A 72,089-nucleotide genomic window follows, 5' to 3' on the forward strand; every position below is an offset into this window, starting at 1 on the left:
TTGTTCAATGCTTTCTTGGCCAAGTTCTTTCCAACTCAAAAGATGAGCAAGTTTAGAGTGGAAGTTCAAACCTTAAGACAAAGAGAGGGTGAATCACTCTATGAAGCTTGGGAAAGATACAAGCAACTGATCAGGAGGTGCCCTCCTGACATGCTCTCAGAATGGTCTATCCTAGGAATCTTCTATGATGGCCTATCTGAGATATCCAAGATGTCCTTGGATCATTTTCCTGGTGGATCACTCCACTTGAAGAAAATGCCTGAAGAGGCACAAGAACTCATTGAAATGGTTGTAAACAACCAATTCATGTATACTTCTGAGAGAAACCCTATGAACAATGGGGTAGCTCAAAAGAAAGGATTCTTGGAAGTAGACACTCTAAATGCCATATTGGCTTAGAATAAGATCTTGATGCAACAGTTCAATATGATCTCTCAACATTTGACTGGATAACAAGCTGCAACTAGTAGCACTCAAGACACCTCCTATGATGGAGATGCCTATGAACCAGATCAACCTATGATGGAAGAGGTGAATTACATGGGAGAATCCTATGGAAACACTTACAATCCTTCATGGAGGAATCATCCTAATCTTTCATGGAAGAATCAATAGAAGCCTCATCAAGGCTTCAACAATAATCAAGATGGAAGAACCCAGAATAGGTTCAACAACAGACCACCATTCCTGGTGCGCGAAATTGTGAACAATACTTTTTCACAACTCTCATAATCCCCGGTCATGAACCCCAAAAACTTGGTAGCTCAATACCATGGCATTACACAACTTCGCACAACTAACCAGCAAGTGCACTGGGTCGTCCAAGTAATAAACCTTACGCGAGTAAGGGTCGATCCCACGGAGATTGTTAGTATTGAAGCAAGCTATGGTCATCTTGTAAATCTTAGTCAGGCAAACTCAAATGGATATGGTGATGAACGAAAATAACACAAAGGTAAAGATAGAGATACTTATGTAATTCATTGGTAGGAACTTCAGATAAGCGCATGAAGATGCCTTCCCTTCCGTCTCTCTGCTTTCCTACTGTCTTCATCCAATCCTTCTTACTCCTTTCCATGGCAAGCTTAAGCAAGGGTTTCACCGTTGTCAGTGGCTACCTCCCATCCTCTCAGTGAAAGCGATTGCATATGCTCTGTCACAGCATAGCGGAATTCATCTGTCGGTTCTCAATCAGGCCGGAATAGAATCCAGTGATTCTTTTGCGTCTGTCACTAACGCCCCGCCTTCAGGAGTTTGAAGCACGTCACAGTCATTCAATCATTGAATCCTACTCAGAATACCACAGACAAGGTTAGATCTTCCGGATTCTCTTGAATGCTGCCATCAGTTCTCGCCTATACCACGAAGACTCCGATTAAAGAATCCAAGAGATATTCAGTAGAGCCTTGATCGCTTGTAGAACAAGAGTGGTTGTCAGTCACCTTGTTCATGGGTGAGAATGATGATGAGTGTCACGGATCATCACATTCATCAAGTTGAAGAACAAGTGATATCTTAGATAAAGAACAAGCGGAATTGAATGGAAGAACAATAGTAATTGCATTAATACTCGAGGTACAGCAGAGCTCCACACCTTAATCTATGGTGTGTAGAAACTCCACCGTTGAAAATACATAAGAACAAGGTCTAGGCATGGCCGAATGGCCAGCCTCCCAAAGAGGGTTCAATCATAAAAACATGATCAAAAGATCCAAAGATCGAAAGACTCTCTAATACAATAGTCAAAGGTCCTACTTATAGAAAACTAGTAGCCTAAGGTGTACAGAAATGAGTAAATGACATCAAAATCCACTTCCGGGCCCACTTGGTGTGTGCTTGGGCTGAGCAATGAAGCATTTTCGTGCAGAGACTCTTCTTGGAGTTAAACGCCAGCTTTAGTGCCAGTTTGGGCGTTTAACTCCCATTTGGGTGCCAGTTCCGGCGTTTAACGCTGGAATTTCTGAGGGTGACTTTGAACGCCGGTTTGGGCCATCAAATCTTGGGCAAAGTATGGACTATCATATATTGCTGAAAAGCCCAGGATGTCTACTTTCCAACGCCGTTGAGAGCGCGCCAATTGGGCTTCTGTAGCTCCAGAAAATCCACTTCAAGTGTAGGGAGGTCAGAATCCAACAGCATCTGCAGTCCTTTTTAGTCTCTGAATCAGATTTTTGCTCAGGTCCCTCAATTTCAGCCAGAAAATACCTGAAATCACAGAAAAATACACAAACTCATAGTAAAGTCCAGAAAAGTGAATTTTAACTAAAAACTAATAAAAATATACTAAAAACTAACTAGATCATACCAAAAACATACTAAAAACAATGCCAAAAAGCATACAAATTATCCGCTCATCAATTCCCATCTTCTCAACAGCAGATGGAGACTCCTAGGTAGAGCCTTTCTGACTTAGCGACCATAGTCTCTAAGCTCTCTAAGACCACTCACAGTTTCATAATAGAAACTAAGTCCTCCATTAGAAATCTAGAGGTACAAGTTGGTCAACTAACCAAGAGAATTCCTGAAATCCCTCCAAACACTCTTCCTAGTAACACTGAAGTGAACCCAATAGAAGAGTACAAAGCCATCATGGCTGAAGTGAAGGCCAAATCTGAGGAGGCATTAATGGTGTTAAACGCCAGTAAGAAGGTCCTTACTGGGTGTTCAACGCCCAAAGCAGTACCAAAGCTGGTATTGAACGCTAGTACAGGGATGCATGATGGGCATTCAACACTCAAAGAAACACAAGTCCTAGAATTGAATGCCACAATAGGAGTAGTTGGAAACACTAAGTCCACTAAGAACTCCTCTATTGAAGAACTGATAGAACCTAAGGTTCATGAGAAACCCATTGAAGTTCCATTGAATTCTTGGTTGAAGATTATAGGATCTGCAGAGTACTCCTCCTCTAATGAGGAAGAAAAAACTTGGGAAGAGCAAATTGGTCGGTACCTAGGAATTCTGATGAAGTTGAATGCCAAGCTATTTGGCACAGAGCCATTAGACGAAAAACCTCCAGTGCTCACCAAGGAACTCAATGCCTTGGTTCAGCAAAAGTTACCTTAGAAGAAACTGGATCCCAAATGCTTCTTAATTCCTTGCACCATAGGCAACATGACCTTTGATAAGGCTCTGTGTGACCTAGGGTCAAGCATAAACATCATGCCTCTCTCTGTAATGGAGAGGCTAAGAATCTTTGAGATATAAGCTACAAGAATCTTATTAGAGATGGAAGACAAGTCCATGAAAAAGGCTTATGGATTTGGAGAGGATGTCTTGGTGAAGGTTGAAGACCTTTACATCCCTGCTGATTTCATAATCCTGGATACTGAGGAGGAAGAGGATGAATCCATCATCTTTGGAAGCCCCTTCCTAACTACAGCTAAGGTTGTAATTAATGTAGACAGAGGAGAACTAGTCCTTTAATTAGATGAGGACTATCTTGTGTTCAAGGTTCATAAACCTCATTTTACCTCAACTGAAGGAAGCACCATTGATAAACATGAAGTGCTTCAACTATTCCTCTCAGTATAAAGCCTAACAGAGCTCCTAGACACCAATTCTAAGTTTTGTCTGGGGCAACCATCATCAAGCTCTAAGAGGAATGGTAGTAAGAAAGTGTCCAAGGGCTGGAGGAATAAGAAAATCCCACTAAAGGCCTCTCACCTAGCATGAGAGTTAACTTTACAGACAATTCTGTCATTCCACACACTATGAACAGGATCCCGTTTCTAGAAAATATAGAACTTATCCATGAGAGAACAGGAAAAAAATTCACTGTAAGGGATGAAATTCTGAGCCCTTATCCATCTCCATAAGGAGCTAACCGTCAAGCTAGTGATGTTAAGGAATTGCTTGTTGGGAGATAACCCATCAATAATTAATGTTTTCTTGTTTTTCTTTAAGTTTATTTAAGTTATATTAGTTTAATTTTCATGTTTTTTTTAGTTTATGATCATGTGCAGTAGTTAAAATAGAAACAAAAACAGTCAGAGTTGGAAACAAAACACAATGGAGAAGAGACCTTGCTGGCGTTGAACACCAGCCAGGGAGGCCAGAGTGGGCATTCAACGCCCATGAAGAGCACATTGCTGGCGTGGAACGCCAGCCAAGGAGCACATTGCTAGCTTTGAATGTCAATGATGGGGCAGAAACCTGGTGTTGAATGCCAGGCAGGAACTCCCCAATGGGCATTCAACGCCCAATTAGAGGCATATTACTAGCGTTGAACGCCAGTCAGGAGCAAGAGCTGGGCATTCAACGCCCGCAAAGGGGAAGGGAACTCGAATTCCCTAGCCTCTCAGGATCAGTGGGTCCCACAGAATCTCCACCTACCCTACCTTCTTTTTACTCTTTCCTACATACTCTTCCCTATAAACCCTAACCTAATCAGATTCATATCCTTTCCAATACCATCATAACTCCCACCAACCCCCACCCACTTCAAATTCAAAATTTCCCACCCAATTCCCACCAATTCTTTCGAATGAACCCATCCCACTCCTATAAATAACCCCTTCTTCCTACCCTTCATACACACACCACTCATACACTAAAATCCTTCTTGGCCGAATCCATTATGCCTCCTCCTTTTTCTATCAATTCTCTTCTTCTTCTACTCTTTTCTTCATATTTTGCTCGAGGACGAGCAAAGCTTTTAAGTTTGGTGTTAGAAAGACTTGATCTTTTCTTTCTATTCCCACTTATGGCACCCAAAGTTGGAAAATCCTCGAGAAAGAGGAAAGGGAAAGCAATTATTTCTACCTCCGAGTCTTGGGAGATGGAGAGATTCATCACCAAAGCTCATCAAGACCACTTCTATGAAGTAGTGACAAAGAAAATGGTGATTCCCGAAGTCCCCTTTAGGCTAAAAAAGAATGAGTACCCGGAGATCCAAAGAGAAATCTGGAGGAGAGATTGGAAAGTCCTAACCAATCCAATTATGGAATTTAGAACCTTGATGGTGTAAGAGTTCTATGCTAATGCATGAGTCACAAAAAACCATGACACTAGTGTGAACCCACATCCAAAAAATTATAGCACCATGGACCGAGGGTGACTCTTGGATTTCAGTCTGGAGAGTGTAAGGTTGGCGCTCCATTTGCCAGTGATGCAAAGAGACCCACATCCTTACACTAGGAGGATCAACTTTGACCAAAGGCTATACCAAGTCCTTTTAGACATCTCTATGGAAGGATCTCAGTGGAAGAAGGATGCTCAAGGCAAGCCTATCCAACTGAGAAGGCTTGACCTCAAGCCTGTAGCTAGATGATGGTTGGAATTTATTGAACACTCTATCATCCCTACTAGCAATCAGTGAAAAGTGACCATTGATAGAGCCATCATGATTTATTGCATCATGATTAGAAGTGAGGTGGAGGTACATGAGGTAATGCCTCAAGAGTTGTACAAGAAAGCTGAAAAGCCTTTCCCCTCAGCAAGGTTAGCTTTCCCTTACCTTATCTGTTACCTACGCAATTCAGCTAGAATTGTCATAGAAGGAAACATTCCTATTGAGGAGGACATTCCCATCACTAAGAAGAGGATGGAGAAAATTAGAGAGCTAGCACATGGACCACAGCAAGAGCATGTGGAGATGCCTCAACAAGAAATTTCTGAGATGCCTCAAGGGATGCATTTTCCTTTCCAAGGCTATTGGGACCAACTTCACACTTCTCTAGGAGAATTGAGCTCTAGCATGAATTAACTAAGGATGGGACAACAAGAGCACTCCACCATCCTCTATGAATAAGAGAAAATCAAAGGGTCATGAGGGAAGAACAAAGAGCCATGAAGGAAGAATAACAAGGTAGGGGCGTGACATAGAGGAAATTAAGCACTCCATTGAATCCTCCAGAAGGAGTAGTGGCCGCCATCACTAGGGTGGATTCGTTCCCATTACTACCCTGTTGCCTATGTTGTTCTATTTTCCATGTATTTTGTTTTATTGTTTGTTTCTAGTGCATGATCATCTGTCTTTATGTCTTAAAGCTATGAAATATTCCATGCATCTCTTACCTTGCTTAAAAAAATTTTAATTGAAAAAGAAAAGTAAGATGCATGAATTTTGAGTTTTATATTAGGAATAATTCAATTATGTGATATGGTGGCATTACTTTTGTTTTCTGAATGTATGAATAAACCGTGCATATTTGATGTTGGAATTAAAGAATGTTAGCTCTTGAAAGAATGAGGATAAAAGTAAAGTATTATTGGTGATCTGAAAAATCCTAAAATTGATTCTTGAATCAAGAAAAAGCAACAAAAAGCAATAAAAGAAAAAAATATGCGAAAAATAAAATTGCAAAAAAAATATAGCAACCAGAAAAAGAAATAAAAAGCAGAAAAAGTCAATAGCTCTTTAAACCAAAAGGTAAGAGCAAGATCCAAGGCTTTGAGTATCAATGGTTATGAGGGCCTAAAAGAAATATCATAGCCTAGGCAGTTCAAATGAGCTGCTTCCCTAACTATATACTTGTGGTGTGAAGGTGTCAAGTGAAAACTTGAGACTGAGCAGTTGAAGTCGTGGTCCAAAGCAAAGATTGTGCTTAAGAACTCTAGACACCACTGACTGGGGACTCTAGAAAAGTTGAGTCACAATGCTAAAGGGTTCACCCAGTTAAAGTGTCTATGGCATTTATGTATCCAGTGGTAATACTAGAAAATAAAGTGCTTAGGGTCACAACCAAGACGCTAAAGAAGCTGCATTTAAGAATAAAAAAGAACTTAACTAAGAGAATCAATAGTATCATCTGGAATCTGAGTTCCTAAAGATGCCAATCATTCTGAGCTTCAATAGAAAGTGAGATGCCAAAACTATTCAGAAACAAAAAGCTACTTGTCCGACTAATTTAATTGAAACTGAGCTTCATTAAAAACTCTGAGATTTATTGTATTCTTCTCTTCTTGTTATCCTACTTTGTTTTTGGTTGCTTGGGGACAAGCAATAGTTCAAGTTTGTTGTTCTAATGAGTGGATATTTTATACACTTTTTGACATCATTTTCATATAGTTTTCATTATGTTTTGTTTGAGTTTTATTAAGTTTTCATAGGTTTTAGTGCAAAATTTACATTTTTGGATTCTACTATGAGTTTGTGTGTTTTATGGTGATTTCAGGTATTTTCTAGCTGAAATTGAGGAGCTTGAGCAAAAGTCTGATTCAGAAGCAGAGAAAGGATAGTAGATGCTGTCAGGATCTGCCCTCCAGTCACTCGAAGGAGCTTTTCTAGAGCTACAGAAGTCCACATGGTGCACTCGTAACAGATATGGAAAGCTAACATCTAGGGCTTTCAGAAATATATAATAGTTTATACTTTGTTTCAAAAATAAAGGCCCAAAACTGGTGTTCAACGCCAGCCACCAGCCCCATTCCTGATGTCCAGCACCCACAGGGGAGCAACTGGAGTCCAACGCCTTAAATGGAGTCCCTAGCAAGCTTTCAATGCCCCTAAGGGACACAGCACGTGGGAGATACTCAAGCTCAGCCCAAACACTCACCAAGTGGGCCCCAGAAGTAGATTTTTGCACTATCAACTTAGTTTATCTTATTTCTATAATCCTTAGTCATTAGATTAGTATATATATACAAGAGTTCACCCTTGTTAGAGGACTCTTGCCCATTTGAACCTTTCATTGTATTTTTCAGTCAGCACGAGTCACTAACCTCCTAATGTTAAGGTTAGGAGCTCTGCTGAGTTTCATGGATCAATAATATTACTGTTTTCATTCAATATGTCTGATTCTATTCTCTTATGCAACCTCGTTCTTCATCTTATGAATTGAGTGTGACCCGTGACAATCACCCTTGTTCTACATGGGTTTTGTGCGACTCCTGACCCAAATAGCATTGAACTAAAGCTAGAGATTACATTGCGGATTCCAATAGAGCATCTGAGCAACTTTGGATATGTGACATATAATCCCGTTGACTATGGGTGTGTGAAGTTTCTATCATGTTAAGGCTAAGGTCAGAGAAGCAGCACTTTCTGATCTGGAAGATCTGCCTTGTCTGTGGTACCATGAGTAAGATCGTGAAAGGGAGTGGATTGCTTAGAGCTTCATCTTCTGCTACAGTGAGAAACCTAGGGGTGGCTTGATGAGAAGATAAGGTGTGAGCATCTTTCCTATCTTTTCCTAGTGAATTTTCATCTAATTTGTTGAGTTTAATAAATAATTAATTATCTTTTAGCCAATATAGATGCTACTTTGAGTCTTTTGCAATTTTATTTATTTTAGGTAGCATTCGGCTGATTTGATGGAGTTTCTGCAGCACAAGAACAGAAGGAGATGGCAGCGAGGAGCAACGCGTATGCGTGACTGACGCGTACGCGTGATTTGGAGCTTTCCATGGCGACGTGTGCGCGTGACTGACACGTTCGCGTGATTTGAAGATTTGCACAGCAACCCGTGCGCGTGACGGACGCGTCCGCTTGACTCACAGAAAAGACCATCAACATGCGTCACGTGCAGAAAACGCAGAAACCACTAGGGGGTAATTTCTGGGCCCTATTGTAGCACCCAAGTTAGGCACGGATCCAGTGAAGGCAAGTGGTCCCCACGGCATAAGACGCGGAGTAGTTAGTTAATTCTGATTTAAATTCAAATTTGATTTTAAAATAGGAAAAGATATTATTTTAATTTTAAAAATTAGATTTTAAATTAATTAGGATTAGTTATAAAAAGGGGAGACTTCTCTTCTATTGAGGAGGTTCTAGAAGGGGATTCCATTAGGGAATTCTATACAAATTTAAATTCCACATTCCATGAGCAACTAATCTTTCATTGTTAAGGATAGGAGTACTGTCTATTTGTATGGATTGATTTTATTGCTTTTTCTATTTTAATTTATGCGTGGATTTATAATTTAAGAATTGTTTTCACTCTTTATCTCATGAATTTGGGTGGAACAGAAGTATGACCCTCTTTCTATTTGAGTTCTTGTAAAACTTGGAAAAGCTCTTTACTTGAACAACAGCTTGAAAACAATTTCTCCTAAATTTTAATTATCTAAATTTAACAGGATACGTGACATATAATCCTTTTATTTCTTGGGTAATTAGAGTTTTTGTGGCATATAAACTAGAAATTGATTATCACCCTCAAATTGGAAATTAATTGACCAAGGAATTGGCAGTTAATGAATTTTAGAGTAGACTAGGAAGGTCTAAGGAATTAGGGTCTAGTCACATACGGTTTGCCATAAATTAAATCCTGCATAATTAAATTAGTTAGTAAGAAAAGTTAATCCGAAAAAATAGATAACTTTGAAACCATAACTGTTTTCTCAATATTTTATTCCCAACTTATTTTGAACTTCCAGACACTATTTTCTGTTTGTCTAACTAAGCCTATCAAACACTATTGTTGCTTAATCCATCAATCCTCGTGGGATCGACCCTTACTCACGTAAGGTATTACTTGGTATGACCCAGTGCACTTGCCAGTTAGTCTGTGGTTAGAAACACCGCATCAAGTTGTTGGCACCGTTGCCGGGGATTGACTGTGATTAACAACTATCAGTTGTTTGATTGCTTAGATTAGGCATTTTATTTTTAATTTTATTAAAATCAATTTTTTAAAAAAATTTCGAAAAAAATATATATTTATTTTGATTTATTTTATTTAAAAATTTTTCCTCTTAATTTTTGAAATTAAGTTTGGTGTCCCCGTATTAATTTTTCTCTAAAAAAATAAATTTTTTTAAAAAAAATCTCTTCTTCTTTGCTTTCCTATTTACCACATGGTGTGTTTAATTCTTTTTGGTGTTTTGTGCTAAGAAAAAATAATGGAGAGAGATCACATGGGTTACTACTCACACCCAAGTAGTGATTCATATTATGGTAGATGGAGGAACTATCCAAATTTTGGTTGGCAAAGTCAAAACCAAAGAAACTTCAATACTCCACGTTCCAACTATCTAGAGCCACAACCTCCATATTCATATCAAGAACCACCATCTCCATATTCATACCAAGAACCACCATCTCTCTATCCATATCAAGAACCATCATCTTTCTACCTATACCAAGTGCCACCATCTCCTTATTCATCTGAAATACTATTAGATCTTGAGCTTCTCATGAAAGAATTCCTACATGATATAAAGATAAGTGTCAAAAATGTAGAGAAATATGTGTAGACGATGATCAAGAACCAGGAAGAGGAACAAGCAAATTCCTTCCCAAGAGATACAATGCAAGATCCTATAGAAGAAAGTGAGGAAACCAATCAAAGGAGTTTATACTCCAGTGAATTAGAGAACTTTCCATCCTCACACATGGAATAAAAGGAAGATGCACAACCTCCCATGCCTTTGGTAAGCAATGAAGAAGAGATTGAATTAGAAGAACGCTACCAAGAGGAAGAGGTTAAAATTGAGGAAGCTTGCAACAAGGTAGAAGAATTCAAAGAAGAGCACAAGGGAGTGGAGCTTGCAAGACCTATTCCAAAGCTATCACCATCCAATACAACATTCAAGTGGGTAAAATTCCTATCCTTAACCTTTACTTTCCCACTTGAATATGGGCTACTAGAGACGGATGGTCAACTTAGAGCTCTTTGTGGCATTAAGAGTAAGAGGAATATGGTTAGTGGTAAGAGTTGTCAAGCAAGGTTCAATATGGTTTCATGCTCTAAATTGAAGTGCACGGATTGGTGTAGAGCTCAACTGAATGCGTCTAGAAGGTTGTTTGGATATCTCTGTGAGAATTCAAATTGCTTGCCACCCGGTGAGAACAATGGTGATCCACAAGAAGACGGGTGTAAAAGCAAGGTTTGGGACCCTGAAATTCATTCCCACAATCAACACTCTTGGGGCCTTGTCACTTACTTTAACTTGCTTGAAGGCGTTAGGCACCTAGTTTGGGATCCCGGTGATGATTGGAATTACAAACATTGGTGGAGATTCCTGGATCAGTACAAGCACAAGCCACCATGACAAGGAGCTCACCACATGTCTAACTTAAGGACTTTAACTAAAAGTGCTTGGTGGGAGACGACCCACCATGATATGATCGTTCATTTTTATTCTTAGTTGTTTTTTGTAGAAGTAGTTTTCTTACTTATTTGATTTTTATTGAGTTCTTACTAATTTTCTGATCATGCAACTATTTTAGAATAGGAACCGGATAAAAAAAAGAAGAGGAGCACATGACGCGCAAGGGTCGCTAACACGTACGCGTCATATGTATGTGCGTCAAAAATAAAATTTGACAGAGAGTTGAGCAGGAGTAGCGCTGGAAGCATGCTGGAAGCACAAGCCGCATCACGCATACGCGTAACCCACGCGTGCGCGTCGTTTGCACTTTTTGCCTTCCACGCGTGCGCGTCAGTGACGCGTACGCATGACATGAAAAAACGGCGTAAATACATGTTTCGGTAGAGAGTTGTGCGTGCGCGCGGCTGGCTTTGCGCGAATCGCGCAAAACTCAGGGCACGCGAATGCATGCCTGACGCTTACGCGTCATTAAGAAGCAGCAAGCGTACGCGTCGCTTGCGCCGCACAACTACACTAGTTCACTGCCCAAGTTTTAATTTTCTTTCCCCCTTTCCCAATCCTAATTCTCTCTTGTTCTTTTATCCTTTTCTTTTTCTTTCATCATAATATTTGTCTCTTTCTATTTTCAGTTCTTCTTTGCTTAAGGACAAGCAAACCTTTAAGTTTCGTGTTCATGCTTCGCTTAAGGGTTTTTTGTTTATTCCTATGGCACCAAAAGGGAGGCGAATCATCTTCACAGAGGAGCACAACCTGAAGAATAAAGCGACCGCTAGGATAACTAAGGTGGTTTAGTTCCTTTCATATTTTTTATTCCTCACCTCTTTTTCTATGTTATGTTCCGGTTTTCTGCTATTTTGCTTTGTCTTTTGCATGATCCTTCATTAGTGAGAATCCTAGGTCTAGTTTAGTTTTCTTTTAATTACTTTAATTCTAAAAAGATGTCTCATGTATTACTCACTAAGCTTGAATTAAAAAAAAAATACAGAAGTGATCTATTGCATAAGAAATTGAGTTAATTTTAAAAGTAGTCTTATTTACTTAAATATGGTGGTATTTTCTGTAATTCTGAATGCATGATATGAATAGTGCATATTTTTTATAGTGAAGTTTATGAAAGTTAAAATTGTTGGCTCTTGAAAGAATGATGAAAAAAGAGAAATGTTATTGATAATCTGAAAAATCATAAAATTGATTCTTGAAGCAAGAAAAAGCAGTGAAAAACACAAAGCTTGTGGAAAAAAAATAAAAAATAAAGAGAAAGAAAGAAAAATAGAAAAAGCAAGCAGAAAAAGCCAATAACCCTTTAAACTCAAAGGCAAAGGGTAAAAAGGATCCAAGGCTTTGAGAATTAATGGATAGGAGGGCCCAAAGGAATAAAATCCTGGCCTAAGCAGCTAAATCAAGCTGTCCTTAACCATGTGCTTGTGGCGTGAAGGTGTCAAGTGAAAGGCTTGAGACTGAGTGGTTAAAGTCGGGATCCAAAGCAAAAAAGAGTGTGCTTAAGAACTCTGGGCACCTCTAACTGGGGACTCTAGCAAAGCTGAGTCACAATCTGAAAAAGTTCACCCAGTTATGTGTTTGTGGCATTTATGCATCCGGTGGTAATACTGGAAAACAAAATGCTTAGGGTCACAGCCAAGACTCATTATGTAGCTGTGTTCAAGAATCAATATATTGAACCAGGAGAATCAATAACACTATCTGAATTCTGAGTTCCTATGGATTCCAATCATTCTGAACATCAAAGGATAAAGTGAAATGCTAAAACTATTCAGGATTGTAGTTGTAAACCCCACTATAAGAAGAGACATGAGCTTAGTCAAACTCTCATTCTCATGCATTCACATCCTAAGCTTATATTAGTTTTGGTTGCTTGAGGACAAGCAACAGTTTAAGTTTGGTGTTGTGATGCGTGAGCATCTTTCCAATCTTTTCCTAGTGAATTTGCATCTAATTTGTTGAGTTTAATAAAGAAATAATTATCTTTTAGCCAATATGGATGCTACTTTGAGTCTTTTGCAATTTTATTTATTTTAGGTAGCATTCGGCTGGATTTGATGGTGTTTTTGTAGCACAAGAACAGAAGGAGATCGCAGCGAGGAGCGACGCATACGCGTAACTGACACGTACGCGTGATTTGGAGCTTTCCATGGCAACACGTGTGCGTGACTGACGCGTACGCGTGATTTGAAGATTTGCACAGCGACGTGTGCGTGTGACCGACGCGTCCGCGTGACTCGCGGAAAAGACCATCGACGCGTACGTGTGACTGACGCATACGCGTGACCTGCGCCACGTGCAGAAAACGCAGAAACCGCTGGGGTGATTTCTGGGCCCCATTTTAGCACCCAAGTTAGGCACGGATCCAGTGAAGGCAAGTGGTCCCCACGGCATAAGACGCGGAGTAGTTAGTTAATTCTGATTTAAATTCAAATTTGATTTTAAAATAGGAAAAGATATTATTTTAATTTTAAAAATTAGATTTTAAATTAATTAGGATTAGTTATAAAAAGGGGAGACTTCTCTTCTATTGAGGAGGTTCCAGAAGGGGATTCCATTAAGGAATTCTATACAAATTTACATTCAACATTCCATGAGCAACTAATCCTTCATTGTTAAGGATAGGAGCTCTGCCTATTTGTATGGATTGATTTTATTGCTTTTTCTATTTTAATTTATGCATGAATTTATAATTTAAGAATTGTTTTCGCTCTTTATCTCATGAATTTTGGTACCCTCTTTCTATTTAAGTTCTTGTAAAACTTGGAAAAGCTCTTTACTTGAACAACAGCTTGAAAACAATTTCTCCTAAATTTTAATTATCTAAATTTAACAGGATACATGACATATAATCCTTTTATTTCTTGGGTAATTAGAGTTTTTGTGGCATATAAACTAGAAATTGATTATCATCCTCTAATTGGAAATTAATTGACCAAGGAATTGCAGTTAACAAATTTTCGAGGAGACTAGGAAGGTCTAAGGAATTAGGGTCTAGTCACATATAGTTTGCCATAAATTAAATCCTGCATAATTAAATTAGTTAGTAATAAAAGTTAATCCGGAAAAATAGATAACTCTGAAACCTTAACTGTTTTCTCAATATTTTATTCCCAACTTATTTTGAACTTTCAGACACTATCTTCTGTTTGTCTAACTAAGCCTATCAAACACTATTGTTTCTTAATCTATCAATCCTTGTAGGATCGACCCTTACTCACGTAAGGTATTACTTGGTACGACCCGGTGCACTTGCCGGTTAGTCTGTGGTTAGAAACACCGTATTAGAGGCCATGAGTCATTTCAACGTGGTGGATTGCTGTAGTAGAGGAGGTTAACTTGATGAGAGGACATCAGTTAATCACTTACGGCTGCCATTGAAGGAATCAGAAGGTTATTTAAGAAGATAGTAAGAAAAGTTAATCCAGAAAGACAAAGCATCTCCGAAGCCTCAACCATTCTATCACCATTAAATTCTTATCTATTCACTAACATTCTATTTATCTGTTTTTTATGCTTTTTGTGACAAACTATAATTTCTATCTGCCTAACTAAGATCTACAAGGTGTCCACTGCCTGCTCAAACCAAAATCCTCGTGGGATCGAGCCTGACTCACCTTAGGTATTACTTGGATGACCCGGTATACTTGCCAGTCTATCTTTGCAAATTCTGTGGAGCCAGTTTCGTGCACCACTTATTCCTGCTCATAAACAACAAGAAACAAACCAAGAAAGGGAAAGATGGGAGTCTCTATGTCAGAGTATAGATCCCCTACGAGAAACTATAATTAAGATATCAAATGAGATAGAGTATTGAAAATAAATATGGGGGGTTTTATTCAAAGAGTTTTCGAAAATAATAGAAAAAGAAGGAGGTTAAAATGGTTTTTGAAAAATGAAAGAAAAAAAATTAAAGAGACACCAAACTTAAAAAAATAAGATAATGCAAACAATTAACTAACAAGATATGAAATTCAAGATGGAAGGCTTATTTTGAAAATTTTCAAAATTTAGAAAAGAAAAGTCAAATAAAGATTTTGAAATTCAAATTTTGAAAGAAAAAAAAAAACTAAAAAAACACCAAACTTAAAGTTTGGGTTTAAAATAAAGATAAGATAACAAGATTTGAAAGTCAAGTAAAAAGATAAGATAAAGATCAAAGATAAAAAAAGATAAACAAAATGTGATTAAAGAAAAATTAAATTAAACAAAAAGATCACTAACAGGACACCAAACTTAAAAATTTATATCAAGACAAGAAAAAGATTAAAAAAAATTTTCGAAAATTTAAACGAAAAGGTTTTTGTATATTTTTTTTTTGAAAATTTAAAAAGAAAAGATAAACACTAAAAAAAGACACCAAACTTAAAATTTGAATTTCAGTAAAAAGAAGGAAGCAAAAATTTCGAAATCAAAGGAAAAAAAAAGATAAACAAGAAAGAAATTGAAATTTTCAAGAAAGCAAACAAGATCAAATTCAAAAAAAAAAAAGAAAACTAATTAACCTAAACTACTAAGAACACCAAACTTAAACTTTGAAATAAAATTCGAAAAAAACAAAAAGATGACTATGATGAATTTTTGAAAAATTTTAAGATAATAAACAAAGAAGGTTCAAAAATTTAAAAGGAAAAACAATTAAATGAAAAACTAGTAAAAGTACCTAATCTAAGCAACAAGATAACCGGTAGTTGTCAATCTCGAACAATCCCTGCCAACGGCGCCAAAAACATGGTGCGCGAAATTAGAACTCGCACTACTTCAACGGCAAGTGCACCGGGTCGTCCAAGTAATACCACAGGTGAGTAAGGGTCGATCCCATGAGGATTGTTGGATTGAGCAAGCAATAGTTATCTTGCTGGACTTACTTAGGCAAACAGTAAAAGATGGTTGTGTTGATGTAAACGCATAAATCAGTGAAGTAAGAAAAGGTTGATGTAAGATCAATATAAAGAAAAATAGTTAACGTCTCAGAGATGTTTATCTTTTTGGATCAATATTTCTTACTAACTACTTTAACAATGAATGATTCATTCTATGACAAACTGTAAGTGATTAAAACTTATTTTCCTAGCGAATTAATCTCATCCAATTCTACTAAAATGCCACAGACAAGGTTAGTCCTTTCGAATTAGAGGGTGAAGTTCAGAAAACTAGTTTAGCACCACAGAAACCTTAATTACCCAAAACTAACCGGGTTATATGTCACATATCTCATTAGCCCAGATAGATTGCAGTTTAGGAGGAATGTTTTCAAGTTGTAGCTCAAGTGACCTTGGTCAGAGTATCACAAGAACTCATGTAGAAAAGGGGTCATACTTCCTTTTCACCCAATTTCATTTAGATGAAGAATGAAAACACACCTTGGAACTGAATCAAACATATATTAAAATAGAAAAGTAACAATATTAATCCATAGAAATAAACAGAGCTCCTAACCTTAACCAGGAGGCTTAGTTGCTCATGATTTACAGAGAAAATAGAGTAAAAGTATAGAAGATCTCTCTGGATCTGAATGTCCATAAACCTACGTGATCTCCTCTTTTTATAGTAAAAGCTAAACCTAAAAGATGTTAATTTAAATTTAAAAGTTACAAGGATAATTAAACATACTAAATTCTAACTAACTTTAACTAGAAAATAAGCAAAAAATGGGTATAAGATGCTCATGCATCAACCACACTAAGTCCAGATAATTAGGAATTATGAGAAATTAATTTCAAGCTATAATTATAATGATATAAATTTTCCACAACTCAAATAGAATTCAAGTAGAATTAGAGTTATTTTCCAATAATCACTAATCCCTAGAATGAAGAAAGAAACCAATTCTTAAACAATAATCAAAGCATTAATCAAGAGTAGAAGAATAAACAATTATGAATCCATCAAAGTAAATAGAGCTCCTAACCTTAACAATGGAGGATTAGTTGCCCATAGTGCAAAAAAATTCTAAATCCTTATCTAATATAAAACCTAAAACTAATGAAAGACGGAAGAGAGAATGAAGAGGAGGGAGAGCGAGTGCATGTCACTTTGGGGAGAAAGGAAGTTCCTTTTATAGTTAAACTTCTAAGACTAAACCTAGAATTCAAATTCAAATTAAATTAAAACAAAATCAAATAAAATCAAATAAAATCAAATATTTTCTTAATGACTCTTTGACTAACTAATGACCTTTCTTGTAATTTAAGCTTTGATGTCTTCAAATATTTATTATTTACTAAGATTTCTTGGGTCCAGGGCTGTTGTAAGCGTTTGGCACCACTTTGGTGTATTTGGCACCACTTTTTACGCAATTCTGCACTTCCTTGCTGCCTGTCAGGTGCTAAATGCAAAAGGAGTGGCGTTTAGCGCCTGAAATCCTGAGAATATGCTAATGAAAAGTACTTAAGATGCTCACGTATCACAACAATAAACTTAAGTTCTTGCTTGTCCTCAAGTAAGCAAAGAATTATGGCTTAGTCATCAAGATTTTCAACCTTAAAATATAAGGGTGAATAGTTGCAATCCAAATGAGTTTAGTTAGCCATTTCACTTATGCACAATTTATTACAATTGATTATAATCTTTTAAGGTCCCTGTCTAGATTAAATTATAGAATCCTTCCTTGAATCACCACCTTGAAACAAGCTTATTTACTTTCTTTCCATAGTTTATTTTCATTAGGTGCTTTTCACCTTGAGCCTAGTCGTGACTCTAAATGTTTTGTTTCAAGCTTTGCTCGACACAGAAACACCACAAGCACATAATTGGGGAGCTCTTTGAGCTTACCATGTCCTTTTAACATTCCTTATCATTGGTGCTCAGAGTCTTTAGCTTTCTCCTTTGGGGGGGAGGGCGCTTTGCACCTTGAGTCTAGACATGACTCTAAAAGCTTTATTTCAAGCTTTTTCTTGATACAAAAGCACCACAAGCACTTGACTAGGATGCTCTTTGAACTTATTTTCTTTCAATTTCCTTGGAGCCTTTGGCATCTCTTTAACCCCTTTTCTTTTTTTTTGTTTCATTATATGTTGCTCCTTCAAGGCTTTGTCAAGTTTAAAGATCCCATAATAATCCTCTAGACTAAGGCCTCAAGCAATTTGGCTCAGCTTGTGTTGAACATTCTTAGTTAGTTTGGCCTTCTAAACTCACATTGTCATGCTCATGATCAATCCCTTTTTCTTTTTTTTTTCTTTCTTGGCACATGATCCTTGCCCACATTGAGGAACAATCACAATTATAATTGTGGATTATGATAGACAAGTAATGATATGCACTTAATGAACAAGACTCACAAATGCATTATATAGGATAGAACAAGATAATATATGCATATAATCAAAAAGGAAGGAAACAAATAGAAGTCAATAACCTTAGTTTTCATTGACTTCCTCTTCATCATCTTCCTCTTCATCACCTTTTAGGCTTTGTAGAGCATAGCCTCCACTAACACCAAACTTGGAATGGTTACTTGTCCTTAAGCAACAAAGAAAAACAGTGGTGATGGAAATAGGAATAATCATGATTGTCTAATGTTGGGTTGCCTCCCAACAAGCGCTTCTTTAACGTCACTAGCTTTATTCTTGGTTCTTGAATTTTCTTCCTCTTCTTCTAGTTACTTAAGAGAAACGACTTTAGTGGACATGAGGAGAAAAAGGATACCACCAAAAAGCAACCCCCCATACAACTCTCTTATTCACTAGGACCTAAGAAAGCATATTTAAGTGTTAGAGGAGAAGACTTCAATTCAAATGTGGGTGGTGCATTCAGATTTTTCTTCCCGAAAGCTTGCATGTATAGAGTTGAAAGGACTTGTATGGTTTCCTCCTTAATTATTGGAATGTGCAAGCATGGAGTGTGCATGGCTTCTTCCTTTGTTTGTGCATCTTCCTCTTCTTCCATGTGTGAGGATGGAGAGTTATCTAATTCATTGGAGTATGAACTCCTTTGATTAACTTTCTCACATTCTTTCGTAGGATCTTGCATTTCTTCTCTTAGGAGGAAGTTTGCTTGTTCCCTTGCCAAGTGCTTGGTAATCAACTCCACATGTTTCTCTATATTTTTGACACTCATTTTTATATATGCAACTTTGAGTAGTGTTCTATAATTCTTTCATGGCAAGCTCAAGAGCTGATGGTTCTTGATATAAATAAGGAGATGATGGTTCTTGATAGATGGAATATGGAGCACTGTAGTTTCCTTGGCCTTGACTTTTCCAACTAAAATCCAGATAGTTCCTCCATCCATAGTAATATGAATCATTCCTTGAATGTGAGTAGTAACCCATGTGATCTCTCTCTATTTTTTTCCTTAGCACAAAACACAAAACCAAATCAAACATACATGTGGTAAAAAGAGGGGAAAAGAAGAAAGAATAGGAAGAAATAAACTTTTATTTATTAATTATTTTTTTTATTATGAAGAGAAAACAGAAAACAAAGAAAAAGTGTCTAATCTAGGTAATCAATCAACTGATAGTTGTTAATCATAATTAATTCTCGGCAACGGTGCCAAAAACTTGGTGCAAAATTTACAATCCACAATGTACCAACAAGTGCACCGGGTTATACCAAGTAATAAACTCAGGTGAGTGAGTATCGATCCCACAAGGATTAACAGATTAAGAAAATAATAGTCAATTGATTATTCTAGTTAAAGAATCAAAATTTAGGGTTTCAATAGCAAATAACATAAAAATAGAAAATTAAATAAAAGCAAACTAAGATTGGTTAAGAAAATAATATGATAAAGATAGTTAAGGTGTCAGAGATGTTTAAATGTCCGGATTAATATTCAATGTCAACTACCTTGATCATGCAAAGATTATGTTTATGGCAAACCCCACCTATAAAATCCTAGGCAATCCAATCTCATCTAATGTAACCAACCGTCAATCCCTTGATCACTATTGCATTAGAGGGTGAAGTTCAGATTCCGATTTATAAACCATACAACTGTAAGAATCCCAAAGCATAATGCAGTTATATGTCACATACCACACTAAGATCAGATAATTAGGAATTGTGAGAAATTGGTTTCAAGTTGTAATTCTAATTATATAACTTTTTCACGACTCAAATGGAATTCAAGTAGAATTAGAGTTATTTTCAAATAATCACTAATCTCGAGGATGAATAACAAATCCAATTCTTAAATAATCAAAGCATTAATCAAGAGTAGCAGAATAAATAATTATTAATCCATCAAAGTAAGTAGAGATCCTAAGCTTAACAATGGAGGATTAATTGCTCATTAATTACGATGATTTCTCAGGTCCGGGGCTATTGTAGGCATTCGACACCACTTTGGTGGAATTTGGTACTGCTTTTTATGTAATTCGGCACTTCCTTACTGCCTGTCGGGCATTAAACGCCGGAGGAGTGGCGCTTAGCGCCAGGAGTCCCGAGAAGAATTACCTTAGACCCGGTTTGGCGGTACACGCCAATGTTTCAGCATTTAGCACCTTGAGGCCAAAAAAAAGTATGAACTATTATATATCATTCTAGAAGTTGGCTTTCTATTGCCACTGGAACTGCATGAATTGGGCCTCTATAGATCAAGTTATGCTCGTTAGAGTGTGAAGAGGTCAGGGTTGACAGCATTCACGAATTCTCTTTCCACTTGTCTTTCGTTCTTGGTTCCTCATTATTGTTTTGCTTCTCTTTTCCTAACATTTTCCTACAAGAATCATAAAACCAAGAAAATCAAAGTATTACTAGAAAAGCCATGAAAATCATATAATTATTAAGAAAAAGTAACAACTTTTCTATTAGAAATGCTAATTAAAAGTGCTTAAGATGCTTATGCATTAGGTTTCGTGATGAGATAGACGACGGCAAACACCAAGAGAAACAGTGCAGTTTATGCAGGAAAACCAGTCATACCCGAAGGGGTTGTCCAAACCAGTAGACGGACGAGGCCTAGTTTACGGTTGTTAATTTGTATGTGTTTGTTTAGGGTTTATTTTGGTTATGTGGAAGAAGTTATGTTTAAGTTTGTGTTATTTTCATTCGCAATATTTTGTATTCCGAATTTGCATCATTACGTACAATGGATTCTAAATATTCTGTACTCCATATCTTGTATTTTGATATTGTAGTACAAACCATAATCACGTTGCCATGATATAAATACAAAGTGATAAGTACACAACAAAACTATTCAGTCAAAATACATCGAATATTACTTTGTCAAATTACATCAAAATGTAACTATTGTGATATAAATACATCAAAGTACATCAAAATACATTAATGGTAAGCACAAAAGTAATAGCATACAAAAGAAAATATTTGAAATCATTGACAGTGATCACCCTGGAAATGACGTCAATGGCCAGTGCCACACGGCGTAGGCTGCGCCTGTCTCTGAGGTCTGCTTGAATGTGGGTCTGCCTGAAGCTGTGGGGTGATACTTGGGTGCCTGATGAATCTATATTTGTTGGTAAATTTTGGCTTGAATTGAATAGATTTCATCACATAAACCCATATTTATTCACTTAAATAGCATACTTTTGTGATTTCTCTGTAATTTATGCCTAAATGTGCAAACATGCTTTTTTATACTTAAATTAATCAATTTTATTCTATTTTTATTCTATTCGATGCCGTGATATATTTTGTTGAGTGATTCCAGGCCCAATAGGCAAGAATGGCTAAGTAGAAGTAGAAGACAGTATATAAAATGGGAGATTTCATGTGTAAAACCCGGTTAAACCGTAGGTTAATTAAGAAATAAATTAAATATGGGCAAAATCGTTATAAAATATAACAATCATAATTTGGTAATTTCGATATGATATTTGGACTTCGTGGATTTTTCTGAGTAAAAAACCATAGTTTTCTGAGTAAAAACATGAACCGAAAATTTGACTGGTGGTACCGGCTGAGATCTGTCTGGTAATATAGCTGAGTAAACTAATTTTTAGTAAGAAAGATTAAAAAGTTAGAATTTATGATTTAGAAAGTAAAAATATCTAAAGCGCGACTTAAAATGCTAATCTTAAAGGTTTTGGCCCAAAATTGGGCTAACGGGTTATATACGTGAACCGGGCCCAAGTAGGACCCAAGCTCAAGGTATATAAGCATCATTTATGAGTATTGAAGCTCGTTTAACCCTAAAAATGAGAGGGAGGGGCGGATAGAGAGAAGAGAGAAAGAAAACCTAGCTTCCCAAACTTTAAATCACCATAACTTTCTCTCCGGAGCTCCGATCGACGAGCCGTTTGTAGCGACGCGTCACTTTTGATGAACTCTTCAATTTTATCTAGGTATTGTAGTAAGAAATTTCGAAACTCATGCCCAGTTTCCGTTTCTCTCTCTATTTCATTTTTTTCGGTTGAATTTTGAGGAAATCTTATGATTTCGGTTATTTAGGAGTGCTCTAGTATGAGCTATTGGTGATATTCATCACAAAATTCAATGGGTTGAGGTAAGAAATCATTAACTCTTATGATTTACTAGATTTTATAAACCCTAGGTTGATGTATATATGATATTAGTTGTGTTAGAGTTGTTGGGTGAGATTTTGCTACTCTTGGAAACTTAAAATTGGCTTGTGAAACTCTTGGTGGAGCTTGGATCTAGTGCTTGGTGAAAAATTTACAAGGAAGGATCAAATTGTTGTAACTACAAGAGGTACGGTTTTAGTTTTATTTAGATACCGTATAATGTGGTATGAAATCCTAGGCTAGATGCCCATAGGATTAAGTTTGAATTGAGTATTTTGATGGATTATGGTATGTGTAGAAGACATGTTATGATAATTGATGTTTTGGATGATGCATTGTTGTCGGGTTGATTGAAATTGGTGTTGTTTAGGAAATCATATGATTATGAGTTCATGTATATTGATTTGATGAATATTGGGACGGAGGCTGTGAATTTTGGGCCAGAGGCCAAAAAAAAGGTAAAAATTGTAAGTGATGATTGAATTGTGTGATAATGTATGAGATTGAATGAAGAATTGGTATGGAATGTATGCGAAATTGATTGATTAATGAAATAGTAAAAAAATGAGATTTTTGAAATGTGGAATTGATGTATTTGAGTTGAAATGTGTAGATGGAGTAGGTTTGGATTTGGTTGTGTGTGAATATTTGACTTGAGTTGGTTTGGATTTATTTTGTTGGTTGAAAATGATTGAGGCTTATGAATTATTAGAAAATTGGTAAATGTATTTTTTTGGTAAAAACAGATTTTTAGATAACTTTGGCGGGCCGTAACTCGGTCTTCAGAGTTGAAAAATTTTCAAAATTAAATTTTTATAAAAATTCATTTATCGATCTTTCCAACGGTTCAAGAATGGTTGAAAATAGAATCTTGTAGAAAAAGTTATGATGAAAATTAGACTAAAAAACTAATTTCTGTAACATATCAGATTTTCTATTTTCTGATATGGATGTGTACTTGGCCTTTGACATGTGTACGCGGGCATTGGCCTCTGCCAAGTGCCTCTGTGTATGCGGACATTGCATGCGTACGCAGAATGGTCATGCGTACACGACACGATGCATGCGTATGCGACTTATTAAATTTTCACCTTATGTGTATGCAGACCTTTGCATGCGTACGCGGACACCCAAGTTTTTAGCCTGTGCGTATGCACACCTGGTGGCACGAAACTGACTCCGCACGTTTCGCACAGATAGACCGGCAAGTATACCGGGTCATCCAAGTAATACCTCAGGTGAGTGAGAGTCGATCCCACGGAGATTGTTGGTTTGAGCAAGTAGTGGTTACCTTGCAGATCTTAGTCAGGCAGATAGAAAATATAGTTGTCACGAGAAAACGCATAAAACAGAATAATTAAATAAAACATTACTTGATAGGTGATGACAAGTCATCATATACCCATTTTTCAAGCTAATTTCACTTGTTTTGCTAGCATTTATGTACTTTCTTGTATCCTAAGTAAGTGATTTGGAGTGAAAATGCATAACTTCTCTAAATCAAGCAACCACCATGAAATTAATGTTAAATCATGAGGTTTAAGCTAATTTTAATTGCATTTTAATTGATTTATAAGCCTCTTGAATTTAGTGATACTTTGAGTGGTTGTTTGGTTTATTGTAGGTGAAGAAAAGAAAAGAAAATGAAAAGCGTGGCCTAAGAAGCGTAACACAAGAAAAGGAAAGCGTGGCCAAAGAGGAGAGAAGCGTGCCGCATTGCAATGGGGGAAGCAACATTGCCCTCCACAAGGGCAGAATGCCCTCTAGGAGAGCAACATTAGGTGACCAAGCAAGAATAGGCAACTCTGCCCTGCCCACTACAAGGGCAGAGCACAAAATGGTGCCTTGGGACCAAGAGAAAGCAAACTCTGCCCTGCCCTTGTGGAGGGCAGAATCGGGCTCTATAAGGAAGAAAATCAAGGAGAAAATATCAACTATGCATGCTACAAGGTTCGAACAAGGAACCATGAGGAAGCCAAGCACTAAGGTCCACTACCGTGCCAAGAAGCCAAAAAAAAAATGTAGCGTGTTTGCCTCCTCCGTGATTCGAACTTGGGACGTGAAGGAAAGGACATTGCCCTGCCCTTGGTGCGGGCAGGGCAGCATTTGGATGGCACAAGAACTTGGCGCACCAAGCAACAAATTTGGCGCACCAATTTCCTCCCCTGGCAGCACCAAGCGCGCACACTCACGTCCCTGGCGCACCAAACCGTTCCTGCCCTGCCCTTGGCGCGGGCAGGGCAGCGTTTTGCGTCCCTGGCGCACCAATTTTCTTCCTGGCGCACCAATTTCCTCCTCTGGCAGCACCAACGCGCGCACTCCTCAAATCTGGCGCATCAACCTTTCCTGCCCTGCCCTTGGCGCGGGCAGGGCAGCCTCTGGCGCACCAAACGCGCACCAAGGCTGCACCAACACGCACCAATTGCTAGCACCAAGCATTAATTTTCTGCCCTGCCCTCCACAAGGGCAGGGCAGCCTCCTGGGAGTGACATTTTGGGCCAAAATTCAAATTAAAAATTCATTTTAATTCATTTCTTCACCAAATCAAAGGCCCATCCAAATCCCAAAATCCAAGAATAGAAAGTGTATATATAGAAGTTAGTTTGATGTAATTAGGACCTTTTTAGCTACCTTTAGCTTTTACTTTATTTTTTTACCACTTAGACTTTGACCTTGGCTTTTGAATTTCATTTTCTTTGAGCTTTCTTGAGAGACTTGTCCGAGCACTAAGAGGATCAAGGGAGAATTGACTAATCTCCTTCCTCATTTCCCTTGGGCAATTCTACTCTTCTTTTTCTGAGTTTTGGGTGTGTGAAATTGGGGAAATTCTGTCCCAATTCCCATTCAAGCTCTTTGCACTTTGTTTTCTGCATAATTCAATTCCAATTCTGTTCTTCTATTACTTCTTCTTTAATTTTCTGTCAATTGCTTAGATAATTCAGATCTGGGAAGGAAATTGGGTTTTAGGCTCTGCTACCTAAGCCCTTGGGTCCTGAGATCACAACTCATTTTGGGTTCTTCTGTGAACCTTTACTGCATTTTATTTCCTTTCTGTTGAATGCTATTTGCTTCTGATTTAAATTCTGCTCAATCAACTGCTGCAATTTACTTCTTCTTTGTTTAGATCTTGCAATCCCATTCCTCAATTCCCTTTTATATTCACGCCATTTATCTTTCTTGCCATTTAAGTTACTGCAATTTAAGTTTCTTGCACTTTAAGTTTCAGTCATTTACTTTCTTGCTCTTTAAGATTCTGCAAATTTACAATTCTGTTCTTCAATTTACTGCACTTTTCCCTTCCCCCTTTACATTTACTGTCATTTACTTTCTGTTAAACACAAATCACTCAACCAAAACTTGATTCGCTTGACTAAATCACCCACTAAACTAAAATTGCTCAATCCTTCAATCCCTGTGGGATCGACCTCACTCATGTGAGTTATTATTACTTGATGCGACCCGGTACACTTGCCGGTGAGTTTTGTGTTGGATCGTTTTCCACACATCAATAGGTGTGAAATCAATGGTATGAGAACAGTTGAGGCTTCAGAGATACTTCTTCCTTCTGGATTAACTTTTATCACCATCTACTCCAACTTTTGATTGATTCATTCTATGGCAGGTTGTATATGATTAACGTCGGGTCAGCGGTCAGTAATCTCCTCTACTTTAGATCAAACGTTGGGTTAGCAGTCATCCAATCTGAACGGGGTGAAGCTCTAGCAGTCCATTTCCTTGGTGATTCTACTCAAAATGCCACAGACAAGGTCGGATATTCCGAATAAGAGAACGCTGCTTTATGAGCGGACAATTTATATGCTTTTTGGCATTGTTTTTACATAGTTTTTAATAAGTTTTAGTTACTTTTTAGTATATTTTTATTAGTTTTTATGCAAAAATCACATTTCTGGACTTTACTATGATTTTGTGTGTTTTTCTATGATTTCAGATATTTTCTGGCTGAAATTGAGGGACCTGAGCAAAAATCTGATTCAAAGGCTGAGAAAGGACTGAAGATGCTGTTGGATTCTGACCTCCTTGCACTTGAAGTGGATTTTCTAGAGCTACAGAAGCCTAATTGGCATGCTCTCAATTGCGTTGGAAAGTAGACATCTTGGGCTTTCCAGCAATGTTTAATAGTCTATACTTTGCCCGAGATTTGATGGCCCAAACTGGCGTCCAAACGCCCACCAAAGAACCTTTTCTGGCGTAAAACGCCAGAACTGGCACCGAAGCTGGAGTTAAATGCCCAAATTGGCACCAAAACTGGCGTTTAAACTCCAAGAAGAGCCTATGCACGTGAAATCTTCAATGCTCAGCCCAAACACACACCAAGTGGACCCCGTAAGTGGATTTCTACACTATCTACTTATTTCTATAAACCCTAGTAACTAGTTTAGTATAAATAGGACTTTTTACAATTGTATTTATATCTTTAGATCATTTTTAAGACTTTCTTTGGATCACTTTTGATCTCTTGATCACGTTTTGGGGGCTGGCCATTCGGCCATGCCTGGACCTTCATCACTTATGTATTTTCAACGGTGGAGTTTCTACACCTCATAGATTAAGGTATGGAGCTCTACTGTTCCTCATGAATTAATGCAAAGTACTATTGTTTTTCTATTCAATTCACACTTATTCTTGTTCTAAGATATTCACTCGTACTTCAACTTGATGGATGTGATGATCTGTGACACTCATCATCATCCTCCTTTATGAACGCGTGCCTGACAACAACTTCCGTTCTATCTGCAAGAGCTTGAGTGTGTATCTCTTGGCCTCCTGGTTCACGACGCATGGTTGCCTCTCCTGACAACAGAGCCTTCCATTCCGTGAGATCAGAGTCTTCGTGGTATAAGCTAGAATCAATTGGCAGCATTCTTGAGATCTGGAAAGTCTAAACCTTGTCTGTGGTATTCCGAGTAGGATCTGGGATGGGATGACTGTGACAAGCTTCAAACTCGTGACTATTGGGCGCAGTGATAGTGTGCAAAAGGATCAATGGATCTTATTCCGACACGATCGAGAATCGACAGCTGATTAGCCATGCGGGAAACCGTAGCGGACATGTTTTCACTGAGAGGACGGATGGTAGCCATTGACAACGGTGATCCACCAACATACAGGTTGCCATGGAAGGGAGTACGCATGATTGGATGAGGACAATAGGAAAGCAGAGGCTCAGAGGGAACAAAGCATCTCCATACGCTTATTTGAAATTCCCACCAATGAATTGCATAAGTATCTCTATCCCATTTTATGTTTTATTTCATTTTTAATAATCAAAACCTCATAACCATTTGAATCCGCTTGACTGAGATTTACAAGATGACCATAGCTTGCTTCAAGCCAACAATCTCCGTGGGATCGACCCTTACTTACTTAAGGTATTACTTGGACGACCCAATGCACTTGCTGGTCAGTTGCGCGGAGTTGTGAGAAAAGTATGAACTCACGATTTTGTGTACCAAGTTTTTGGTGCCGTCGCCGGGGATTGTTCGAGTTTGGATAACTGACGGTTCATCTTGTTGCTTAGATTAGGTAATTTTCTTCTTGTTCTATTTTCAAAAAGTTTTCAAAAATCTTTCAAAAAAAATTTTCTCTTCTTTTTCGTTTTTCCAAAAAAAATTTCGAAAAATTACAAATTTTTTTTATAAAATCATAAAATCAAAATATATTTTGTGTTTCTTGTTTGATTCTAGTGTCAAATTTTAAGTTTGGTGTCAATTGCATGTTTTTATTTTTCTAGCATTTTTCGAAAATTCATGCATTATGTTCTTCATGATCTTCAAGTTGTTCTTGATGATTGTCTTGGTTTGATCTTGTGATTTTCTTGTTTTGTGTCTTTTTCTTGTTTTTTATATGCATTTTCGAATTTTTAGAGTCAAAAGTTTAAAAATTTCTATGTTTGGTGTCTTGCATGTGTTTCTTTTCTTAAAAATTTTTCAAAAATAAGTTCTTGATGTTCATCATGATCTTCAAAGTGTTCTTGGTGTTCATCTTGACATTCAAAGTGTTCTTGCATGCATTTTTTTGTTTTGATCTTAAATTTTCATGTTTTGAGTCATTTTTGTATTTTTCTCTCTCCTCATTAAAAATTCAAAAATCAAAAAAATATCTTTCCCTTATTTCTCTCGTAAAATTTGAAATTTTGGATTGACTCAGTCAAAAATTTTTTAAAATTTAGTTGTTTCTTATGAGTCAAGTCACATTTTCAATTTAAAAATTCTATCTTTTCAAACCTTTTTCAAAAATTAAATCTTTTTCATTTTTTATTTTATGTTTTTCGAAAAATTTTAAATAAATTGATTTTCAAAATCTTTTTCTTATTTTTATTTCATAATTTTCAAAATTATTACTAACAATTAAGGATTTGATTCAAAAAATTTTAAGTTTGTTACTTTCTTGTTAAGAAAGGTTCAATCTTTAAATTCTAGAATCATATCTTTTAGTTTCTTGTTAGTCAAGTCATCAATTTTAATTTTAAAAATCAAATCTTTTTCAATCATATCTTTTCAAACATATCTTTTTCAATCAAATCTTTTTCAAATCATATCTTTTTCAAATTTTAATTTCAAAATCTTTTTCTAACTTCTTATCTTTTCAAAACTTACTATTTCTTATCTTTTTTAAAACTACCTAACTACTTTTTCACTTCTAAATTTTCAAAAACCCCTAACAACTTTTTCAAAAATCTTTTTAATTAACTAATTGTTTTAAACCCTAATTTTATTTTGTTCCTTTCCTAATTTTTGAATACTAACTAATATTTAAAATAAAAACAAAAATATTTTTTCTTTTCTTTTATTTAATATTCGAATTCCCTCTCTCTCATCTCTTTCTATTTATTTATTTATTTACTAACACTTCTCTCCTTCTTAAAATTTGAACCCTCTCTCCATCTCTGTGTTCGAATTCTCATTATTTTCTCTATACCTCATTCTTCTCTTCTTCTCTTCTTCTTCTTACATAAAGGAATCTATATACTGTGATGTAGAGGATTCCTCTTCTTTTCCGTTCTCTTCTTTTTCACATGAGCAGGAACAAGGGTAAGGATTGATGAGCGGATATTTTATATGATTTTTGGGGGTAATTTCATCTAGTTTTTAGTATGTTTTAGTTAGTTTTTAGCATCTTTTTATTAGTTTTTAGGCAAAATTCATATTTCTGGACTTTACTATGAATTTGTGTGTTTTTCTGTGATTTCAGGTATTTTCTGGCTGAAATTGAGGGAGCTGAGCAAAAATCTGATTCAGGCTGAAAATGGACTGCTGGTGTTGTTGGATTCTGACCTCCCTGCACTCGGAATGGATTTTTTGGACATACAAGAGTCCAATTGGCACGCTCTTAACTGGGTTGGAAAGTAGACATCCAGTGCTTTCCAGCAATACATAATAGTCCATACTTTTCTCGAAGATAAATGACATAAACTGGCATTTAACGCCAGTTCCATGTTTCATTCTGGTGTTAAACGCCAGAAACATGTTGCAAATCGGAGTTAAACGCCCAAAAAAGGTTACAACCTGATGTTCAACTCCTGAAACAGCCCAGGCACGTGAAAAGCTCAAGTCTCAGTCCCAGCACACACCAAGTGGGCCCCAGAAGTGAATTTCTGCACTATCTGTCTTAGTTTACTCATTTTCTGTAAACCTAGGTTACTAGTTTAGTATTTAAACAACTTTTAGATATTTATTCTATACCTTTTGACATTTTTAGATCTGAACTTTGTATCTCTGACGGCATGAATCTCTAAACCCCATTGTTGGGGGTGAAGAGCTCTACTGTGTCTCGATGGATTAATGCAATTATTTCTGTTTTCTATTCAAATACGCTTGTTTCTATCTAAGATATTCATTCGCACTTCAATATGATGAATGTGATGATCCGTGACACTCATCACCATTCTCAATCTATGAACGCGTGTCTGATAACCACCTCTGTTCTACCTTAGATTGAATGAGTATCACTACAAAAAAAGGGTTAAAATGGCGGTTTTTTAAGGTAATTACGGCGGTTACAACCACCATTATTACCGAAAATGGCGCTTCCAAGAAATGCCGGAATTCTGGGTGCCATTCTGGTTATTACGGCGGTTTTTTGAAAACAGCCATAATAACCAGTGGATAATACGGCGGTTTTTTGGCGGTTAAAATGACGGTTTTTAACCGCCATTTTAACCAGATAAAACGGCGGTTTTGTTGTTGTTTAAAATGGTGGTTTGTAACCGCCGTTTTTACCTGGGTTTAATGGCATCTTCCTCGTTTAAAATGGCGTTTATAAACGCCGTTTTTACCTGGGTTTAATGGCATCCTCCTCGTTTAAAATGGCGTTTAAAATGGCGTTTATAACCGCCATTTTTACCTGTATTTAATGGCATCCTTTTCGTTTAAAATGGCGTTTATAACTGCCGTTTTTACTAGGGTTTAATGGCATCCTTTTCGATTAAAATGGCGTTTATAACCGCCATTTTTACCAGGGTTTAATGGCATCCTTTTCGATTAAAATGGCATTTTTTAACTGCCATTTTTACCAGGATATAATGGCATCCTTTTCGATTAAAATGGCATTTTTTAACTGCCGTTTTACCAGGATATAATGGCACCATTTTTGTTTAAAATGGCGTTTTTAGCCATCGTTTTTACCTAATTACAATTTTATACTTTTTAAAATGTGATTGAAACTATATATTTAAAGTGACATTTTTAGAACTCAAACTTTAAAAACTCATAATAACCAAAAAGCATAACCTTAAATCAAACATCATAACAAGATTTTTAATTCATACACAATCTCCGAAAATAAAAAATTATAATCCAAAAACAAAGTATCAAAGATAACATTTTTCAATAATTTGTCTTAACATATATCTATAATACTTAATACATAAAATCTTTATCATACAAGATCATGCTTCTTTGTTGCTCGCTCCAGAAGACCTACTTCCTAACTCTCTTGGTGATGGAATCTCACTCTCTTGATCCAATCCCTACAACAAAAATATAATTATGAGTACAATAAAAAAAGATATAAAATTGAATCTGAAACTATTAATATAAATTTATTCAATCAAAAAAGAAAACTGCACTTTTGCACAATAAATCCTCTGTTTTCTGGGAATTAGGAAAAGGAAACTCACACTAATTTAACTATTTCAACCATCGATCTCTCTCTATTTTGTCAAATAAATATCCATGTAGCTACCCTCCAAATTATATCTTATCTTAAAACTGCTATATACCACATGCACCATCACCACCACCACTTCCACTCTCTATATATATACAATCACACAAACTGCACTTTTATACAGTACTACTTGAATTCAGAGCTACTACTTTATTCTACTATTGATAAAAAAAGATAAAGTTATATCTCTAATATATAGATAACAATGAGCTTTCACTATACAAAAATGAGCCCATAAAGATTATTATGAGTCTTATAATATGCCAACAATATATAATATGCTCATTATTGTAAGGACCAATCCTAAAATAATCAGGAAGCACTACTCTGCCAAATATATACTCATATGACTGAGACATATATAAAGTCAATAATGCTTTCTATTATTACCATTGTATCTGATAGGTCATTGACGAGGTTCGTACTAATAATTATGCTAAAAAGGGTGTCGTACCACGAAATGCCCCCATGCGTTATGCCATAACACATAAACAGCCAAATGTGAGATTATGTTGTCCATAATACATCAAGCAAAAATTATTGTTTAATTACATTTAACTATGGCTACTGTACTATGCCTGAAATAAATTAATTAATTAAATGTTGCATAGTCCATATTTAACAATAAAGGGTATCTCTATTTAGAATGTAATTAACTATTCATGCTCAATAAAGTATCCAAGGAAGGAATGTGAGATAGTGAGAGACGGAAAGAAATAGAGAGAGAGAAGGAGAAGGAGCGAGGTTTCTTTTGATAAAGGATGGTCTGCATGTTAGAATAGGGTTAGCTTTATTTGGTAGATCCAGTCCATTAAGACACTTAACAACTTTTTTGTATTACACATGGAATAAGGAATTAAGAACATAAATTGTATTTGTACTTGTGAAATTTGTTGAGTAGGAAACATTCCAACTAATTTTACTGGAATTTTACCTCCTTCCTTAAAAGCAATATAAGAGACTAATGCTTGCAACTGCGCTTTAATAGTATCCAGCGCTTTTTGCACATTGGGACCACAAGTAGATGATGTGCTAGCATCATTTGAAGAACCTAAGTTCATCTGACTAATTCTTGTGGTGTTGTTCTTGAAAGCAACAGTTGGAATAGCTCCCATGCCTAAACCTCGAACACGACCAGGGTGCTCTTTCCCAAGAACTACTCCAAGAGCATCAAGAGGAGAATTAACGGTTGATTCCACCGCTTGTTGACTGCTATATGCTTCAATCTTCTCCTACATATATAAAAAGAAAGGGAAAGAATCAAACATAATATTATCTTATAAAAAAGAAAGAAAAAGAAATACAAACAAGTTACTTATTGTACTTTAGTCTTACCGCTATTTCTTTAGCCTTTTCATTAACATAACTTCCATCTATTTTCTTGTGAGTGATGTCCCACATTTGAACCCTACTAACTTCTTTTTCCGTCTCTTCCGTCTAAAATTCAAGAAAAGTAGAAAGACTCAATCAAGAAATATATCATTGAAGAAAAGATATGCATAAAATTAAGTTACTAAGAGCAACAATATAACAACAGAGATGCATTAGGTGCTAACATAATGACTCCTATGCTATATAAAATATAATAATGGCAACAAACTAAACATAAGCTGAGAAATTAATGTTATTGATGATTACCAATTCATGATTACCAACATAGAAACGAACCTGTGAAAGTTGTGTTGATATTTTATCATGACAATTCTCATAATAGTTAGGGAGACAAGTGGAATTAAATTGAAAAATTGGATAATGCCAAAATAAAATTAAATGTATGAAATCCACACATAGAAATGATTACCAATTTAGCCCTTCTTCTTGCAATTGATTTAGCACCTGAAGTATGAGGAATTATTTGTTTTTGCCGAATTTCTTGATTCCTCTTACAAAGATTCTGAAAAATAAATTTGGACACAATTAAATAGAGTTAAACATGCATTCACAACATTCCATATGAATTCAATATCCTATTTACAGCAGCAAAATATATAAGGCTTTTTAGTGGGACAACATTTAACTAGGATTGTAAGTACTTACCTGAGTTTCAGACTTCAAACGATATTCTACGAATAAAGCCCATTGATCAAGAGCAATATCTTCTGGTGTATTATTTATGATCTCGGTTTTACTCAACCTCGGATCATAAAACTCGTTCCAAAGCTTTATCCTATGTTCCCTCCATTTTTTGCCAAGCGATTGGAGCAGAAATCGTTTGGCCAAGCTATCACATACTTTGAAGCAAAATCGAGCCTTTAATATGGAACAAAGAATATATATTAACTAACAAATATAACTAAATAATGACAAAGAAATAAGCTTTAGAGTTTAAGTAATCTTCTTACTTGGAAAAAAATATTCCATTGATTTTCAAAAGAGCTCTCTGGAATGTCTGACCACTTATCAAAACTGATTGAAAATGCTACACAATCAGTGGCCAATTGCCCACAAATTCTTGCAAGGAGTCCGGCTGCTTCTCCTATTGCTGCATGTTGTCTATCAAAATTGACAACTATGCGCAAACCTTCTGGCAAATTATGCACATCCTTCACTAATAAATGAAGGCGTGTACTATTTTCATATTCATCTAAAATAGATAAATAAATATAAATAAATGAGTAATTGAGCAACTAAAGAATAAAACATATGATGATAGATATATATTATAAAAGATTGATTCTTGTACAGGGTATAATGTAACAACAACATATATAATACTATATATTATACATCAGAATTCCGAATCAAGGTGAAAATAGGCTAATATTAGTAATATCCACTGCAAGATAAATATCATTATTAAAACAAGAAAAAAATGTACTATATATTCTCGTAACATAATTTCAGTAAAGGATACATTAGAGTCAGAATATGTATCTCAATAAAATCATGCTATGCCAAAAGTTTTCATTCAGATCTGGTATCTAATTTTCTTTAATATGGAATTATCAACTTTAGAGAAATCATGCATATGTAAAATATGCGTGAAGATCAATAACTTCAAAGCTTTTTTGTTATTCTGAATATTTTGCTCTTTGTTGTGATAATGTTTAATGACCAAGCATTGCCTCTATAGAAATTAAATGAGGAAGAAGCTAAACTTCAACAATCAGCTTAATATTTCTAGAAATCAAAGTGGAAATGAGTCTTTTAGGTGGGTTTATTTGTCTAGATTTTAAAGTCTTTCTTAATTTGAACCAAATAAGTAGATTAATTCTCGAAAAAAACTGGGCTAATCTTGCTCCAAATTAACGAAAAATAAAACTAAAATGAACATTTCATGGCTCATAAATATTTTGGAGGAAAATCTGAACAAGGACATGTAAATTGGAAGATAGTGAAATTTGGAAAGGAAGAGGAGTGAAAGAAATGGTGTGATAGGTGGCTGGAGAATATTACATTTGAGAATATTACATACATATGGCATCAACAGTCCAGTAATGCTTAGATTCACACCCACGTTTACGTTTAGGTTCGGACGGATGCTCAGATATAGTTGGAGCAACTAATGATGGCTCAGAAGAATTTGAGGCTGCCGACTTGTCTCGGGAGGAGCTTGCAACTGCTGTCGACTTATCTCGGGAGGAATTTGAAGCTGCTGACTTGTCTCGGGAGGAATTTGAAGCTGCTGACTTATCCCGGGAGGAATTTGAAGCTGTTGCCAACTTGTCCCGGGAGGAATTTGGAGCTGCTGCCGACTTGTCCCGGGAGGAATTTTTTACCTCTCAATAGGATACATCCACCTATAGTGTACTGGTCCTCCGAATTTTGCTTCATCAACTAGATGACAAGTTAAATGAACCATGATTGTAAAGAAAGAAGGAGGGAACAACATTTCTAAATGACAAAGGGTAAGGATAATTCGAGGTTAGAGCCTCTCAAGTTCTGTAAGACTTAAGCTTTTAGAGCACAACTGTTGAAAGAATGAAGACAACTCTATTAGCACTGCAGTAACTTTATCTGGCAGCACATTACGTATGGCAATGGGTAATAGTTGCTGCATAAGAACGTGGCAATCATGGCTCTTCAATCCAGAAAGCTTTCTTTGCTTCAGGTCAACACACCGTGAAATATTACTTGAGAGACCATCTGGTACTCTAATATTCTTTATAGTACACAAGAATATATCTTTCATGGAATTTGACATTGTGAACAAAGATGGATGATATCTCCCATTTTCATCTGGCCATAAATCTTTCCTTATACCCATTTCTTTAAGATCCTTACGAGCTTTGAGATTATCCTTTGACCTTCCAGCCTCATTGAGCAAAGTGTATAATACATTGTCGCAAACATTCTTTTCAATGTGCATAACATCTAGATTATGGCGCAATAAGTTAGACTCCCAATAAGGAAGATCAAAAAATATGCTTTTCTTCCTCCACATCCCCGATTCATCATCTTCTTCAACAACTTTTCGTCGAATCCTCTTACCTTTACTTTCCTGTAGTTCTTTCCCAAATGAAACATTGATTCCTTCAAGTTGTTCTAATATTTCTGATCCTGTTAGTACTGCTGGGGGATCCCTCAACTCAACTTTTCCATTAAATTTTGCACGACTTAGCCTAAACTTATGACCCCTTTCTAAGAAACGGCGACGCCCCAAAAAACACAATTTTCCACCATGCTTTAATCTATATGAATTAGTGCTGAAGTTACATGTAGGACAACCATATTTACTGTGTACATTCCACCCAGATAAGTTACCAAGGCCTGGAAAATCACTAATTGTCCACATTAATGCTGCTCGCAATGTAAACATTTCATTCCTGAACCTATTTAATGTTTGAACACCATCATACCACAACTCTTTTAACTCTTTAATAAGAGGTTGTAAGTATACGTCTATGTTGTTCCCCGGCATTTTCTCTCCAAGAATAATCATTGACAAGATAAGTGATGTTGGCTTCATGCACTCCCATGGAGGCCGATTGTATGGAATAAGCACCACTGGCCAAACGCTATAGTTTGTACGCATAGCTCCAAAGGGGGTTGAATCCATCAGCTGCAAGACCAAGACATACATTTCGAGATCTTCGGCAAACCTATCATGAAGTAAATCAAATGTCTTCCAAGCTTCAGAATCCCGCGGATGCCTCATCTTCGAATCTTTCTTTTCTGCCAAAGCATGCCATTGCATTGATTGAGCAGTCTTAGAACACATGAATAATCGTTGAAGTCTCGGTTTTAGTGGAAAGTATTGCAAGATCTTTGCTGGTTTCTTCTTTTTAGCATCGCTCCATTTAGATGTCTTGCATCTTTTGCATTCTTGCAAATCTTCATCCTCCCCCCAATATAACATGCAGTCATTAGGGTAAGCAGGTATCTTGGTATAATTAAGCCCTAGTTTATTTATGGTTTTCTTGGCCTCATAGAATGTATTTGAAATCTTTGCATTTCCAAAGGCATCTTTTAATAACTTAAGAATTTTGGTCATGGCTTTGTCGCTTATTCTATATAAGCACTTTATGTGATACAGACTAATTAAAAAAGACAATTTTGAATACTTTGTGCACCCTTCATACAATTGTTCATTACCATCTTCTAACAACTTGTAAAATTCTACATTTTCTCCATTGTGCTCTTCATTTTCTGCATTGTCTCCATCTCCATCTTCTATGTTGTCTTCATCTCCATCTCCATCTCCATCTTCATTCAAGTCAGGTCCAGCAACTCCAAACGCGTCATTGAGCATTGTTACCATTGGATGCTGAGATGTCGAATCATCTTGTACAATGCGACTAGTTTAATGAACTTGTGACCCAACTCCAACTACTTCTTCACCATGCCAATACCAAACTTTGTAGTTTTCTGGAAATGGCTTGACTATTAAATGTTCAAAAACTTTCTCTCTTGTTTACCACTTGCCAAAACCACACACCGGACAAGGGCATTTAATCTGACGACCCGCGAGAGATCGATGCTCAAAAGCAAAATCCAAAAACTTGTTTAAACCATCTTTATACTCATGCGTGGTTCGTGGTTTTCCAATCCATGACTTATCTATTGACATGACTAAGAGGAATTACAAATAAGGATTTTAAAAAATCTATTCATTAAAAATCTATATATATTCTAAAGGCAAGAAATTTATTCTTTTATATGCAAATTAGATATTAAAAACTTAAATAGTATTTAAAAGAAAATATAAGAAAATTATAATTACCTCTTTCAAATGATAATTTCCCTTTTTTTCAAAGTAAAGTAGCTAGCAGCAAGAGTTGATGAAGATCTAAAACCTATTTCACATGAAAAATTATCACCAACAGATTTATTAAAATTAAATATATAACTAATTAATGTACACGAAATCCCAAGGAAGCTAGCTAGGTGGTTCACCCAAGCATGTTCATGTATATAACATATTGGCCTAACTGACATCATATATTTTAAAATTAATCGGAAGTGATCAAATTAAAAACAAAGTGACCATATTGTCCATGATGATAAAATTAATAATATAAAGAGAGATATGCAAACTACAAAGTAACTTATATAACTTAGCATGAAAATAAACTTTATTAAACTATCCAGGAACTTTCAGTGATCTTTTCGAATGCGAATTTTCCCTCTGAGGCAGCTAATAATGATAACTTGACTGCTGATGAAGATGATTTTGATCTAAATATAGATATAAATATGTACATTATCTAAGACATGAATCTGTATTCATAGAATTTCTATGTACAATCTGAGATGTTCTTAATTATTAAGCTATGTATAAAGTCAATGCCCTGCCTCAAGTAATGGAACAGTTAAAGGTAATTAAGAAGGAAACTAATGAAAACAAGCTACTAAAAATTGGAAATGAAGCTGTGTGTTTAGACAAAAATATATGAAAATTTGCTTCTTTTCTTTTCTTTCTTTCTAATTTTTTTCCCTCCCTACATTCATGTACTTTTAATTCTAGAAAGGTATCATTCATTGCTATGGCTTAGTTGAAGACTTGAAGGGAACAACATTATTACATTAATGTTGTATTTGGTAAGATGAAGAAATAGATAACAAATATCTACTAATGTATTTAAGCCTCTAAATATATGTTCAATTTGATTTAGTTATTTTCCCTCCCAAATCTCTTCCCCACCAGGCCACCAAATAATGTACGACATGCCAATCTAGCTACTAACATAATTAATATTTCTAAGAAAATAAGATTGATGTAATATCGGTTAACAAAAGGGATTGGACTAGTAAACCTTATGCAACTAATCCATGAAGACTCCATTAAATTGGTCACGGTTTCTGAACTAAATATTTTGTACTAGAAAAAGGGAACCAGCTAATGCTAATTAAGGCAATAACAAATTAAAATGGTTAGTAACTTGATAAGAAAGAACACGAAGCTATTACCTTATTAAGAATCTTTCACTTTATAGGTTGCCAATTAAACCACAAGAACACAAATCCAATTAAGGCAGCTAGGCCCTGATCAATAACAAATCCAATCAGCTAGAACAAAGGAGAAACAAATATAAGACCTAATTTAAGAATGACAGAATTAACATCAAACAAATACACAAAGCATCGAATGATAAAGGATTGTGAGGAGGTACATATAGTCACGGCTAAATTAAGCGTAAGATTTAGAGGGGGGTCAAATTTAAAGTAGGAAACAAATCTAGAAAACACAAAGAAAACACTAAAACTTAATGATTAATGAGCAAGACACACAAAGAAAACACTAAAACTTCCAGAACCAAGTCTAGCAAATATCTGATACTAACTTGTTCAGGATTCTAAAGAGCTCTTCCCTGTGTAAGTAAAAAATATTCAAATGAAATTGCTTGCAAATTAGGTACAATACTAGCCAATTTATTGAGATCTCTGTCACAAAGGACAAGCAAAAAAGATCCGATTTAAGAAAGTATTGTAGGAAAAAAATCATTAACCACTATAATTGAGACAGGTTAGTCTCTTTACAAGGTAGCTTTAATCATCAACCAATTTTGCATGGTTATAATTAGTCCTTTGACATAGATTTCGACCAATGCTATTAATATTATAATGTAGTCAATATCAAGATGAAAGTAAGAAATAATACTTACCGGTCGGGCTTGAACAAGAGATATCGATATGTAAACCACTGAAATAAAAAGAGAAGTTTATATTACTATACAACATTAAGCACATTAAGAATATAAATAGAAGATTTAATCTGTATTCATTTACCGTAGTAAATAGTATCCCAATTAATTCTAGTGCAGTAGGGATAATTGGTAATTTGTCAACAGCCTATGTATAAAATTCACAAAGGCAAAAACAATATTAGAATGCTACAAATAAGCGTAATGAGGGGGGTCAAATTTAAGCGTAAGATTTAGAGGGGGGTCAAATTTAAAGTAGGAAACAAATCTAGAAACACAAAGAAAATACTAAAACTTAATGATTAATGAGCAAGACACACAAAGAAAACACTAAAACTTCCAGAACCAAGTCTAGCAAATTCACCAACTTACACACAAAGATAGCTTGTTTCTTGAACCAGCTCACTCTATCTATCAATGATTATGAATGTCACATGGCTGATATAAATATTTTCTTGTGTTAATAGTTCTAGCCCCTGAGAGATTGAACAAATTTGTTTAAAACTTTAACCTCAAAGAATTCCCAAAAATGATTGTCCAAGTAAAATCTTATATATTGATTTATGGCCGAAACAAAACCTGAGACATCAAAAATATTAACATCTTAATTTTTAATAAACATACAAATGGATAGAAAACTAAACCTGATTTCTTTAGTAAAATAAAACGAGGATCTTATGTGAGTGTGAAAAATGTGCATGTGTGCATCATGCATTTAACGAGGTACGTGCAAGTTTCAAGGGCAGAGCAAGGGTTCAGTTAATGCAAAAAACATTGAACAGAGCAAGGGCAGCAGAGCTAAACAACTACAGAGATTACTCATTTATAGCTTTGCTTAAAAGAACCAAAAAAGAACCAAAGAGGCAAATAGAGAAATTGAGATTGGAGCAGTTTTTTCTCAGATCTAAGATCTGAGATCGGAGATCAGCGAAACACCTTAATAGAGAGAGAGAGAGAGAGAGAGAGAGAGAGAGAGAGAGGAGGGAGTAAAGTTAAGAAAGAAGACCTGAGATCATCGTCAATCACCCTGTACTAACGTCAATGCTTCACTGGAAGACCCAAAAATCCCTAACAGAGCTACAGAGAAACAAAACCACCTAAAAATCAGCACCAAAAGTGATTTTGAAACCCTAACCCAAACAAAAATGAAAAAATCGGTGCCTTCTGGAATCGAAATACTGAGATCAGTAGCCACCAGAACCTTGCCTCTCGCCGGAATCTTCGTCTCCACAGCACAAAAGAAAAAACAAAATAAAACAGCATTTTAATTTAACATGAGAGGGAGAGGTACCTGGAGAGATCATAACCGACAGAGAGAGGAGAAGCCCTAGAAGGAAGAACGGCATTGTCGGAGAGCTTCTTTACACGGAGGAGATGAGAGCGTCATTTGTTCAGACTTCAGAGAGGAGAAGCCCTAGCTAGAACGAAGAATGGCGTTGAATGAGTCAGGGATTACAATTTTTTTTATATGTGTGTGAAAATGACGGTTAAAACCGCCATAATCACCAGAACCACCAAAATATATATAGCCAATTACGGCAGCAGCAACAATTGCCGTAACGTCTCGATATTACGGCGGTTCTTTAAAACCGCCTTAATATCAATGCCATTTTAACCCCCTTTTTGTAGTGTATCTCTTGGATTCCTTAATCAGAATCTTCGTGGTATAAGCTAGAATCCATTGGCAGCATTCTTGAGAACTCGGAAAGTCTAAACCTTGTTTGTGGTATTCTGAGTAGGACTCAGTGATTGAATGACTGTAACGAGCTTCAAACTCACAAGGGTTGGGCGTAGTGACAGACGCAAAAGGATCAATGGATCCTATTCCAGCATGAGTGAGAACCGACAGATGATTAGCCGTGCGGTGACAACGCACCTGGACCATTTTCACTGAGAGGAAAGATGGTAGCCATTGACAACGGTGATCCACCAACATATAGCTTGCCATAGGAGGAACCTTGCGTGCATGAAGAAGAAGATAGGGGAAAGCAGAGATTCAGAAGACAAAGCATCTCCAAAACTCCAATATATTCTCCATTACTGCATAACAAGTACTGTTTAATCCATGCTTTTTATTTACTACCAATTAAAACTGAGATTTATTATTATCCTGACTAAGTGTTACAAGATAACCATAGCTTGCTTCAAGGCGACAATCTTCGTGGGATTCGACCCTTACTCACGTAAGGTAGTACTTGGACGACCCAGTGCACTTGCTGGTTAGTGGTACGAATTGTCAAAAGTGTGTTTTACAATTTCATGCACCAAGTTTTTGGTGCCATTGCCGGGGATTGTTTGAGTTTGAACAACTGACGGTGAATCTTGTTGCTTAGATTAGGAAAATTTTGTCTTTTGGGTTAGAGTCTTTTAATTTCTTTTCAAAAAATTTTCAAAAATATTATTTTTCTTAATTAATTTTTAGTTTTTCTGTGAGTTTAGTGTCATGTTTTAAGATTGGTGTCAATTGCATGCTTTTCTTTGTCTTTCAATTTTCGAATTGCATGTTCTTGGTTCTTCCTTGATCTTCAAGTTGTTCTTGTCAATTTTTCTTGTTTGATCTTTAGTTTTTCTTGTTCTGTGTCTTTTCTTATTTTTCCTGTGCTTTTTCAAAATATCAGTTTTTAATAATAATAATAATAATAATATTTTTTATATACCCTATTAAAACACGTTAAATTTATAGCTCAGTTGGCTAGAGCATTGTGCTTGTGTTCTTGGTAATTGGGTATCTTCTTTTTAAAAACTTTTTCAAAAATAACTTTTCTTTGATTAAATCTTGTAACAAATTTTAAGTTTGGTGTTTTCTTGTTAATTTTTCTTTAATTTTTGAAAATTTTATTTTTGGTTTTCTAAAAATTTTAAGTTTGGTGTTCTTTCTTTTGTTCTCGTTGTTCTTGAGTCTTCTTTGTGCTTTGATCTTAAAATTTTTAAGTTTGGTGTGCCTTGGTGTTTTCCCTCCAAAATTTTTGAAAATAAGGAGCATTAGATCTAAAAATTTTAAGTCTTGTGTCTTTTGTGTGTTCTTCTCTTTCATAATAAAATTCAAAAATAAAAAATATCTTTTCCTTTAATTTCTCATAATTTTCGAATTCCTTGGATTGACTTGGTCAAAATTTTTCAAATCATATCCTTTTAAGATTTTTAAAATCATATCTTTTTCAAAAATATCCTAACCACTTTCTCTCTCCTCACATTTTCGAAAATCCTCATAAAATATTTTCAAATCTCCTTTTAATTTTTATTGTAGTTTTTATTTTACTTTATTTTATTATTTCAATTTTTTTAAATATAATAAAATTAATAAAATAAATCCACATCATCTCCCTTTTTCCATCATGAACCTAAGTGGAAATGAACAGTCCAGAAGGATTCTAGACTCTTATGCTAACCCCACTACTGCTTCATATGGGAGTAGTATCTGTATACCCTCCATCGGAGTCAGTAGTTTTGAGTTGAATCCTCAGCTTATTATCATGGTGTAGCAAAGTTGCCAGTATTCTGGTCTTTCACAGGAAGAACCTATAGAGTTTCTGGCACAGTTTTTACAAATTACTGACACAGTACATGATAAGGAAGTATATTAGGATATCTACAGATTATTACTGTTTCTATTTTCTGTAAAAGACCAAGCTAAGAGGTGGTTAAATAACCAACCTAAAGCTAGCATAAGGATATGGAAACAGCTGTCAGAAAAATTCCTGAATCAATATTTCCCTCCAGAACGGATGACACAACTAAGGCTGAGCATCCAAGGCTTTAAATAAGGAGATAAGGAATCTCTTTATGATGTTTGGGAGAGATACAGAGAGATGCTAAGAAAATGCCCCTCTGAAATGTTTTCAGAGTGGGTGCAGTTAGACATCTTCGATTATGGGCTTACAGAGAAAGTTCAGATGTCTTTGGACCACTCAACCGGTGGATCTATACACATAAGAAAGACAATTGAAGAAGCTCAAGAGCTCATTGATACAGTTGCCAGAAATCAGCATCTGTACCTAAATAGTGAATCATCCATGAAAGAAAAGGCTAAAACAGTAACTGCTGAACTCAGTCCTGCAGAACAAGTTACTGAATTCAATCAGCAATTAGATTTTCTAACAAAACAGCTAGCCGAATTCAAGGAGATGCTACAAGACACAAGAACGGCTAATATGAATATAGAAGTACAGTTGAAGCAAATAGAACAGCAGTTATCAAAACAAATAACAAAAGAGTGCCAAGCAGTTCAATTAAGAAGTGGGAAAACATTAAATACCTCACTTCAAGGCAGCAGGAAGCCAAGAAATGAACAAACTGCTACCCAAAATCTCTCTGAGGATAGTAAGAACCCAGAGAGGAATAATTTTGGCGCTCAAACGCCAGAAACGGGTTGAGAGCTGACGTTGAACGCCCAACCCATGCTCAGTTATGGCGTTCAAATACCATAAACAGGCAAGGACTTGGCATTAAATGCCCAAGGAAAGCTCAGTTCTGGCGTTTAAATGCCAGAAACAGGTAAGGAGTTGGCGTCCAACGCCAATCCAACTTCCAACCCTGGTATTCAAACGCCAGTGAGGGATCAGACACATACAAGTGCTGATAGCAACCCCTCTAAAAAGGCTTCTCCAACCACATCTGTAGGAAATAAACCTACATCAACTAAGGTTGAGGAATACAAAGCCAAAATGCCTTATCCTCAGAAACTCCGCCAAGCAGAATAGGATAAGCAATTTGCCCGCTTTGCAGACTATCTCAGGACTCTTGAAATAAAGATTCCATTTGCAGAGGCACTTGAGCAAATACCCTCTTATGCTAAGTTCATGAAAGAGATCTTAAGTCATAAGAATGATTTGAGGGAAACTGAAAAAGTTTATCTCACTGAGGAATGCAATGCAGTCATTCTGAAAAGCTTACCTAAAAAGTTTAAAGATCCCGGAAGCTTCATGATACCATGCACATTAGAGGGTACTTGTACCAAGAAAGCTCTATGTGATCTTGGAGCAAGTATCAACCTAATACCTGCATCCACTATCAAAAAGCTTGGTTTAACTGAAGAAGTCAAACCAACCCGGATATGTCTCCAACTTGCTGATGGCTCCATTAAATACCCATCAGGCGTGATTGAAGACATGATTGTCAAGGTTGGGCCATTTGCCTTTCCCACTGATTTTGTGGTGCTAGAAATAGAAGAGCACAAGAGTGCAACTCTCATTCTAGAAAGACCTTTTCTAGCAACTGGTTGAACCCTCATTGACGTCCAAAAAGGGGAATTAACCCTGAGAGTCAATGAGGACGAGTTTATGTTGAATGTTGTCAAAGCTATGCAGCATCCAGACACCCCCAAACGACTGCATGAGCATTAATATTATTGACTCTTTAGTGGAAGAGGTCAATATGACTGAGAGTCTCGAATCAGAGCTAGAGGAAATCTTTAAAGATGTTCAGCCTAATCTAGAGGAACTAGAGAGAATAATAAAACCTCTGAAAGTCCCTCAAGAAGAGGAGAAACCTCCTAAACCCGAGCTCAAACCATTACCACTATCCCTGAAATATGTATTTCTGGGAGAAGGTGACACTTTTCCTGTAATCATACGCTCTACCTTAGAGCCACGGGAAGAGAAAGCACTAATTCAAGTGTTGAGGACACACAAGACAGCTCTTGGGTGGTCCATCAGTGATCTAAAGGGCATTAGCCCAGCCAGATGCATGCATAAGATTTTATTGGAGGATGACGCTAAGCCAGTGGTTCAACCACAGAGGAGGCTGAATCCAGCCATGAAGGAGGTGGTGCAGAAAAAGGTCACTAAATTACTAGAGGCTAGGATTATTTATCCTATTTCTGATAGCCCCTGGGTGAGCCCTGTCCAAGTCGTCCCTAAGAAGGGTGGCATGACAATGGTTCATAATGAAAAAAATGAACTAGTTCCTACAAGAACAGTTACAGGGTGGCGTATGTGTATTGATTACAGAAGGCTCAATACAGTTACCAAAAAGGATCATTTTCCTTTACCATTCATAGACTAGATGCTAGAAAGACTAGCAGGTCAAGATTACTACTGCTTTTTGAATGGATATTCAGGTTATAATCAAATTGCAATAGATCCCCAAGATCAAGAGAAAACAGTATTCACATGTCCATCTGGAGTATTTGCATACAGAAGGATGCCATTTGGTCTGTGCAATGCACCTGCAACCTTTCAAAGGTGCATGCTCTATATTTTCTCTGATATGGTGGAAAATTTTCTGGAAGTCTTCATGGATGACTTTTTAGTATTTGGAGACTCATTCAGCTCCTATCTTGACCATCTAGCACCTGTTCTAAAAAGGTGCTAAGAGACTAACCTGGTTTTAAACTGGGAGAAATGTCACGTTATGGTGACTGAAGGGATTGTCCTTAGGCACAAAATTTCGAACAAGGGAATAGAGGTGTATCAAGCTAAGGTAGAGGTAATTAAAAAATTACCACCACTTGCCAATGTTAAGGCAATCAGAAGCTTTCTGGGGCATGCAGGATTCTATAGGAGGTTTATAAAAGATTTTTCAAAAATTGTAAAACCTCTGAGTAATCTGCTAGCTGCTGACACGCCATTTATCTTTGATAAGGAGTGTCTGCGGGTGTTTGAGACTCTGAAAGCTAAGCTGGGCACAGCACCAGTCATCTCTATACCAGACTAGACATTACTATTTGAACTAATGTGTGATGCCAGTGACCATGCCATTGGTGCAGTGTTGGGACAAAGGCATGACAAGCTTCTGCACATCATTTATTATGCCATCCGTGTTTTAAATGACGCACAGAAGAACTACACAACCACAGAAAAAGAGTTACTTGCAGTGGTTTATGCCATTGACTAGTTCAGATCTTACTTAGTAGGATCAAAAGTGATTGTGTACACTGACCATGCTGCTCTTAAATATCTACTCACAAAGCAAGATTCAAAACCCAGACTCATAAGATGGGTGTTGCTTCTGCAAGAGTTTGATACAGAAATAAGAGACAGAAAAGGGACAGAGAACCAAGTAACAGATCACCTGTCCCGAATAGAACCAGTAGAAGGGGTGTCCCTCCCTCTTACTGAGATCTCTGAAAACTTTCCGGATGAACAACTCTTTGCCATCCAGGAAGTACCATGGTTCACAGATATTACAAACTACAAGGCAGTGAGATTCATACCCAAAGAGTACAGTAGGCAGCAAACAAAGAAATTAATCTCGGATGCAAAGTACTATCTTTGGGACGAACCATATCTCTTCAAGAGATGTGCAGACGGAGTAATCCGTAGATGTGTGCCTAAAGAAGAAGCACAGAAGATCCTCTGGCATTGCCATGGATCACAGTATTGAGGATTTTTTGGAAGTGAGCGAACAGCCACAAGAGTCCTCCAATGTGGCTTCTACTAGCCTATTCTCTATAAAGACTCCCGAGAGTTTGTATGTAATTATGACAATTGCCAAAGATCTGGCAATCTGCCTCACGGTTATACCATGCCTCAACAAGGGATCTTGGAGATTGAGTTGTTTGATGTATGGGGTATTGACTTCATGGGGCATTTTCCACCATCATACTCAAACACTTATATTTTGGTGGCAGTGGATTATGTATCCAAATGGGTGGAGGCTATTGCAACACCCACTAATGATACTAAGATAGTGCTGAAATTCCTCCAGAAATACATCTTCAGCAGATTTGGAGTTCCTAAAGTACTAATCAGTGATGAGGGCGCTCATTTCTGCAATAAACAGCTTTACTCTGCTATGGTTCGATATGGAGTTAGCCACAGGGTGGCAACTCCATATCATCCATAGACAAATGGGCAAGTTGAAGTCTCTAATAGAGAACTTAAAAGATTCTTGGAATGGACTGTGATTAACCGTAGAAGGGGATTAGGCAAGAAGCTTGGATGATGCTCTGTGGGCATACAGAACAGCATTCAAGACTCCTACAAGGACTTCTCCATACCAGCTTGTGTATGGAAAAGCCTGTCACTTGCCAGTGGAACTGGAACACAAGGCCTATTGGGCAACCAAATTCCTAAACCTTGATGCCAAGTTAGCTGGAGGAAAATGATTGCTCTAGTTAAATGAGCTAGAGGAATTCAGACTCAATGCTTTCGAAAATGCAAAAATTTACAAAGAGAAAGCAAAAAGATGGCATGATAAGAAGCTGTCATCCAAAGTCTTTGAGCCAGGGCAGAAAGTTCTGCTGTTTAACTCTAGGCTCAGATTATTCCCCAGAAAGTTGAAATCCCGATGGAGAGGACCATATGTGATTACAGGTGTGTCACCATATGGATATGTAAAGCTTCATGATAATGACTCTAACAAAAAATTCATTGTTAATAGACAGAGAGTCAAACATTATCTTGAAAGCAATTTTGAGCAAGAATGCTCAAAACTGAGACTTGATTAAAGCTCAGTAATAGTCCAGCTAAAGACAATAAAGAAGCGCTTGCTGGGAGGCAACCCAGCCATTAACAAAGCTTATTTGTTAATTAAATGATAATTTTACAGGTTCATATTAATTATCTTCAAGGTAAAATAGCAATTACTTGAGTTCACAGAGTTACAGAAGGATTTAGAGGATAAAACAGTAAAAAGAAGCTCACTGGCGCGAAAAAGCCAGTAAGAGCTGTTTTGGGCATTAAACGCCCAAAAGAGGCATCCACTGGGCATTTAACGCCAGTAGAGATAGCCATCTGGGTGTTAAACGCCAGAAAGAAGCAGCTTCTGGGCATTTAACGCCAGATTTACAGCATCCTGGGCGTTCAGAAAAACGCCCAGTGATAAAGGAGTTTCTGGCGTTTAACGCCAGCTAGAAGCAACAGCTGGGCGTTAAATGCCCAGACCAAGCACCAACTAGGCATTAAACACCCAAAACATGCAGCAGTTGGGCGTTTAACGCCAGGATTGTGGAGGGGAGGAAGTTTTTGTTCCCAACTTGATTTTTTTCAAATTTTCATGTTTCCATCCATAATTTCTTGCATAAACATATTACAAATCCTAATTTTTCAAATCTTTTTTCAAAGATATCAAATGTATCTTAATTCTAAACATAAATCTTTTTCAATTCCTCTTCAACTTCTTTTTAAATCTTTTTCAAAACAAATCTATCTCTTTTTCCTCTCAAATCTTTTTAACTCATCAATATCTTTTTCAAATCTTCACAATATCTTTTTCAAAACAAATCTATTATTTTCAAATATCATTCATATTATTCATATCTTTTAAATTTTAAAGTGCATCTTTTTCCTCTCCTTTCCTTTCTTTTGCTTGAGGACAAGAAAACCTCTAAGTTTAGTGCGTTTATCCGTGATCACTAAACCAATACCCACTAAGATCATGGCTCTTAAGGGAAAACAAACCACTCCAAGAGGCAAGAAAGAGAATATTCGCAAACCACTTATGAATCAAGGGAAGTTCTTAACCAAAGAACATTCAGACCATTACTACAAAATAATGGGTCTAAGGTCAGTGATCCCAGAAGGTAAATTCGATCTGAAAGAAGATGAATATCCGGAGATCCAAGAGCAAATTTGAAACAGGAGCTGGGAAATCCTAGCTAATCCTGAAATAAAGGTGGGAAGAAATATGGTTCAGGAATTCTACTCTAATCTGTGGCAAACAGACAGGCAGAGAATAACTGGAACCGCCTTCTATGACTATCGAACTCTGGTCAGAGGGAAGATTGTTCACCTCCACCCTGATAAAATAAGAGAGATCTTTAAGCTGCCTCAACTGAAAGATGACCCAGACTCCTTTAATAGAAGAATGATGAGAACAAATAAGGGCTTGATCGAAATTCTAGAGGACATATGCCTCCTTGGAACCAAGTGGACAACCAACACAAAGGGTGTCCCAAACCAACTCAAGAGAGGAGATTTCAAACCAGTTGCCAGAGGCTTGCTGGACTTCATTGGGCATTCTATACTACCCACTAGCAACCGCTCTGAAGTCACCATCAAAAGAGCAGTAATGATCCATTGCATTATGTTGGGAAAAGAAGTGAAAGTTCATCAGCTGATCTCTTGTGAACTGTACACAATTGCAAACAAGAACTCCAAAGATGCCAAATTGGCTTATCCAAGCTTAATCTCTATGCTCTGTAAAGATGCTGCGGTAAAGATGGGAGTAAATGAGTATATCTCAGTTGAGCAACCAATCACCAAAAAGTCAATGGAAGGACAATAAGTGCAGGACAACTCCATCAAGAGGAAAGCATAGGAGTTCCTCCTCGAAATCCCTCAAATTGAATTCTGGGAGTATCTTGAAGCATCTGTTACCAAGTTACAAGAAGCTATGGACCAACTAAAGGAAGAACAAAAAAATCAAAATGGCATGCTTTGCAAATTGCTTGGGGAACAAGAAGAGCAAAGGCGTGAACTGAAGGAACTGAAGCGTCAGAAGCTATCTCTTGAAGGGCCAAGCACCCCACAGACTAAAGGAGTATCCACTTCCCAAAATAAAGGTTGTTGAGTCCTAATCTTAGCCTTAACTCTGTGATAATTGTTCTTATTAGGAATTTACCTTAGAAGTTATATATGAGTAGTAGTAATTAGTATCTCTATTTTGATTTTATCTCCAATTAAGCTATAATTTATTTTTCTCATCATCATCAAATATGAATAAAATAGTAGATTTTTAGAATAAGAAGGCAATATTTTTTTCGAGTTTTTAAAAAGGAAAATTCTAATTATTTATATGTGGTGGCAATACTTTTTGTCTTCTGAATGAATTCCTGAACAGTGCACATATTATTGATATTAAATTTTATGAATGTTAAAATTGTTGGCTCTTTAAAGAATGATGAACAAGAGAAATGTTATTAATGATATGAAAAATCATGAAATTAATTCTTGAAGCAAGAAAAAAAAGTGAAAAAAAGGAGCAGCAGAAAAAGCCAATAGCCCTTTAAACTAAAAGGCAATGGTAAAAAGGATCCAAGGCTTTGAGCATCAATGGATAGGAGGGGCCAAGGAAATAAATCCAGGCCTAAGCGGCTAAATCAAGTTGTCCCTAACCATGTGCTTGTGGCATGCAGGTCCAAGTGAAAAGCTTGAGACTGAGTGATTAAAGTCGTGATTGATGAGCGGATAATTTATACGCTTTTTGGCATTGTTTTTAGGTAGTTTTTAGTAAGTTCAAGCTACTTTTAGGGATGTTTTCATTAGTTTTTATGTTAAATTCACATTTCTGGACTTTACTATGAGTTTGTGTGTTTTTCTGTGATTTCAGGTAAATTCTGGCTGAAATTGAGGGACTTGAGCAAAACTCTGAAGAAGGCTGACAAAAGGACTGCTGATGCTGTTGGAATCTGACCTCCCTGCACTCGAAATGGATTTTCTGGAGCTACAGAACTCCAATTGACGCGCTCTCAACGGCGTTGGAAAGTAGATATCCAGAGCTTTCCAGCAATATATAATAGTCCATACTTTATTCGAAGATTGATGACGTAACTTGGCATTGAACGCCAATTTCATGCTGCTGTCTGGAGTTAAACGCCAAAAAAACGTCATGATCCGGAGTTGAACGCCCAAAACACGTCATAACTCGGAGTTCAACTCCAAGAGAAGCCTCAGCTCGTGAATTGATCAAGCTCAGCCCAAACATACACCAAGTGGGCCCCGGAAGTGGATTTATGCATCAATTACTTACTCATGTAAACCCTAGGAGCTAGCTTATTATAAATAGAACTTTTTACTATCATATTATCATCCTGGATTGTATTTTGAATCCTGTGATCACGTTTTGGGGGCTGGCCATTCGGCCATGCCTGAACCTTTTGCTTATGTATTTTCAACGGTGGAGTTTCTGCACACCATAGATTAAGGGTGTGGAGCTCTGCTGTACCTCAAGTATTAATGCAATTCTATTTTCTTTTATTCAAATCTCTCTTATTCTTATTCCAAGATATTCATTCGTACCCAAGAATATGATGAATGTAATGATGAAAGTGACAATCATTATCATTCTCACTTATGAACGCACGTGATTGACAACCACTTCCGTTCTACATGAAACAGAGCTTGAATGTGTATCTCTTAGATTCCCCAACAGAATCTTCGTGGTATAAGTTAGATAGATGGCGGCATTCATGAGGATCCGGAAAGTCTAAACCTTGTCTGTGGTATTCCGAGTAGGACTCTATGATTGAATGACTGTGACGAGCTTCAAACTCCTGAAGGCTGGGCGTGATGACAAGCGCAAAAGAATCAAGGGATTCTATTCCAACCTGATTGAGAACCGACAGATGATTAGCCGTGCTGTGACAGAGCATAGGAACGTTTTCACTGAGAGGATGGGATGTAGCCATTGACAACGGTGATGCCCTACATACAGCTTGCCATGGAAAGGAGTAAGAAGGACTGAGTTGAAGCAATGGGAGAGCAGGCGTTCTTGAGCCATACAGCATCTCCATTCGCTTATCTGAAATTCCCACCAATGAATCTGCATAAGTATTCTATCCCTTTTATTATTTCTTCTTTTTATTATTAATCTTCGAAACCATAAACAAATTTAATCTGCCTAACTGAGATTTGCAAGGTGACCATAGCTTGCTTCATACCAACAATCTCTGTGGGATCGACCCTTACTCACGTAAGGTTTATTACTTGGACGACCCAGTACACTTGCTGGTTAGTTGAACGGAGTTGTGAGCTTCTCTAACAGTGCCTGAAACTCTTTTATCACAATTTCGTCCACCAAGTTTTTGGCGCCGTTGCCGGGGATTGTTTGAGTATGGACAACTGACGGTTCATCTTGTTGCTCAGATTAGGTAATTTTCTTTTCAAAAACTTTTTCAAAAAAATTTTTTTCTTTCTTTTTCGTTTTTCCAAAAATGTTTTCGAAAACAAAAAGTAATAAAAATACAAAAAAATTAGAAAATCATAAAAATCAAAAATATTTTGTGTTCTTGTTTGAGTCTTGTGTTAATTTTTAAGTTTGGTGTCAATTGCATGCTTTTAAAAATTTTTCTTGCATTTTTCGAAAATCTCATTCATTCATAGTGTTCTTCATGATCTTCAAGTTGTTCTTGATAAGTCCTCTTGTTTGATCTTGATGTTTTCTTATTTTGTGTCTTTCCTTGTTTTTCTTGTGCACTTTTGCATTCATATTTTCCATGCATTAAAGATTTCTAAGTTTGGTGTCTTGCATGTTTTCTTTGCATCAAAAATTTTTCAAAATAATGTTCTTGATGTTCATCATGATCTTCAAAGTGTTCTTGGTGTTCATCTTGACATTCATAGCATTCTTGCATGCATTCATTGTTTTGATCTAAAAATTTCATGCATTGAGTATTTTTGTTGTTTTTCTTTCTCATAATTAAAATATTCAAAAAATCAAAAAAATATCTTTTCCTTATTTTCCTCCAAATTTTCAAAATTTTGGGTTGACTTGGTCAAAAATTTTTTTAAATTAGTTGTTTCTTACAAGTCAAGTCAAAATTTCAATTTTAAAAATCTTATCTTTTCAAAATCTTTTTCAAAAATCATATCTTTTTCATTTTTTATAATTTTCGAAAATTTCAAAAATCTTTTTCAAAATATTTTCAAAATCTTTTTCTTATCTTTTATATCTAATTTTCGAAAATTAACTAACAAGTAATGTGATTGGTTCAAAAATTTGAAGTTTGTTACTTTCTTGTTAAGAAATGTTCAATCTTTAAGTTCTAGAATCTTATCTTGTAGTTTCTTGTTAGTTAAGTAATTTTAAAAATTAAATCTTTTTCAAAATATCTTTTTCTTAAAAATCTTTTTATCTTTTTATCTTATCTTTTTCAAAAACTTTATCTTTTTCAAAATTTGATTTCAAATCTTTTTCAAATCAACTAACTAACTTTTTGTTTGTTTCTTATCTTTTTCAAAACCAACTAACTACCTATCCCTCTCTAAATTTCAAAAATTCTCCCTCTCTTTTTCAAAAATTCTTTTTGTTTTAAATTTTAATTTTAATTATATTTTGTCTTTGATTTTCGAAAATTACTAACCTCTTTTTCAAAAATTATTTTCGAAATTTCTCTTCTCTTCTCTTATTCTATTTAATTTATTTATTTACTAACAATTCTCTTCACTTCTCTTCATCTCAAATCACCACCTCTATCCTTACCCATTCTTCTTCACCCTTCTTCCCTTTCTTCTTCTACTAACATAAAGGAATCTCTATACTGTGACATAGATGATTCCACTTTCTTTTCTTGTTCTCTTCTTCCCTATATGAGCAGGAACAAGAAAAAAAGACAAAAGATTCCACCTCTGAGTCATGGGAGATGGAAAGACTAATATAAGCCGTCATAGCTTAGTGGTAGAACATGTGGCTGCAAATCAAGAGATCCCTGAGATACCTCAGGGGATAAATTATCCTCCACACAACTATTGGGAGCAAATAATGATAAAAACACCAAAATCAGTAGGGATCATGCAACAGAAGCAAGGAAGAGACATAAAGGAGCTCAAAAAGCACCATTGGATCTTCAAGAAGGCGCCACCCTCACTCAGGTGGACTCATTCCTTGTTCTAAATTTCTTTTTTTCTACTTTTCGTTTTTTTTTTTATCTACTTCATGATCATTAGTATGTAGTAACTATGCCTTAAAGATTATGAATAATTCCATGAATCCTTCACCTCTCTTAAATGAAAAATTTTTTAATTCAAAAGAATAAGAAGTACATAAATTTCGAATTTATCCTTGAATTTAATTTTATTATCGAAGCATAGTAGAGTGAAGCTGTTTATTGCAGAAATGAGTACCCCCATCACTGATTATGACTCTGGGAACACCAAATCTACTGAAGATGTATTTCTGGAGGAATTTCAGCACGGTTTTAGTATCATTAGTGGGTGTAGCAATTGCTTCTACCCATTTAGATACATAGTCCACTGCCACCAGAATGTAAGTGTTTGAGTATGATGGTGGGAATGGACCCATAAAGTCAATTCCCCATACATTAAACAACTCAATCTCTAAGATCCCTTGTTGAGGCATGGTGTATCTGTGAGGCAAGTTACCAGCTCTTTGGCACCTGTCACAGTTACGCACAAACTCTCGGGCATCTCTATAGAGAGTAGGCCAGTAGAAGCCACATTGGAGGACCTTAGTGGCTGTTCGCTCACTTCCAAAATGTCCCCCATACTGTGATCCATGGCAATGCCACAGGATCCTTTGTGTTTCTTCTCTAGGTACACATCTGTGGATCATTCCGTCTGCACATCTCTTAAAGAGATATGGCTCATCCCATAGGTAGTACTTGGCATTTGAAATTAATTTCTTTCTTTGCACTCTGCTGTACTCCTGTGGTATGAACCTCACAGCTTTATAATTTGCAATATCTGCAAACCATGGAGCTTCCTGGATGGCAAAGAGTTGCTCATCTGGGAAAGTCTTAGAGATCTCAGTAGAAGGGAAGGACGCCCCAGCTACTGGTTCTATTCGGGACAGATGATCAACTACTTGGTTCTCCGTCCCTTTTCTGTCTCTTATTTCTATATCAAACTCTTGCAGAAGCAACACCCATCTTATAAGCCTGGGTTTTAAATCCTGCTTTATGAGTAAGTACTTAAGAGCAGCATGGTCAGTGTACATAATCACCTTAGATCCCACTAGATAGGATCTAAACTTGTCAATGGCATAGACCACTGCAAGTAACTCTTTTTCTGTGGTTGTGTAATTCTTCTGTGCATCATTCAAAACACGGCTGGCATAATAAATAACGTGCAGAAACTTGTTATGCCTCTGTCCCAACACTGCACCAATGGCATGGTCACTGGCATCACACATTAGTTCGAATGTCAATGTCCAGTCTGGTGCAGAGATGACTGGTGTTGTGACCAACTTGGCTTTCAGGGTCTCAAATGCCTGCAGACACTGTGTGTCAAACACAAATGGTGTGTCAGCAGCTAGCAGGTTGCTCAAAGGTTTTGCAATTTTCGAAAAATTCTTTATAAACCTCTTGTAGAATCCTGCATGCCCAGAAAGCTTCTGATTGCCTTAACATTGGCAGGTGGTGGTAATTTTTCAATTACCTCTACCTTTGCCTTATCCACCTCTATTCCTTTGCTTGAAATTTTGTGTCCAAGGACAATTCCTTCAGTCACCATAAAGTGACATTTCTCCCAGTTTAAAACCAGGTTAGTCTCTTAGCACCTTTTTAGGACAAGTGCTAGGTGGTTAAGACAAGAGCTGAATGAGTCTCCATATACTGAGAAGTCATCCATGAAGACTTCCAGGAATTTCTCCACCATATCAGAGAAGATGGATAGCATGCATCTCTGAAAGGTTGCAGGAGCATTACACAGACCAAAAGGCATCCTCCTGTAGGCAAACACGCCAGAAGGGCAAGTAAATGTTGTTTTCTCTTGGTCTTGAGGATCTACTGCAATTTGGTTGTAACCTGAATAGCCATCCAAAAAGCAGTAATAATCATGACCAGCTAGTCTTTCTAGCATTTGGTCTATGAATGGTAAAGGAAAATGATCCTTTCTGGTGGCTGTATTGAGCCTTCTGTAGTCAATACACATACGCCACCCTGTGACTGTTCTTGTAGAAACCAGTTCATTTTTTTCATTATGAACTACTGTCATGCCTCCCTTTTTGGGGACAACTTGGACAGGGCTCACCCAGGGGCTATCAGAAATAGGATAAATAATCCCAGCCTCTAGTAATTTAGTGACCTCTTTTTGCACCACCTCCTTCATGGCTAGATTTAGCCTCCTTTGTGGTTGGACCACTGGTTTGACATTATCCTCCAATAGGATCTTATGCATGCATCTAGCTAGGCTAATGCCCTTAAGATCACTTATGGATCACCCAAGAGCTGTCTTGTGTGTCCTTAGCACATGAATCAGTGCTTCCTCTTCCTGTGGATTTAAAGCAGAGCTTATAATCACTGGAAAAGTGTCACCCTCTCCCAGAAATGCATACTTCAGGGATGGTGGTAATGGTTTAAGTTCAGGTTTGGGAGGCTTATCCTCCTCCTGAGGAATTTTCAAAAATTCTTTTGTTTCCTCTGGTCCTTTCTGATCAGGCTGAGCATCCTTGAAGATGTCCTCAAGCTCTGATTCTAGACTTTCAGTCATATTGATCTCTTCCACCAAAGAGTCAATAATGTCAGCGCCCATGCAGTCATTTGGTGTGTCTGGATGCTGCATAGTTTTTACAGTATTCAACTTGAACTCATCCTCTCATCCTCATTGACTCTCAGGGTTACTTTCCCTTTTTGTACATCAATGAGAGTTCGTCCAGTTGCTAGGAAAGGTCTTCCTAGAATGAGAGTTGCACTCTTGTGCTCCTCCATTTCCAGCACCACAAAGTCAGTTGGAAAGGCGAATGGCCCAACCTTGACAATCATGTCCTCTATTATGCCTGATGGATATTTAATGGAGCCATCAGCAAGTTGGAGGCATATCCGGGTTGGTTTGACTTCTTCAGTCAACCCAAGCTTCCTGATAGTGGATGCAGGTATTAGATTGATGCTTGCTCCAAGATCACATAGGGCTGTCTTGGTGCAAGCACCTTCTAATGTGCATGGTATCATAAAGCTTCCTGGATCTTGAAGCTTTTCTGGTAAGCTTTTCAGAATGACTGCACTGCATTCTTCAGTGAGAAATACTTTCTCAATTTCTCTCCAATCCTTCTTATGACTTAAGATCTCTTTCATGAACTTAGCATAAGAAGGTATTTGCTCAAGTGCCTCTGCAAACGGAATCTTTATTTCAAGAGTCCTTAGGTAGTCTACAAAGTGGGCAAATTGATTATCCTGCTCCGCTTGACGGAGTTTCTGAGGATAAGGCATCTTGGCTTTATATTCTTCAACCTCAGTTGCTGCAGGTTTATTCCTTACAGAAGTGGTTGGAGAAGTCTTTTTAGAGGAGTTACTATCAGCACTCTCAGGTGTCTGATTTCCCCTTGGCGTTTGAACGCCAGGATTGGGTGAAAATTGGGCTTTAACGCCAACTTTTTCCCCTTTTCTGGCATTTGAACGCCAGAACTGGGCAGGGAATGGGCGTTTAACGCCAGCTTTCCCCCCTTTTCTGGCGTTTGAACGCCAAGAGTATTCCTCTCTGAGCTCTTACTGTCCTCAGAGGGATTTTGGACAGTGGTTTGGTCATCCTCTGTCAATTGTTCCTTATTTGGCTTTTTGCTACTTTGAGCAGTGTTATTCAATGTCTTCCCACTCCTCAGTTGGACTGCTTGGCATTCTTCTGTTATCTGTTTAGATAGCTGCTGTTTTGCTTGATTCAGCTGTGATTCTATGTTCTTGTTAGCAATTTTAGTTTCTTGGAGCATCTCTTTAAATTCTGCTAACTGTTTTGCCATCAGGTGTAATTGCTGATTAAGCTCAACCATCTGTTCTTGAGGATTAGGATCAGTGGCTACTGCCATAGCTTCTCCTTTTGTAGAAAACTCAGTGCTAGCGTACAAATATTGATTTCTAGCAACAGTATCTATAAGCTCTTGAGCCTCTTCAATCGTCTTCCTCATGTGTATAGATCCACCAGCTGAGTGGTCTAAAGACATCTGAGCTTTTTCTGTAAGCCCATAGTAGAAGATGTCTAGCTGTACCCACTCTGAAAACATTTCAGAGGGGCATTTTCTTAGAATACCTCTATACCTCTCCCAGGCATTATAAAGGGATTCATTATCCTCTTGTTTAAAGCCTTGGATGTCCAGCCTTAGCTGTGTCATCCTTTTTGGAGGGTAAAATTGATTCAGGAATTTGTCTGATAACTGTTTCCATGTCTTTATGCTTGCTGTAGGTTGGTTATTCAACCACCTCTTAGCTTGATCTTTTACAGCAAATGGAAACAGTAATAGTCTGTAGACATCCTGATCCACCTCTTTATCACGTACTGTATCAGCAATTTGTAAGAACTATGCCAGAAACTCAGTAGGTTCTTCCTGTGGAAGACCGGAATACTGGCAATTTTGCTGCACCATGATAATGAGTTGAGGATTTAGCTCAAAGCTGCTTGCTTTGATGGGAGGAATACAGATGCTACTCCCATATGCAGCTGTAATGGGGTTAGCATATGACCCCAGAGTCCTTCTGGACTGTTCAATTCCACTTAGGTCCATGATGGAGAAAAGGAATATGATATGAATTCACAAGCAAAGTAAAATATATATATATATTTTTTTTGAATTGACCGAAAAAAATAAAATAAAACAAAAGCAAAACAAAATAAATTTTGAAAACTAAAAGAAAATGAGATCAAAGCAAATTGAAAACTAAATCAATTAATTAGTTAAAAAGATTTTGGAATTAGCAATAGAAAAGATATGATTGAAAATTATTTTGAAAGAGATTTAATTTTTGAAATTAGGAAAGAGAAAAACAACAAAATGACACCAAACTTAAAATTTTTAGAAAATCAAACACAAATTTTCAAAAATTTTAAAGGTAAAACACAAAGAAGACACCAAACTTAGAATATGAAACTAGACTCAAATAAAAGACTCTAAACCAACAAAAATAAAACAGTCCTAATCTAAGCAACAAGATAAGCCGTCAGTTGTCCAAACTCGAACAATCCCCGGCAACGGCGCCAAAAACTTGGTGCACGAAATTGCAATCACACTTTTGCAATTCCGCACAACTAACCAGCAAGTGCACTGGGTCGTCCAAGTAATACCTTACGTGAGTAAGGGTCGATCCCACGGAGATTGTCGGCTTGAAGCAAGCTATGGTTATCTTGTAACTCTTTGTCAGGATATCAATAATTATCGGGATTGATTGTAAGAAGCAAAAGAACATGAAATAAATACTTGTTGTGCAGTAATGGTGAACAGGTTGAGGTTTTGGAGATGCTCTGTCTTCTGAACCTCTGCTTTCCTACTGTCTTCTTCTTCAAGCACGCAAGGCTCCTTCCATGGCAAGCTGTATGTAGGGTTTCACCGTTGTCAATGGCTACCTCCCATCCTCTCAGTGAAAATGTTCAACGCGCTCTGTCACAGCACGACTAATTATCTGTCGGTTCTCAATCGGGTTGGAATAGAATCCAGTGATTCTTTTGCATCTGTCACTAACGCAGCCCTCAGGAGTTTGAAGCTCGTCACAGTCATTCAATCCTTGAATCCTACTCAGAATACCACAGACAAGGTTTAGACCTTCCGAATTCTCTTGAATGCCGCCATCAATTCTAGCTTATACCACGAAGATTCTGATTAAGGAATCCAAGAGATATCTACTCAATCTAAGGTAGAACGGAGGTGGTTGTCAGGCACACGTTCATAGTTGAGAATGATGATGAGTGTCACGGATCATCACATTCATCAGATTTAGGAACAAGTGATATCTTAGAATGGAAGCAAGCATGATTGAATGAAAAACAGTAGTAATTGCATTAATCCATCAAGACACAGCAGAGCTCCTCAACCCCAACCATGGAGTTTAGAGACTCATGCTGTAGAAAATACAATGAGAAACGTGTAAAGTGTCATGAGGTACAGATACAATGTCAAAAGATCCTATTAATAGTGAACTAGTAACCTAGGGTATACAGAAATGAGTAAATAACGTAAAAATCCACTTCTGGGTCCACTTAGTGTGTGCTTGGGCTGAGCATTGAAGCTTTCATGTGTAGAGACTTTTTCTTGAGTTAAACGCCAGCTTTTATGCCAGTTTGGGCGTTTAACTCCAATTTTTATGCCAGTTCCAGCGTTAAACGCTGGGAATTCTGAAGCTGATTTGCAACACCGGTTTGGGCCATCAAATCTGGGACAAAGTATGGACTATTATACATTGCTGGAAAGCTCAGGATGTCTACTTTCCAACGCCGTTAAGAGTGCGCCAATTGGGCTTCTGTAGCTCCAGAAAATCCACTTCGAGTGCAGGGAGGTCAGAATCCAACAGCATTTGCAGTCCTTTTCAGCCTCTGAATCAGATTTTTGCTCAGGACCCTGAATTTCAGCCAGAAAATACCTGAAATCACAGAAAAATACACAAACTCATAGTAAAGTCCAAAAAAGTGAATTTTAACTAAAAACTAATAAAAGTATACTAAAAACTAACTAAAATATACTGAAAACATACTAAAAACAATGCCAAAAAGCGTATAAATTATCCGCTCATCAATGAGCTTCTCCCTTCTAAGCACGATGACTATTACATGTTGCTTAGGTTCATTCTTAGTAATGCATGCTACAAAGCTTCATAATAATGGAGGCATACAAAATTGAAATAGATTTTCTTATGTGCATTGCATTGTTTCTGTAGGTGCTTAATTAATAGATTTTCTTTTTATAAAAATTTAAATTTTGATAGGCTTATCTATATTTGGAAATTGTTAAGGAATATAAAGTCTTTACTGAGGAGGAGAGGAAGAAGGTTAATTTTTTACACTTGACTACCTTTATACTAAATCTATTGCCCTTAGCAAATTTTTAATAATAATTGTGACTTTAGGTTGTGGCAGCTGGTGGACTGCATGTAGTTGGCACAGAGTGTCATGAGTCCCGGCGAATTGATAATCAGGTTTGCATTATTTCCTTTTCTTGGGAATAGCTTCTGGCATTTCACAGCCAAATGCCTTTTATAATTCTCGGCTATCATAGCCCCTATTCACAACTCCTTTCATGGATATATTGTTGAATAAGTAGTTAAACTTGAAACTTCAATTTCTATTTTTTAAGTTGCGTGGTCGAAGTGGCAGACAAGGAGATTCAGGAGGCTCACACTTTTTCTTAATTCTTGAAGATAACATTTTTCATATATTTGGTGGAGATCGAATTCAGGTAATCTATTTGATGTGCAGCTGCTGTGCAGGGTCATTGATCACCAGAAATATTATTAGTAACAGTGTGAATGTGTAGGGTCTCATGCGAGCTTTTAGAGTTGAGGACCTACCTATTGAGTCAAAGATGTTGACTAAAGCATTAGATGAAGCCCAAAGGAAAGTGGAGAACTACTTCTTTGACATTCGGAAACAGTTGTTTGAGTATGATGAAGTGCTCAATAGCCAAAGAGATCGTGTTTATACAGAGAGAAGACGAGCACTTGAATCTGAGAATCTTCAGTCTCTTATTGAATATTATTAGTAACAATTTCATTTATATTGTGACCTCTTGCCTTCTTGGGCAATATGATGATGAATTGAATTTTGAATTAGGCAAATATTAGTTCTGATACTCCAAGAGACAGCTATTTTAAGATAGTGGAATTCGCAGATTATTTGATGGAAATGATTTATCTGGTTCTATACCAGAAACATTAGGACTAGTTCAGACACTTGAGGTTTTGTAAGTAATTGCCTCATATTTCAGTTTTTTAATAAATTTTCTCGACTCTTTCTACCAATTTAATTTTATTTTTTCTCTTTATATTATTTGACTAGTTATATATTGTTTCTAATTACAATTATTTATTTAACGCGATAAAAATGACGGTAAAAATTATTTTTTTAAACGATAAAAAATGTCACTACCAGGGTAAAATGGCAGTTCAAAAATGCCATTTTAATCAACTAAAACGTCACTGTCAGGGTAAAAATGGTGATTCAAAAATGCTGTTTTAACCAACTAAAATGCCACTTTGTCAGGGTAATAATGGAGGTTCAAATCGCCATTTTAACCTATCAAAACCCCTCCCCCCCATTTTAACTCTGGAAATAACGGCGGTTTGAACTGCTGTTTTAACCAACCAAAATGCCACTTTGTCAGGGTGATAATGGCGGTTCAAACCGCCGTTTTAACCTATCCAAAATCCGCCATTTTAACCTATTCAAAAACCGCCGTAATAACCAGAATGGCGCCCAGAATTATGTCGCTTTACAAAACCGACATTCTTGGTAATAACAGCGATTCAAACTGCCGTAAATACCAAAAAAACTGTCGTTTTTACCAGATTCGTGCTAGGACATTTGTGTTAGGACTCCTTAGGGGCGATGAAGGCCAACTTGGGACTTCTATTTAGGCGTTGGACGCCAGCTGCTCCCTTTTGGGCATCCAACGCCAGGAAGAGGGTGGAGAACTAGCGTTAAACTCCAGTTTTGGACCGTCATTTCTAGAGCAAAGTATAAAATATTATATATTTCTGGAAAGCCATGGATGTTAGCTTTCTATAACCATTGAGAGCGTGCCATTTGGACTTTCTGCAGTCCTTTCTCTATCTCTGAATCAGACTTTTGCTCAAGCTCTTCAATTTCAGCCAAAAAATACCTGAAATCACCATAAAACACACAAACTCAAAGTAGAATCCAAAAATATGAAATTTGCACTAAAACCTATGAAAATATAATAAATCATAAACAAAACATAACAAAAACGATATGAAAATGATGCCAAAAAGCATATAAAATATCCATTCATCAACACCACATGTATGCATACAACACCTCCTAGAATTTGAAAAAATGTGTTTTTATGGCTTTTAACTATTCTTTTAGCCTCCTAAACCTTTATAAACTTTGATATAGGTCTAGAGCCAGTGAAAATGAGGATGGAAGAGTTAGGGATAAAACCCAATGGGTTGAGTTAGTGAAATTGAAAGAAATGAGCAAGATATTAAGTAAGAATGATGATGATTATAAGATTGATAATGAGAATGATAATGATCATGATATTGATAATGATAATGACGATGATTACGAGATTGACGATGAGAATGATAATGATTATGAGATTGTTATTTGAGCTTGATTCTGAATTTAATACACCTACCCGGGTAGATGCAGTGGTATTGATCCACTTGCTCTGAGTTTAGTTTGAGCTTCCTAGGGTAGATGTAGTGGTTAGCCCCCACTTGCTCCCAGTTGAGAATGATTTGAGATTTATGAAATTATCTGAGTTTCGAATTTTCTTGGGTAGATGTCGTAGGTCAGCTCCACTTGCTCTAAGTAGAGATCCGAGATTCTGTTGATCCTGCGTTGTAAGTGTGGCTAGACACTTATACCTTTCCGGATGAGCTCTTCCCCATGGATATATGTATATTGAATAATAGAGATTTTGAGCTTGGGGATGCGCAGTCATAGGGACTGCCCAACGGTTAGCTACCAGGACATGTCGGGTTGGCTATATAACCAACAGATAATATCATCAACCATAGGGCAGGCATACATCATTTGCATATGTTTGACTTGTATGAGTTTGCTTACTTGTTTTGGACTGTCTAATTGTATATGCTATGTTACTTGATTATATGCTATTTGCTTTACTTGTACCTACTTGTGTATCACTTATTTGTATTGCTTGTGTTTGTACAACTGATAGGTCCCTCAGGCTGGTCATGGTTGACGCTGAGGGCTGGTATTGTCTTTGATTATGGCTCTATTTGTTGGAGAATTGAGAAGGTTAAGAATTGTTGACTTAGACGTAGAATTCCCCTTATGTTAGTTGCCAAGGTTATGCATCAGAAATAAATTAAGATGCATAATGTGATGTGTGGAGAATTAATGTTGCCTTATGCAGTATTTATTTGACACTTTTACCATACTGAGAACCCATGGGTCGGGGGTTCTCATTCTATATATATCCCTTATTTTTCAAATACAGGTCCAAGTGCTCAGTAGTGAGCTATGCTTCATCTGAGAGATGGTGAAGATTATTATATTTTTGCTTTATTTTGTTTAGAATCTCTCCACTTTTGTTTTGAAAAACTTCTGCTATGTATTTAATCCTTTTGAAAACTTGCCTATAGAGGCCTTTATGTATTTTTTGGGAGAGACAGGAGGTACTGTTGTCAAACTGTTTTTAGTTCTATACCCTAGCTGGCCTAAACTTTGGAGGTCGCCACTAGTGGCTAATTACTTATGTTATATATCTATATTCTGACTTTATCTTATTCATCTTTATGGTTTTAACTTTATATCACTTTCAATTCTCACTTTATCTTTTGTTTTATCGATGCTCAAGTGTTATGACTTCACAATTTTATTTTGTTCCTCTTCAGGCTTCTAGTTTAACATTTTCTTCAATTATATATATATATATATATATATATATATATATATATATATATATATATATATATATGTATGTATGTATTATAATTCACCTGAGAGTCATACCACCTTAGTATCATTGACTTATGACTCGAGCATAAGGATTTGAATATTAGGGTGTTACATTATGGTATCAGAGCAGTTCGTTCTTGTGAGCCTGAGGGAAGGACAACTTATGCTTTAATGTATACTCTGAATTGTGCCTATGCTAGTTAGGATATTTGATTGATATGTTTAGCATAAAGTTCATGAGTATACTTTTGGGAAATTAAAGCACTTAACTTGAGATGTTGAGATTGATCACCTTGATATCACTTATTTTGTGTGAATAGGACCCAAGATGGCAACTCATGGACAGGGGGACGGAGAGGAAATGAGGAACCCGCTCCTGCTGTCAAACAGGCCAAATTTATGGCGGCAATGAACCAACTTATCAATACTATGCAAGCTAATGTGGCGGTTGCCAACCAAGCAATGGAAAGGATGAACGAAAATGGGAACAGTAACGAAGCTGGAGGGAGCTCAGCTGTAGTTTTGATGACATTGGCAACCTTTCTAAAGGTTAATCCTCAAACCTTTAGAGGATCGACTAATCCGACAGAAGCAGACAACTGGTTTAGGGCAATGGAGAGATCATTGCAAGCGCAGCAAGTACTCGAAGGTTAGATGGTGGGGTTTGCTGCTTACCAACTGACTGGAGAAGCTCAAAAAGTAGAAAATCAGGGAAGGAAAGAAAGGGAAAGAGTGCAAGTGAGGATAAGAGGAGAGAAAAGGAGGGAGACGGTGCCGACGGGTCAGGTGCCACTGTTGCCGCCACTGTCGTGAGCAAGAGAGAAAGACAGAAGAAGGAGACATGACCCATGAAGGAGAGGGAGGAGCCACCGTTGAGCCACGCCTCGTCGCTGTTGTTCACGCATTGTTGTTGTCGATCGCTGAGGGTGAGACGCGGGGAGAAGATGCTGTCTTAGACCGCCGCGCCTCACTACCATCATCGAACCTTCATCACCGCCGCACCTTGTTCTCGTTGCCATTAGGGTTGGTTGCTACTGACATTGATAGAGTCACCGCTGGGAGGAACCGAATAAGGATAGGAGGTCGCTGTCACGTTCTGCCTGATGTCGCCAGCGCTGAAGTCAGCCGCTACTACCGTCGAGCTTTGTTGGAGCTGGTTCTACTTTTAGGGGGGAGGCTTGCTCAGTTCTGCCTCTGCTTCTGGTTCTCACAGCTGCTAGAGCCTCTACCGCCATCAGAGCCACCAGCATCACCATCCTTCTTGTCTCGGCCTCAACTCTGTAATTCTTGAACCTACCATGCTTTTATCTTTGTTTTATTTCAATTTTGTTGATCCCCACCAAGTTTTAATTTCATCAGAAAATATATCTCTGTTTTAGTATTGGCATTGTGTTTCTACTATTTCTTACTAGTTCTAATGCCATTGCCGCTGTTGCTGTTAATTCGGAATAAGTGGGTTTGTCGCGTTTGATTCGTAAGTTCGGTTAATCGCGGTAGGGACGATTTCTTAAACTCAATTTACTATCAAGAATTGTTATAAGTAGATATTAATATGAAAAATACTTTTTTATGATTTTGTAAGTCTTATGAATTGAACTGAGTTGTCTTGAATGGATGTAAATAATTGTTTGAACGGTTTATTGATTGATTGAAGATGTCTAGTCAATTTTTTACTTGGTTTAAGGTTGTTATGATGATGATTAGATTGTGACTGTTTCTGATTATTGAGTTGGAAAACTAGTTTGATTAAATACTATGAAAAGTGATTTTCTTGGTTCGGAATTAATTTTGATATTGAAAATGAACCGATACAGGAAATGGATTTTATTGATTTATCGGATATGATTCTGAGATTTGGAAATGCTTTTCGGTATTGAAATTAGTTTGATTTATTGGAAATGGTTGAAAAGAGTTTGAGAAATGGTTTGGTTTGGACCCGAAAAGAGTGGCAAAGTCCGAGTTTTAGAGAAAATGCTGCAAAATTTTTTAAAACTCTGAGAATTTATTTGAAGCATTCTTTAAAAAGAAAATTGGATTTAAGAATCATATTATTTGATTTTGATTTATTACGGAAAGATTTGTTTTATGTTTGATTTATTGAGGAAAGAAGTATGCTTCAAGTTCGAATTATTAAGAAAAGAATTATGTTTGAATTCGATTGTCAAGGAAATAATTACGTATGTAATTTTGATTTATTAAGAAAAGCTTTATGTTCTGCGTATGATTTATTAAGAAAATATTATTCTTTGATTTTCAATTTAGTAAGAAAAGAATTATATTTTGAGTGTGATTTGTTAAGAAATGAATTATGTTTTATTTGGAATTATTGATGAGTATAGTGAGAGGTATGATGGGAGGAATGATAATGATAGAATACGAATGAAGAAAATGATGTTATGATCTTAAAGTATGACTTATGAATGATTATGAATGAATTGGAATGAATATGGTACATGAGTCATGATTGAGGATGTTTGATGATGAGTATGTATTTTCTCTCTAGTTGTAAGGGTGACAGGGCACCTATCCCCTCTAATGGTGACAAGGCACCTATCCCCTCTAATGGTGACATGGCACATATTTTCTCTAATGGTGTCAGGGTACATAATTCCTCTAATGGTAACAGGGCACGTAATTCCCTCTAACGATATTAATGTGCAACAGAGACACAGTGTCTGGGTTAGCTACCGGACATATCGGGTTTGGCTATAAAACTGACAAATGAGCTCATTATCCATAGGCCAAGCATGTATGATATGCATTTGTATACTTTTCTTGAGTTTGAATTTTTTTGGTTTACCTAATTCCTAAGCTGTTATTAACTGCTATCTGAGCTATTTGCTGTAGCTGCTATCTATACCTGGGTGATAGGTAGGATTATGGTCGGTCTAGATTTTTCATGAATAGAAAATAAAATCACTGTCATAGTATAGTCCTAGACCAACGTGTAACCCTATCAATCAAATTTTGATTTGGTTGTCACAAAGTCAACCCCAATAAAAAGTAATCGAGAGTATTGGTCTTGGGTCGTCCTCAAGAGAATGGGCAAACATGTGCATCAATATTGGTTAGAATTCTGAAGTTGAGTGTCATAAACAAGAATTTAAATTACTAAACTTATCATGCGAGAAATCTTAAAGTGCAAGAAACTAAACCAAAGCAATTAAAACAAGGTGTAAGTAAATGTAATCTAGCAAGAGAACATGTAAAGCTATTTCTATTCTAAAACTAAGTAAACAACTAAACTAACCATAACAAGAATCAAGCAATTGGAAATTTTGGGTTTCAAATATGAATAATAAAAAGAACTCTTGGCTATGCATAGGAATTGGGGTCACCATCCTTGTCTAATTACCATATATTAACAATTATGAGGAACCAAACTCAATAAATCTACTTCTACAAGTGAAGTACATCAAATGGCTTGATCAATTTCAACTCATAAGTCCCAATCCAACTACTAATTGGCTTAGTAGTAGATTGGTGTTGGTGCACGAATTTGTAATCCGCACAACTAACCAGCAAGTGCACTGGGTCGTCCAAGTAATACCTTACGTGAGTAAGGGTCGATCCCACAGAGATTATTGGTTTGAAGCAATCTATGTTTATTTTATTAATCCTAGTCAGGATGCCAATAAGATTAATTGGATTTAATGATAAGAAGTCAAAGTATTTGGAATAAGGAATTGTTACTTTAATAATGGAGAATATGTTGGAGTTTTGGAGATGCTTTGTCCTCTGAATTTCAACTTTTCCTTGAAATCCTTTTCCCACACGCAAGGTTCCTTCCATGGCAAGCTCTATGTAGGGTGTCACCGTTGTCAATGGCTACTTCCCATCCTCTCAGTGAAAATGGTCCAAATGCTCTGTCACAGCACGGCTAATCATTTGTCGGTTCTCAATCAGGTTGGAATAGAATCCATTGATTATTTTGCGTCTGTCACTAACGCCCAGCCTTCAGGAGTTTGAAGCTCGTCACAGTCATTCAATCCCAGAATCCTACTCGGAATACCACAGACAAGGTTTAGACTTTTCAGATTCTCATGAATGCCGCCATCAATCCGGCTTATACCACGAAGATTCTGATTAAGGAATCGAAGAGATACTCATTCAATCTGATGTAGAATGGAGGTGGTTGTCAGGCACACGTTCATGGATTGAGGAAGGTGATGAGTGTCACGGATCATCACCTTCTTCATAATTAAGCGTGAATGAACATCTTAGATAAGAACAAGCGTGTCTGAATGGAAAACAAAAGTAATTGTATTAATTCATCGAGACGCTGCAGAGCTCCTCACCCCCAACAATGGAGTTTAGAGACTCATGCCGTCAAAGAGTATGTAATTCAGATCTGAAAAATGTCATGAGGTACATGATAGATCTCTAAAAGTTGTTTAAATAGTAAACTAGTAACCTAGGTTTACAGAATATGAGTAAACTAAGATAATTGGTGCAGAAATCCACTTCTGGGGCCCACTTGGTGTGTGCTGGGGCTGAGACTAAAGCTATCCACGTGCTGAGGCTTTTCTTGGAGTTGAACTCCAAGTCATAACGTGTTTTGGGCGTTCAACTCCGGATCATGACGTGTTTCTGGCGTTTAACTCCAGACAGCAGCATGTACTTGGCGTTCAATGCCAAGTTACGTCATCTATCTTCGCGCAAAGTATGGACTATTATATATTGCTGGAAAGCCCTGGATGTCTACTTTCCAACGCCGTTGAGAACGCGCCAATTGGACTCCTGTAGCTCCAAAAAATCTATTCCGACTGCAGGGAGGTCAGGATCCAACTCAGATTTTTTGCTCTGCTCCCTCAATTTCAACCAGAAATTACCTGAAATCACAGAAAAACATACAAACTCATAGTAAAGTCCAGAAATATGATTTTTGCCTAAAAACTAATAATATTCTACTAAAAACTAATTAAAACATGCTAAAATCTACATGAAATTACCCCCAAAAAGCGTATAAAATATCCGCTCATCACAACACCAAACTTAAACTGTTGCTTGTCCTCAAGCAACTAGATAAATAAAATAGGATAAAAAGAAATTAAGAAGCAATAATATCTCGGAGTTTTAAGTGAAGCTCAGATTCTTATTAGATGAGCGGGGCTTGTAGCTTTCTGCTTCTGAACAGTTTTGGCATCTCACTTTATCCTTTGAAATTCAGAATGGTTGGCATCCATAGGAACTCAGAATTCAGATAGTATTATTGACTCTCCTATTTTAGTATGTTGATTCTTGAACACAGCTACTTATTGAGTCTTGGCCGTGGCCCTAAGCATTTTGTTTTCCAGTATTACCACCGGATACATAAATGCCACAGACACATAACTGGGTGAACCTTTTCAGATTGTGACTCACCTTTGCTAAAGTCCCCAATTAGAGGTGTCCAGAGTTCTTAAGCACACTCTTTTTGCTTTGGATCACGACTTTAACCACTCAGTCTCAAGCTTTTCACTTGGACCTGTATGCCACAAGCACATGGTTAGGGACAGCTTGATTTAGCCGCTTAGGCCTGGATTTATTTCCTTGGGCCCTCCTATCCATTGATGCTCAAAGCCTTGGATCTTTTTTTACCCCTGCCTTTTGGTTTTAAAGGCTATTGGCTTTTTCTGCTTGCTTTTTCTTTTTCTTTCTATTTTATTCCTTTTTTTTCGCACAAGCTTTTGCTTTTTCACTGCTTTTTCTTGCTTCAAGAATCACTTTCATGATTTTTCAGATCATCAATAACATTTCTCTTGTTCATCATTCTTTCAGGAGCCAACAATTTTAACATTCATAAAATTCAATATCAAAAATATGCACTGTTCAAGCATTCATTCAGAAGACAAAAAGTATTGCCACCACATATAAATAATTAGAATTTTTCTTATTAAGAACTCGAAAAAAATATTCCCTCTTTATTCTAAAAATCTACTATTTTATTCATGTTTGATGAAGATGAGAAAAATAAATTATAACTTAATTGGAATTAAAATCAAAGTAGAGATACTAATTACTACTACTAATATATAACTTCTAAGGTAAATTTCTAATAAGAACAGTTATCACAGAGTTAAGGCAAAGATTAGAACTCAACGACCTTTATTTTGGGAAGTGGATGTTTCTCTAGTCTGTGGGGTGCTTGGTCCTTCAAGGAATAGCTTCTGACGCTTCAGTTCCTTTAAGTCACATCCTTACTCTTCCTGTTCCCTTAGGTGCCATGATCTTGATGAGTTTTAGCTCAGTGATAATGGCAAATCACACCAAACTTAGATGTTTGCTTGTCCTCAAGCAAAAGAGAAGAAAGAAGAGGGATAGGAGGAGAGCAAGTGTGGCATGGGGATGATGAGAGGGGCGCCGAATTCAATAAATAGGGAGGGGGTGGGAAATTTTCGAAAATAAGAAAAAGATAAGATAGAAGATATGATTTGTAAAAGGTAGATATGATAAGAAAAAGATATGGTTTAAAAAGAGAAAGATATGAATAATAATTAAAAAGATAAATCTGAATTTTTAATTTTGAAAAAGATTTTAAAAAGATAATTGAGTTTTGAAAACAAACTTAAAAGAGTTGGATTGGATTGGAAAACAATTTGTCTTTATGGATTAAGATATATTTGAAATTTTTGAAAAAGGGATTTTAGAAATTAGGATTTTTAGAAAACTAATTTGATTTGAGGGATGACAATTTGAAACATGTTTATGTAAGAAATCATGAATTGAAACATAAAAATTTAGAAAAATTATAAAGAGAAACGAATTTTTACCTCCTCCCACCATCCTGGCGTTAAACGCCCAAACGATGCATGTTTTGGGCGTTTAACGCCCAAATGCTGCTTCTCCTGGGCGTTCAACGCCCAGCAGATGCTTCTTTCTGGCGTTGAACGCCAGGAAGTCCTTTGTCACTGGGCGTTTTTCTCAACGCCCAGGATGCTAACAATCTGGCGTTAAACGCCCAGAAGGTGTTTCTTTCTGGCGTTTAACACCCAGAAGATGCTCCTTTCTGGCGTTTAACGCCCAGATGGCTACCCTTACTGGCGTTGAACGCCCAGTGGGTGCTTCTTTTGGGCGTTCAATGCCCAAAATGTTTCTTACTGGCTTTTTTCACGCCAGTGAGCTTCCAAATTCCCTTGTAACTCTGTGAATCCAATCAATTGCTATTTTACCTTTTGAAGATACTTTGACATATACCTGTAAAGAAAAGGAAATTTATTTAATTAGTAAATAAACTTTGTAAATGGCTGGGTTGCCTCCCAGCAAGTGCTTCTTTATTGTCTTTAGCTGGACTATTACTGAGCTCTAATAAAGTCTCAGTTTTGAGCATTCTTGCTCAAAATTGCTTTCAAGATAATGTTTAATTCTCTGTCCATTGACAATGAACTTTTTGTTAGATTCATTATATTGAAGCTCTACGTATCCATATGGTGATACACTTGTAATTACATATGAACCTCTCCACCGGGATTTTAATTTCCCAGG

The 72,089-nt window shown here is 36.7% G+C and overlaps 1 protein-coding gene and 1 long non-coding RNA gene across 5 annotated transcripts; both read right to left on the reverse strand.

The window, feature by feature from the left end:
* Window positions 1-31,162: 31,162 nt before the first annotated feature.
* Window positions 31,163-40,775, reverse strand: LOC112702910 (uncharacterized). Of its 4 annotated transcripts, none has more exons than XR_011863892.1 (5): window positions 40,712-40,775; window positions 39,791-39,853; window positions 39,667-39,704; window positions 38,972-39,372; window positions 31,163-31,421 (listed from the first exon to the last, which is right to left on the reverse strand). It is a non-coding gene; the product is annotated as an uncharacterized lncRNA (long non-coding RNA). The 4 variants fall into 4 exon arrangements; XR_011863894.1 differs by having other exon boundaries at window positions 38,972-39,046; window positions 40,712-40,763; XR_011863893.1 differs by lacking the exon at window positions 40,712-40,775 and adding an exon at window positions 40,078-40,175 and having other exon boundaries at window positions 38,972-39,046.
* Window positions 31,934-34,683, reverse strand: LOC112701348 (uncharacterized). The gene is made up of 7 exons (XM_072199816.1): window positions 34,677-34,683; window positions 33,964-34,205; window positions 33,659-33,871; window positions 33,423-33,515; window positions 32,957-33,058; window positions 32,503-32,853; window positions 31,934-31,948 (listed from the first exon to the last, which is right to left on the reverse strand). The coding sequence occupies exons 1-7, from the start codon at window positions 34,681-34,683 to the stop codon at window positions 31,934-31,936; spliced, it is 1,023 nt and encodes a 340-aa protein (XP_072055917.1).
* Window positions 40,776-72,089: the final 31,314 nt, after the last annotated feature.

This window comes from Arachis hypogaea, chromosome 7 (genome assembly GCF_003086295.3).
Source record: "Arachis hypogaea cultivar Tifrunner chromosome 7, arahy.Tifrunner.gnm2.J5K5, whole genome shotgun sequence".
Taxonomy (NCBI): Eukaryota; Viridiplantae; Streptophyta; class Magnoliopsida; order Fabales; family Fabaceae; genus Arachis; species Arachis hypogaea.

Bases quoted from the DNA above. Each gene is read 5' to 3' on its own strand.
- LOC112701348 (XM_072199816.1), bottom strand. The intron at 33,516-33,658 runs GTAAGTACTTAC...TTTATTTTTCAG, and splicing joins GTTTGAAGTCTGAAACTCAG to AATCTTTGTAAGAGGAATCA. The intron at 33,059-33,422 runs GTAATCATTTCT...CTTGAATTTTAG, and splicing joins CAAGAAGAAGGGCTAAATTG to ACGGAAGAGACGGAAAAAGA.